Source organism: Equus przewalskii, chromosome X (assembly GCF_037783145.1).
Source record: "Equus przewalskii isolate Varuska chromosome X, EquPr2, whole genome shotgun sequence".
Classification (NCBI taxonomy): domain Eukaryota; kingdom Metazoa; phylum Chordata; class Mammalia; order Perissodactyla; family Equidae; genus Equus; species Equus przewalskii.
This window is the reverse complement of record NC_091863.1, coordinates 37,128,383-37,200,471: the sequence shown is the minus strand read 5'-3', so window position 1 is coordinate 37,200,471 and position 72,089 is coordinate 37,128,383. Positions and strand designations below refer to the sequence as shown.

The 72,089-nt window shown below is 44.2% G+C and overlaps 1 protein-coding gene across 1 annotated transcript; it reads left to right on the top strand.

Annotated features, from left to right (window-relative positions):
* The first annotated feature begins 17,719 nt into the window (after window positions 1–17,719).
* DIPK2B (divergent protein kinase domain 2B) lies at window positions 17,720–62,601 on the top strand. Its single transcript, XM_070606397.1, has 5 exons — window positions 17,720–18,346; window positions 25,787–26,051; window positions 55,215–55,388; window positions 57,776–58,064; window positions 59,492–62,601. The coding sequence occupies exons 1-5, from the start codon at window positions 18,114–18,116 to the stop codon at window positions 59,830–59,832; spliced, it is 1,302 nt and encodes a 433-aa protein (XP_070462498.1). The 5' UTR covers window positions 17,720–18,113; the 3' UTR covers window positions 59,833–62,601.
* The last annotated feature ends 9,488 nt before the right edge of the window (window positions 62,602–72,089 follow it).

The window sequence follows — 72,089 nt, the reverse complement described above, 5'->3', positions numbered from 1 at the left end:
CCGTGCATGCTTTCAATGGTGGAAGCAAAAGCAAGCTTTGGGAGGTGACTAGTGATCATGTGCAGAAAGCTGGCCCAAATCTGTATGCCAGGGAAAGACCACAAACTTGAGCTTTAGTGCCACCTTTGGAAAAAGAAAAGCGAAGCTGTCAGCACTCGGCTTGGCACACTGCAAGATGGAGAGAAGACATACAAGCTTAAGAATTCTGCCACAAGAAGGGGCAAGGAACATGAAGAAGGTGTAACCATACTTGCCTCAGAAATTCCTAGCAGGGCTGACAGAAGGTATTTCTCCCCTAAAGGCAGATACTAGAGGAGGTGACCGCTACTTCAAAATAATAATAGTATGGAAGTTCCTCCAAAAATTAAAAATAGAACTGCCATAGGATCCAGATATTCCACTTATGAGTATTTATCTAAAGAAAACAAAAACACTGGCTAGAAAAGATGTATGCACCTCCATGTTCATTGCAGCATTATTTACAACAGACCAGACATGGAAGTAACCTAAGTGTCCATTGAAGAAAGAAATACAGCCATTTGTGACAACATGGATGGACCTTGAGGGCATTATGCCAAGTGAAATAAGTCAGACAAATACTGTATTATCTCACTTATATGTAGAATCTAAAAAGCAAAACAAAACAAAAACCAAAATTATAGATGCAGAGAACAGATTGGTAGTTGCCAGAGGTGGGGGTGGGAAGTGGGCAAAATGGGTGAAGCTGGTCAAAAGGTACAAACTTCCAGTTGTAAAATAAATAAGTCATGAGGATCTATTGTACAGCATGGTGATTACAGTTAATAATACTGTATCATATATTTGAAAGCTATTAAGAGAGTGTATCTTAAAAGTTCTCATCACAAGAAAAAAATTGTAACTATATGTGTGATGGATGTTAACTAGACTTATTGCAGTCATCGTTTCACAATATGTACAAATATCAAATCACTATATTGTACACCTGAAACTAATATATGTCAATTATGTCTCAATAAAAAAATTTACCATTTAAAGATGCTCAACATGGCTAATCATCAGGGAAATGCAAATCAAAACTACACTTAGATATCACTTTATGCCCATTAGAATGGCAATAATCACCAAGACAAATGTTGGAGAGGATGTGGAGAAAAGGGGACCCTCATACACTGCTGGTGGGAATGCAAACTTGTGCAGCCACTATGGAAAACAGTATGGAGATTTCTCAAAAAATTAAAAATAGAAATACCAGATGACCCAGCCATCCCACTACTGGGTATTTATCCAAAGGACTTGGAATGAACAATAGAAAGAGACTTATGAACCCTATGTTCATTGCAACATTATTTGCAATAGCCAAGATGTGGAAGCAACCTGAGTGCCCATCGACTGTTGATTAGATAAAGTAGATGTGGTATATATATACAATGGAATACTACTCAGCCATAAAAAAAAATCGTCCCATTCACAACAACATGGATGGACCTTGAGGGTATTATGTTAAGTGAAATAAGTCAGACAGAGAAAGACAAACACTGTATGATTTCATTCATTTGTGGAAGATAAACAAACTTACGGACAAAGAGAACAGTTTAGTGGTTACCAGGGGGAAGGGGAGTCGGGGGTGGGCACAAGGGGTGAAGGGGCACATTTATATGGTGTCTGAAAAATAATAATGTACAACTGAAATTTCATAATGTTATAAACTATTATGACCACAATAAAAAAAGAGTTAAAAAATTACCATTTAAAATAAATAAAAATAAATAGTGTTGGGAAAACATGCAGAAGAATGAAATTGGACCCCTATCTTACACCACTCAGAAACTAACTCAAAATGGATTAAAGATTTAAACATAAGACCTGAAACAGTAAAAATCCTGGAAGAAAGCATAGGAAAAACCTTCCTTGACATTGGTATTGGCAATGATTTTTTGGCCATGATACCAAAAGCACAAGTGACAAAAACAAAAATTAACTACTGGAACTACATCAAACCGAAAAACTCCTGCCCAGCAAACGAAAAAATCAAACAAATGAAAAGGCAACCTACAAAGTAGGAGAAAATATTTGCAAATCATATCTGATACAGCACTCATATAACTCAATAACAAAAAAACCAAGCAATCCATTTTAAAAATCAGCAAATGAATTGAATAGACATTTTTTCCAAAGAAAACATACAAATGGCCAACGGTTACATGAAAAGATGCCCAAGATCACTAATCATCATGGAAATGCAAATCAAAACCACAGTGAAATATCACCTCACACCTATTAGAATGGCTATCATCAAAAAGATGAGACAATAAGTATTGGTAAATATGTGGAAAAAAGAAAATCCTTGTTGGTAGGAATGTAAATTGGTGGAGCCACTATGGAAAACTGTGGAGGTTCCTCAAAAAATTAAAAATAGAACTACCATATAATCCAGAAATTCCACTTCTGGGTATATATCCAAAGGAAATGAAATCAGGATCTTGAAGAGAGAACTACACTCCCATTGTTATGGCAGCATTATTCACAATAGCCAAGATATGGAAACAACCTAAAGTGTCTACCAAGGGATGAATGGATAAAGAATATGTGGTATATATATATATATATATATATATATATATATATATATGTATATATGTGTATATATATATACACATATATACATACATATTCAACCACAAGGAAGAAGGAAATCCTGCAATTTGAGACAACATCAATGGACCTTAAGGGTATTATGCTAAGTGAAATTAGTCAGAAAGATAAGTACAAATACTGTATGATACCATTTACACGTGGAATCTAAAAAAGCCAAACTCATGGAAACAGAGAGTAGAATAATGGTTACCAGGGGCTGAGAAGTGAGGTGAATGGAGACATGTTGGAGAAAAAGTACAAACTTCCAGTTATAAGATGAATAAATTCTTGGGATTTAATATACGGTATGGTGATTATAGTTAACAATATTGTATCAAATCAATGTGCTGTACCCCTTAAACTTACACAATGTTGTATATCGATTATATCTCTCAATAAAGCAGGAAAAAAAGCCTAAGATGCAATCAAACAGGGAAAGATATCAAGATCCCAAGTTAAAGCTTTTTTTTAAATTAATATAATAGTATAAGCTAAGGGCACCTGATAAAGCAGTTCTTATGAAAAATAAGTGAGTATTTTAGTTAGCTGAAAGTTTGTATGAGACGAGAGGATTACATGTAGCTGCCAAAAAAAGGCAATATAATCTTTGATATATCAATAGATTTATAATGCCCAGAATAAGGAGTGTAACCCAGACCACATCTACCCCTTAAGATGGGGGTCAATTAATTATATCATTGGTTCTCAGCATGCATCAGAATCACCCAGAAGACTTGTTAAAGCCCAGATTTCAGGGCCCCACCACAGTTTCTGATCAGGTCTTGGTGAGGCCTGAGACTCTGCATTTCTAACAAGTTCTCATGTGAAGGTTGTCCTAGGGTCACACTTTGAGAATCACTAAGAACATTGTCAGACAGTACACCACAAAATGGCAAATCTTCTAGAAGCATTATGATATGAGCAAATGTTGAAAGAACTGGATATATTTAGCCTGATAAGAGTCACATGGTAACTTGCTACCCATATTTGAAGGTTTATATGGCAGAACAAATGGGCTTGTCAGTTGTAGTTCTAGAGGCAAAAAAGCAAACCCTAATTGGAAATTACAGAGGCAAATTTTAGCTCAACATAAGGACACACTTTCTGTTAGAATCATTTAAAAATAGAATAGGTTAAGTTTAAAAAATCAGGTTGTAGACTTACATGTATAGATATATGTATTTTTATGAATACGTGTATCCTTTTTTAAACCTGGAATAATAATATGTATCAAAAGTTTAGCCGTGGTTGTCTTTCAGTGGGGTCAAGACAGATTATTTTTCTTTTGGTTATTTGTATTATCTAATTTTACCATAATTATATGAATTATTTATGTAATAAAATGCTGAGAGCTAAAAAATGAAATGGGTTGCTATATAGGATAGGTGTGTCATTTCTTGTTACCTGAAGTGATCAAGCAGAAGCTAATGAAAAATCTTAGTAAATTACTTAGAGAAATGGCTCTCAACTTTAGCATGCTTAGAATTCCCTGGAGAATTCCCTTGTTAAAATACAAAGTTGTCGGGACAGGCCCGGTGGCGCAGTGGTTAAGTTCGCACGTTCTGCTTCGGCGGCACGGAGTTCACCGGTTCGGATCTCAGGTGTGGACATGGCACTGCTTGGCAAGCCATGCTGTGGTAGGCATCCCAGATATAAAGTAGAGGAAGATGGGCATGGATGTTAGCTCAAGGTCAGCCTTCCTCAGCAAAAAGAGGAGGATTGGCAGCAGTTAGCTCATGGCTAATCTTCCTAAAAAAAAAAAAAATACAAAGTGTAGGCTCCACTCTCAGTTTCTGATTCAGTGAGTCTGGGTTTTGGCCCAAGAATTTGCATTGATAACAAGTTTTTGGTGATGATGATGATGCTGGTCTAGAGGCCACCATTTGAGTAGTTCTGGTGTGGTAGGCATCCTTCAAAAATGTCTCCCAATGATTCCTGTCTCCTCGTATTCATGACCTTATATAATCCTCCCTTCTTATGTGTGGGTTGGACCTAATGACTTACTTCTAACAAATAAAATGCAACAAAAGTGATGGAATGTCACTACTCATATTAGGCTATAAAAGACTGAGATCAGGCTATAAAAGACTTCTGCTTCCAGAAAGATGGAGTAGAAGTACTTTTCCCTGTTCCTTCTGCTAAGTACAACTAAAAACTGTCAACATTGTATGTAAACAAAACATAGGAAGACACTGAAAAGACAAAAGAAGAAAACAGGTTAGGGGGTTTGAGACCCAAGAAATGACCTGGTTGTGAGTTCTCTGAGTTTTCTTATTGCCTCATATATTCAAGACTTGGTGCTAGAGAAGCCAGAAACCTGCAAAGGCCAATGGACAGAAATTTTTTTAAGGCTCCAACAAAAACCATATCTTTCTAGCCAAAGGACTAGGAAAGGGCAGCCTAGATTGACAGAAAAAACTGTGGCTTTGGGGCCGGCTCCATGGCCGAGTGGTTAAGTTCGCGCACTCTGCTGCGGCGGCCCAGGGTTCGGATCCTGGGCACAGACATGGCACCGCTCGTCAGGCCACGTTGAGGCAGCGTCCCACATCCCACAACTAGAAGGACCTGCAACTAAGGTATACAACTATGTACTGGGGGGGGGGGGGCAATAAAGCAGGAAAATAAAAGGAAGATTGGCAACAGTTGTTAGCCCAGGTGTCAATCTTTAAAAAAAAAAAACTGTGGCTTTACCCTCACCAGTAAGGCTAAGAGGAGAGGCTAGATTTCCACCTTTACCAGTCTATAACAAGGCATCCAACTCCCCTCCTCCACTGGGGTGGTGTCAGAGAAGGCCAAGTGGGAGCCAAAACTTGCATGCTCACCAGGCAATAATGAGGCATACCCATCCTCCCCCTACTAGCAATGGATACCATGTAGGGAACCTAGACTTCAATCTCCACTCAGTGGTAATGAAGAGCCCACTTTGTCTCCCTGCTAGGGCGGTATCAGAGGAGGACTATGGAGAGTCAGGATTTTTACCACTGCCCAGTGGTAACAAGGCAACCATCCTCCTGCAGTATCAGTAGAGACCACAAAAGGGATCAGTAGCAGGGCGCTCTTGACCTCCCAGCCAGGGTGAAATCAGTAGAGCCCTAGTGGGGAGCAAGAGCTCCCATAGCTCCTCAGAAGTAAAAAGGAGACCCTTTTGGGGGTCTGAGTGGGAGCCTGAACTTTCACCCTGCTCCAGAAGTAATGAGGTGGCTCTCTCCCCCAATCCCTTGCCAGAGCTGTTTGAGAAAGTCAGCTAAAACATAGGATTTAAAAAAGATCTTGACTCTTATAACATAATACCAAAAATGTCCAGATTTCAATTGAGAATCACTGGTCATACCAAAATCTAGGAAAATCTCAACTTCAGAGAAAAAAGACAATCAATCAACAGATGTCAACACCAATATGACAAAGATGTTGAAATTATTGACAAAGATTTTAAAGTAGCCATCATAAAAATATATCAATGAGGAATTACTAAAACACTTGACACAAATTTAAAAAATAGAGAGACGGAGCAAAGAAATAGAAAGTCCCAGAAAAGAAATGACATACAAAGAACAAAATGGAAATTTTAGAACTAAAAAAATATGCTAACTGAAATTAAGACTCAATGGAAAGGATCAACAGCAGAATGGAGAGAACAAAGGAAATAATTTTAAAGATACATCAATAGAAATTACCCACTCACAATTACCAACTCACAATAGAGAAAATACACTGAAAAAAATGGACATGGCCTCAGTGACCTATGGAACTACAACAAAAGATCTAACATACATATCATTAGAGTCCTGGAAGGAGAAGAGAAAGAGGGAGCTGTTGAAAAAGTATTTGAAGAAATAATGGCTTAAAAGTTTCCATATTTGGCAAAAGACATAAACCTACAGATTCAAGAAGTTGAGTGAACCCCAAACAGAATAAATGCAAAGAAATCCACACCAGTACACATCATAGTCAAAGTTCTGAAAACTAAAGACAAAGAAAAAATATTGAAAGCAGCCAAAGACAAACCTACAGGCAAAGAACAATTTGAACTAAAGTGGATTTATCAATAGAAACAGTATGAGCCAAAAGGAAATGGAACATTTTTTAAGTGCTAAAAGAAAAGAATTGTCAGCCCAGAATTCTATATCCACAGAAAATAACCTTCAAGAATGAAGGGGAGGGGCCGAACCAGTGGTGCAGTGGTTAAATTCACATGCTCCTCTTCAGCAGCACAGAGTTCACCAGTTCAGATCCTGGGTGTGGACATGGAACCACTTGGCAAGGCATGCTGTGGTAAGTGTCCCACATATAAAGTAGAGGAAGATGGGAACAGATGTTAGATCAGGGCCAGTCTTCTTCAGCAAAAAGAGGAGGATTGGTGGAAGATGTTAGCTCAGGGCTAATCTTCCTCAAAAAAAGAAAAAAGAATGAAGGGTAAATAAAGCATTTTCAGATGAGGGAAAACTAAGAGAATTTGTTACCAGCAGACTTACCCTAAAAGAATGACTGAAGGAAATTCTCTAGGCAGAAAGGAAATGGTAAAAGAAGAAATCTTGTATCATCAAGAAGGAGGAAAGATCAACAAAATGAGTGAATATAGTAGACTTTCCTTCTCCTCTTGAGTGGTCTAATATGCTTGATTTTTTAAACAAAAATTACCATACCATCTAGTGTGGACCTAAATGTATATAGAGGAAATATTTAAGACATTTATAAATGGGGAAGAGAAAGGGAGGTAAGATTTCTACACTTCACTCAAACTGGTAAGTTATTGACACCAGCAGACTGGGATAAGTTGTGTATATATTACGTAACACCCAGAACAACCACTAATAAAGCTACACAAAGAGATACACTTAAAAACACTATAGATAAATCAAAATGGAATTCTAAAAATGTTCAAGCAGCTCACAAGAAAGCTGGACAAAGAAAACAGAGAACAAACAGAAAAAATAAAACTAGGTGACGTCATCAACATAGTGGTGTGAGAGGATCTCTTTGTCTCTCCCCTTCAATCTACGATGAGTAAACCATCTATAACCCAACAAAGGCTTCATTCACCAACACATCAGGATGCTGGAGAGATCCACAAATTGCTACATACAAAGGTGGGTGAATTGGAGCACACAGAAGAGGCAAAATGAGTGAACAGTAGAGGCAGTGCCCAGGACCCTGGACCCCCAGCCATGGAAGCTGAGCCAACTGTCTTCAGTCCCAGAGAACCTGGTAGGCAGCAGCAGAGGTGTGTCTGCAACTCTGGCCAGCCAACTACAGCAGCACATGTGGCCAGGGGGAACAGAGCAGCAGCAGAGGTTGTGCCCCGTGATCCTAGGCCCCCAGCCACAGCTCAGAGCCAGGTAGCAGCAGCAAAGGTGCACACACAACACTGACATTCCAACCTCAGAAGCACCTACAACCACAAGGCAACAAGCAATAGCAGAGGCAGGTGCCCCATATACCAGGCTTCCTCCCCATCCTCTTCCCCCAACCATAGTAGCAGAGCTTTCAACCTAGGTGATCCCAGACTCTGCAGAGGCATCAATCATCCCTGTACACTGAGTGGTGAAGCCAGTGACCACAGTAACATTGGCAACAGCAAGGCATCAATGAGCCCCAGAGGCACAGGCGGTGATGACAACAGTACCAGCAACACCTTGAGTAGAGGTCATGGAGGATGGAATGTGTCAATCCTCAAATGCAGCCAGAGGCAGCTCAGGTAAGAGAAACCAAAAATAGTGTTATAGCACCACCTACTGAAAAACAAAAGAAAGGCCTCTAATCTCCAATTGGTTGAAAAGTTTAAATCGAAACAAAGCTATACCTAAATAAGAAAAGTGTTCACTGTGACAAATGCACCAGCAAAGGAATAACTCAACAAGTAACACAAAAATCCATGATAATGCAGCATCACAAAAAGAAAATAACAATTCCCCCAAAACCAAACATAAAGTCATGGAAAATTGTGATCCAGCTGATAAGGAATTCAAAATAGCTGCCATGAAGAAACTCACTGAGCTACAAGAAAACTCAGAAAGGCAGTTAAATGAGCTCAGGGGGAAAAAAATCAATGAACAGAAGAAATACTTTACCAAAGAGATTGAAACTCTAAAAAAAGAACCAAACAGAAATTCTGGAGCTGAAGAACTCAATAAATGAGATGAAGGAAGCATCGGAAAGCATTGGAAATAGAGTAGATCATATGGAAGAGAGAATTAGCAAGCTCAAAGATGGAAATCTAGAAATGATGCAGGTAGAACAGGAAAGAGAATAAAGATCTTTTTTAATGTAGAAATTTTACAGGCATTATCCTACTCCATTAGAAAGGGTAACATAAGGATAATGGGAATCCCAGAAGGAGATAAGAGAAAGGGAGCAGAGAGCTTATTTAAAGAAATAATAGCTGAGAACTTCCCAAACCTGGGAAAGAAACTGAATATACAAATCCACAAAGCTAATGGAACATTCAATTATCTCAATGCAAAACGGCTTTCTTCAAGACACATGAAAATAAAACTGTCAAAAGTCAATGACAAAAAAAGAATATTAAATGCAGCCAAGGGGAAAAAAAAAACATAACCTACAAGGGAACCCCTAATAGGCTACCAATAGATTTCTCAGCAGAAACTCTACAAGTCAGGAGAGAGTGGAATGATATATTCAAAATATTGAAAGATAAAAACTGTAAGTCAAGAATACTCTATCCAGCAAAGTTATCGCTCAGATATGAAGGAGAAATAAAAGCTACCCCAAACAAACAAAAGCTGAGGCAGTTCTTCGTCACTAGACCTGCCTTACAAGAAACGTTGAAAGGAGCTCTCCTACCTGAAATTAAAAGCAAAGGTATACAAAGTTTTGATCAAGATGATATATAGAGAGACAGAATCAGAAAATTGCAAATCTATATCAGAATAGATTAGTAAACACTTAATTATAGCATAAAGGTTAAGGGAAAGGAAGCATTAAAAATAACTATAACTGCTTCAACTTGGTAACAAACTCACAACACAAGAAAGGATACTTTGTGGTGACAAAAACATATAAGGGGAAGAGAAAAAGGGCAGAACCCATATAGGCAAATGAAGACAAGATGCTATCAGCAGAAAAAGGACTATCTTATCTATGAGACCTTTTATACAAACTTCATGATAACCACAAAAACAAAAATTTAGAGCAGAGACTTGAAATATAAGAAAAAGAGGAAACTGAGAAACACATCACAGAAAACCACCAACGGAAATGGCAGACAGAAATACAAGGAAAAAGAAACAGTGGAAATATAGAGCAACCAGAAAACAAAAAGTAAAATGGTAGTATTAAGTCCTCATATATCAATAATCACCTTAAATGTAAATGGATTGAATTCACCAATCGAAAGACACAAAGTGGCTGGGTGGATTAAAAAACAAAACATAAATTATGCTGCTCCCGGGAAACTCATCTCAGCTCTAAAGATAAACATAGGCTCAAAGTGAAGGGATGGAATATGATACTCAAAACAAATGGCAATGAAAAGAAAGTGGGTGTAGCCATACTTAGGTCAGACAAAATAGACTCTGAGCCAAAAATGATAACAAAAGATATAGATGGACATTATATAATGATCAGGGGGACAATCCATCAGGAAAACATAACATTTATTAATGTATATATACCTAACATAAGAGCACCAAAGTATATACAGCAATTATTAAGAGACCTAAAGAGAGAAATTGACAGCAATACAATAACAGTAGGGGACTTTAATACCCCACTTACATCAATGGATAGATCATCCAGACAGAAAGTCAACAAGGAAAATCAGCCTTAAATAAAACATTAGACCAGATGGACTTAAAAAATATATATAGAACATTCCATCCAAAAGGAGCAGAGTACACATTCTTCTCAAGCGCACATGGAGCATTCTCAAAGATACACCATATGTTGGAAAACAAAACAAGTCTCAATAAATTTAAGAAGACTGAAATCATATCAAGCATCTTTTCTGACCAAAATGCTATGAAACTGGAAATCAACTATAAGAAAAAAGTTGTAAAACTCACAAATATGTGGAGACTAACCAACATGCTACTGAACAACTAATGGATCAACAAAGAAGTCAAAGGAGAATCGAAAAATATCTGGAGATATGGACAGTTAATCTTTGACAAAGGAGCTAAGAGCACACAATGGAGAAAAGAAAGTCTCTTCAACAAACGGTGCCGGGAAAACTGGACAGCCACATGTAAAAGAATGAAAATTGACCATTCTTTTTCACCATTCATAAAAATAAACTCAAAATGGATCAAAGACCTAAAGGTAAGACCTGAAACCATAAGGCTTCTATAAGAAAATATAGGCAGTACACTGTTTGACATCAGTGACAAAAGGATCTTTTCGGACACCATGTCTTCTCAGACAAGGGAAACAATAGAAAGAATAAACAAATGGGACTTCATCAGACTAAAGAGCTTCTTCAAGGCAAGGGAAAACAGGATTGACAAAGAAAACAACCCACCAATTGGGAAAAAATATTTGCAAGTCGTATATCCGACAAAGGGTTAATCTCTATACTATATAAAGAACTCACACATCTCAACAACAAAAAAAATCAAACAACCCAATCAAAAAATGGGCAGGGGACATGAACAGACATTTCTCCAAAGAAGATATGCAGATGGCCAATAGACACATGAAAAGATGCTCATCATCACTAATCATTAGGGAAATGCAAATCAAAACTACACTAAGATATCACCTTATACCCATTAGAGTGGCAAAAATAACCAAAACAAAAAGTGACAAATGTTGCAGAGGTTGTGAAGAAAAAGGAACCCTCATACACTGCTGGTGGGAATGCAAACTGGTGCAGCCACTATGGAAAAGAGTATGGAGAGTTCTCAAAAAATTAAAAATAGAAATACCATATGTCCCAGCCATCCCACTACTGGGTATCTATCCAAAGAACTTGAAATCAGCAATTCCAAAAGTCCCAGGCACCCATGTGTTCATTGCAGCATTATTTGCAATAACCAAGACGTGGAAGCAACCTACGTACCCATCAACTGATGATTGGATCAAGAAGACATGGTGTATATATATACAATGGAATACTACTCAGCCATAAAAAAAAAACAAATCATTCCATTCACAACAACATGGATGGGCCTTAAGGGTATTATGTTAAATGAAATAAGCCAGATAGAGAAAGACAATCTCTGTATGACTCCACTCATATGTGGAAGTTAAACATGTAGACAAAGAGAACAGACTAGTGGTTACCAGGGGAAAGAGGGGGTGGGGGTGGGCACAAAGGGTGAAGGGGTACACCTACAACATGACTGACAAACATTTATAATGTACAACTGAAATTTCACAAGGTTGTAAACTATCATAATCTTAATACAAAGTAAAAAAAAAAATCTGTTAAAGTGTAAAATAAAATATATATATATATCTGGAGACAAATGAAAATGAAAACAACATGCAAAAATCTATGGGATGCAGCAAAAGCAGTACTAAGAGGAAAGTTTATAATAATGCAGGCCTACCTCAAGAAACAAGAAAAAAATCTCAAATAAAAAATTTAACATCACACCTAAAGGAACTAGAAAGAGAAGAACACATGAACTCAAAGTCAATAGAAGGAAGGAAATAATAAAAATCAGAGTGGAAATAAATGAAATAGAGACTAAAAAGACAATAGAAAAGATCACCGAAATTATGAGCTGGTTCTTTGAAAAGATAAGCAAAATTGACAAATCTTTAGCTAGACTCACTAAGAAAAAAAGAGAGATGGCTCAAATAAACAAAATCAGAAACAAAAGAGGAGAAATTAACATGGATACCATAGAAATATGAAGGATTATAAGAGAATACTATGAAAAGCTATGCATCAACAAATTGGATAACCTAGAAGAAATGGATAAATTCTTAGAATCATACAATTTCCCAAAACTGAAGCAAGAAATAGAGAATTTGGGGACTGGCCCAGTGGCACAGCGTTAAGTTCACATGTTCCACTTCAGCAGCCCAGGGTTTGCCAGTTCGGATCCTGAGTGCAGATCTATGCACTGCTTGTCAAGCCATGCTGTGGCAGGCATCCCACATATAAAGTAGAGGAAGATGGGCATGGACATTAGCTCAAGGCCAGTCTTCCTCAGCAAAAAGAGGGGGATTGGTGGCAGATGTTAGCTCAGGGCTAATCTTCCTCAAAAAAAAACAGAAAGAAAGAAATAGAGAATCTGAATAGACTGATCACTAGTAAGGAGACTGAAATCGTAATCAAAAACCTCCCCAAAATCAAAAGTCTAGGACCAGATGGCTTCTCTGTTGAATTCTACCAAACACTCAAAGAAGACTTAATACCTATTCTTCTCACTCTTCCAAAAAATTGAAGAGGGGATGATTCCTAATTGATTTTACATGGCTAACACTACGCTGATACCAAAACCAGACATGAACAACACACAAAAAAAGAAAATTACTGGCCAGTATCACTGAAGAACATAAATATGAAAATTCTCAACAAAATATTAGCAAATTGAATACAATACATTAAAAGTATCATACACCATGAGTAAGTGGGATTTATTTCAGGGATGCAAGGATGGTTCAACATCTGCAAATCAATCGACATAATATATCACATTAACAAAATGAAGAATAAAAATCACATGATCATCTCAATAGATACAGAGAAAGCATTTGACAAGATTCAGCACCCATTTATGATAAAAACTCTAAATAAAATGGGTATAGAAGGAAAGTACCTCAACATAATAAGGGCCATATATGACAAACCAAACCCACAGCCAACACCGTACTCAATGGTGAAAAACTGAAAGCTATTCCTCTAAGAACAGGAAGAAAACAAGGATGCTCACTCTTGCCACTCTTATTCAACACAGTATTCGAAGTTCTAGCCAGAACAATTAGGCAAGTAAAAGAAATAAAAGGGTTTCCAAATTGGGAAGGAAGAAGTAAAGCCGTCACTATTTGCAGATGACATGATTTTATATAGAGAAAACCCTAAGGAACCCACCAACAAACTATTAGAAATAATAAACAAATACAGTAAAGTTGCAGGGTATAAAATCGATGTACAAAAATCAGTCACGTTTCTATACACTAGCAATGAACTAATAGAAAGAGAAATCAAGAATACAATCCCATTTACAATCTCAATGGAAAGAATGAAATACCTAGGAATAACTTTAGCCAAGGAGGTGAAAGACCTGTACACGGAGAACTATAAGACATTGTTGAAAGAAATTGAAGAGGATACAAACACATCTATGGACAGCTAATTTTCAACAAGGGAGCCAAGAACATACAATGGAGAAAGGAGAGTCTCTTCAATAAATGGTGTTGGGAAAACTGGACAGCCATGTGCAAATGAATGAAAGTAGACCATTATCTTACACAATACACAAAAATTAACTCAAAATTGATTAAACACTTGACTGTAATACTTGAAACCATAAAATTTCCACAATAAAACATAGGCATTGGTCTCAGCAGCATATGTTCAAGTACCATGTCTGACTAGGCAAGGGAAACAATAGAAAAATTAAACTAATGGGACTACATCAAACTAAAAAGCTTTTGTACAGCAGAGGAAACCATCAACAAAACAATAAGACAGTCTAACAATTTGGAAAAGTTATTTGCAAACAATATATCTGATAAGGGATTAATATCCAAAATATGTAAAGAATTCACACATCTCAACAACAAAAAAACTAACAACCCAATTAAGAAATGGAAAAAAGATCTGAATAGGCATTTTTTCCAAAGAAGATATACAGATCTAGCCAACAGGCACATGAAAAATTGCTCAACATCACTAGTTATTAGGGAAATGCGAATCAAAACCACAATGAGATATCACCTCACACCTGTCAGAATGGCTATAATTACCAAGACAAGAAATAACAAGTGTTGGAGAGGATGTGGAGAAAAAGGAACTCTCATACATTGCTGGTAGGACTGCAAACTGGTGCAGCCACTATGGAAAACAGTATGGAGATTCCTCAAAAAATTAAGAATAGAACTACTATACGATCCGGCTATTCCACTGCTGGGTATTTGTCCAAAGACCGTGAAAACACAAATGCATAAAGACATATGCACCCCCTATGTTCATTGCAGTATTATTCACAATAGCCAAGACTTAGAAGCAACCTAGATGCCCATCAAGAGACTAATGGATAAAGAAGATGTGGCATATATACACAAGGGAATACTACTCAGACATAAAAAAGATGAAATCTCCCCTTTTGCGGCAACATGGATGGACCTTGAGGGTATTATGCTAAGTGAAATAAGTCAGAGGTTGAAAGTCAAACACCATATGACTTCACTCATAGATAGAAGATAAAAACAACAACAAACAAACACATAGAGACAGAGATTGGATTGGTGGTTACTAGAGGGGAAAGGGGCAGCAAGGAGAGTGAAAGCGGTGATTACACACATGTGTATGGTGATGGGTGGTAATTAGTCTTTAGGTGGTCAACATGATGTAATCTACACAAAAATTGAAATACAATGATATATACTTGAAATTTATATAAGATTATAAACCAATGTTACCTCAATAAAAATAAATAAGTATATAAAAGAAAGAAATTGAAGAGCACACAAAGAAATAGAAGATACTCCATGCTCATGGATTGGAAGAATTAACATAGTTAAAATGCCCATATTACCTAGAGCAATCTACAGATTCTATGCAATCCCTATCAAAATCCCAAAGACATTTTTCATGGAAACAGAACAAAAAATTGTAAAATTTACGTGGAACAACGAAAGACCCCAAATAGCCACAGCAATCCTGAGAAAAAAGGACAAAGCTGGAGGTATCATTCACACTCCCTGATTTCAAAATATATGACAAAGCTATAGTAAACAAAACAGCATGGTACTGGCACCAAAACAGACACAGAGACCAGTGAATCAGAATTGAGAGCCCAGAAATAAACCCACACATCTATGGACAGCTAACTTTTGACAAAAAGTTAACAACATACAATGGAGCAAGGAAAGTCTCTTCAATAAATGGTGTTGGGAAAACTGGATAGCCACATGCAAAAGAATGAAAGTAGACCACTACCTTATACCATACACAAAAATTAACTGAAAATGGATTAAAGACTTGAATGTAAGACCTGAAACCATAAAACTCCTAGAAGAAAATATAGGCAGTATGCTCTTTGACATTGGTCTTAACAGCATCTTTTCGAAGAAATAAAACTGCCTATTTGCAGATGACATGATAATCTACATAGAAAATATCAAGGAATCTACAAAAAATCTCTTCGAACTAATAAGTCAGTTCAACAAAGCCACAGGATACAAGATCAACATACAAAAGTCAATTGTATTTGTATATAATAGCAATGAACACATAGACACCAAAATTAAAAACACAACACCATTTATAATCCCTCAAAAAAAGTGAAATACTTAGACATAAATTTCAAAAAAAACATGTACAGACCTTGAATGCAGAAAACTACAAAATGCTGATGGAAGAAATCAAAGATCCAAATAAATGGAGAGATGTATTGTATTCATGTATTTGAAGACTCAACATGATAAAGCAGTCAATTCTCTCCAAATTGATATACGTATTTAACTCATTTCCAGTAAGATTTTGTGTAGATATAGAACAGATTATTTTAAAATTTATACAGAAAGACAAATGAACTAGAATAACTAAAATAATTTTGAAAAAGAAGAAAGCGGAAGGAAACAGTCTACCTAATTTCAAGACTTATTCTATAGCTACAATAAAGACTGTGTGGTATTGACAGAGGAACAGACACATAGGTCAGTGAAACAGAACAGAGAACCCAGACATAGTCACGTACAAGTATAGACAACTGATTTTTTACAAAAGTGCAAAAGCAGTTCAATGGAAAAATGATAGTCTTTTTAACAAATGGTGCTGGAACAATTGGACATCCATCAGCAGAAATAAGAACTTTGATCCAACCACATCTTACACGCAAATTGACTCAAAACAGATCATAGATTTAAATATAAAATGTAAAACTATAAAACTTGTAAGAAACCGTAGGAGAAAACCTTTGGGACCTAGGGCTAGGTAAAGAGTTTTTATACTGGACACTAAAAGCACGATACATAAAAGGAAAACTTGACAAATTGGATGCCATCAAAATTAAAAACTTTTATTCTGTGAAAGATCCTGTTAAGAAGATGAAAGACAAATTATCATCTGGGAGAAAATATAAATTTTGCAAGCCACATAACCAACAAAGGACTACTACCTAGAATATGTATATATATATGTGTCTATGTATATATATATATATATATATATATATATAAAGAATTCTCACAACTGAACAATAAAAACCAAACACGCCCAGACGTTTCACTGAGGAGGATATACGCTTAGCTAATAAGCACATGCTCAAGCATCAGAAACCTGCCATTACCCTGTTCTTCCCACCAATCTCTAGCAAAATTCCCCAATTCTCCTGAGGCCATCCCCAGGCCCCTCTTACCTCCCTTTTTCCTTCTCCCAGCCCAAGCCTGCCTTCCCTGATTTGATCCTCATAGGCTCTCTCTATTCCTAAATTAGGACTCCTGTCTACTCCATGCTGTGGATCTTATCTTGGTGTCAGGAGCAGGGCAATCCTGGGGCAGTTAAATCCCACCAAGTCAGGCCGGCCACTGAGAAACGAGGCAGGGTGGTAAAGGGAAGATGGATTTTCAGGCATGGGGTAGAGGGATGGACACAGCTGAGTGCAGTCAGCGGGCTCTTTCTGGTGCTCCCCTCAGCACATCAGAGGCCACTGGGCTCTCTCTCCTCTCTTCTCAGATCAGCAAGAGGAGCTGAAGCACGGACTAGCTTAAGTTTTTCTACTTCCTAGGCAGCAAAAAGGCTTTGCCTTTCAAATCAGTGTGAAACGTGCCACTTAATGGCCAGCAAACCGACCTCTACTTATTTCACAGCCAAATATGGTCAAAGCGAGGGAGGTACGGCTGGCTAAGGGGCAGGCCAAAATATCCACTGCAGAGGGGAGAAAAATTGGTGTGTGTGTGTGTGATCCATAGGGACAGATACACCCAGAATTAAAACAGTGGAGGGTGGAGGTCTGCAGGATCCTTTGAAACTCCCAGGTGGAACCCAGGTCGGACATACATCCTGCAGGGACCTTTCCTGTCCAACCAGGATATCCTGTGTTTGTCGAAAGGACTGCACAGAGAAGCCCTGACCATTGTCCTTCCCGAAATCTGCCAGTCAGCCCCTCCCCAGCCTGTGGCAGCCGCCCCAGGGAAAGGAAGAGTAACTCTGGAAACCGTGTTATCAGCATCCTCCATGGACTTCCTCACCTCTTCTCCAGCCTCGTTAGCCCCAAGCTCCTTAGCATCCTCAAACAGAAACCTCGAAGGCTGGGATGGGGTCAGCGCCCTGAAGCCAGCCCCCTCTCTTTTGCCAAGATCTGCCTCTGTGCAGCCCTGAGAGGGCAGCCAAAGGCTGCAGCTGGAGTCCTGAGCCCGAGATGGAGCCCTGGCTGGGACCTGAGGCTGCCGCCCTCCGCCCAGGCTGGCCTGCCCTGTTGCTGTGGGTCTCAGCCCTGCGCTGTTCTGTCTCCTCGCCGGCTTCTCCTTCTCCTTCTCTGGTGCCCCGAGTCAGAACCAGCTACAATTTTGGAAGGACTTTCCTCGGTCTTGATAAATGCAATGCCTGCATCGGAACATCTATTTGCAAGAAGTTCTTTAAAGAAGAAATAAGGTCAGAATCTCAATCAGATAACTCGGAGGGGCAAAATTCTGTTCCCTTCATGTGAAGATGTCCAGGCGTTTGTTGAAAATGAGTCAGGATATAATTTATGGGTGGGAGCTGAAGCAAAGTCATTTAACCATATGGTAATGGGTTGAAGTTGAGGTGGGGAGGAGGGTAAAATGTGAAGCCAAATTCCAGCCCTAAATGCTAAATCCAGTTTCCTTTTGAAGTGGGGGCTTAAAGTTTTCTTTTCCATGAGTAGAGTAGCCTGCGATTATTGAGTTTACCAAATTCATTTCTCAGAGGAGGAGGGAAATAAAATTTATAGAAAGTCTACTTTGTGACAGACATTTTAAAAGCTAGTTTTATTTACTCCTCACAACCATCTTGGGAGTTAGTGTTTTGCACCCATTCTTGAGATGGTGAACTGAGACGCAGCAAGATTAAGTGACTTGCCCAAGGTCATTACCTAGTAAGTGGTAGATCTGGGATTCAAACCAGGGCAGTTTGCTTCAAAGTTTCTGAACCAGTTTTCTGTTGTGAGATGTTGCCTTGATCAGAGGAAAACCCAAGTTAATAAATTATGATGTGATGCATGTGGCTGTCACTAAAGAATGGTATCACACACAGTCAATGAGCGTTTACCACAGCCAAGACTCAGCAGGTACTGTAGTGACATCGCTATAACTCTGGTCATTACCCTCCAGGGGTTCAGGAGGAGAGAGCCACGTTACAAACAACAATAACAATAATAAGGCCTGGTCTGATGCAGGCCAGAAGTGAAGTGTAAAGAACCTCCGGGAGCCTCAGGGAGAGGACATTAATTCCAAATGGGGACTAGAGAAGGGCTTCTCCAGGGGAAGACATTCTGAGCAAGGCCTTAAATGATAAACTGAAATTTAGTGGGAGGGGAAGGGCTTAAGGTGGAAGGATGAGCTTAAGGAAAGGCCCAGAAGTGTGGGAAGAGGTGAGAAGCACTTAGTGGTTGGAGCATGGGGCATATGTGGAGGTGTGGCAGAAGGAGGAGATTGGAAGGGTCAGATGGGGGATGAGGGGAAGGTGGCCCTGGATGCCATGCCAAGGAATTGGAACCTTAACCTCTGGGCCAGTGGTTCCCAGTCTTTTCAACACCAAAGACCCTGTGTAATAGGCCTCTTCTCCTCTGCCCTCCCCCAAGGACCTACCTCAGGCTTGTAAGATTTAGTGACCAAACAAAACGCATTAATTTACAATAATTTTATTTTTAATCTGTATTAACCAAAGACGTATTGGATTATGCAACTAAGTTACTAAACAGAAGTAACAAATAGAAAGTATCAATCAAAAATGTTGAACTTCTTTTGAGCATGGTAGATATTGTATGAAGTTGATGTGAACTTTCTCTATTAGGCCTATTTTTAAGGCATTTTGAATGTTGAAAAGTTGAAAGGCTCCCAACTGGGGAAGCTCTATTGCAGGGTGAGGGTGTTAAGGGACAAGATAAGGCCTGTGCTTTGACAAGATCTTATGGAAACCAGTATGCAGGATGGACTGGTGACACTGGCAGGGGCTACCAGACCAGTTCTCCTAGTCCAGGAGAAATGTCATCAGGAAAAAAGCAGGACAGGATGGATGCAAGCTGGTTCAGCTAGAGAGTCGTTTTGTTGACCAACTTGATGTGAGAGGAAGTAAAGATGGAGGTGTTGAAAGTGAACTCAAGATTCCCCACCTAAGAAATAGGGTGGAGAGGACCAAAAACACAGGTGAAGTGGGGCTGATGCCTTGGAGAAATGAGGCAGTGAGAATATGGACATAAGATAGGAGGGAGGGAAATTCAGGGATTCAACTGAAGAAGAGCTCCAGCTTCACATCCTTCTCCAGATAAGTGAACAAGGGTTTATGAATCTCACAGCTGACTCTTCACCAAGGGGCAATAGACGAAGTTTTTCTCACCAGGCAGGCATTGGCTGAAGTCAGGAAGCATTTCCCCAAATAGGTTTGTGTTCCAGTAGAGTTCAGGATATTACTTCACCCTCAGAATTCATTTTCCATGTGTGCCTGAAAGGGAAGTGTGCAATCGCAAGCAGGAAAGCACCAGGCGGGGCAGGTTGAGGTTTAGAGTTCTTCGTGTTGGAATGCACATTCCTCAACGCAAAGAAGCCGAGAGAGGCAGTGAGTGGTCTGGGGACATGGACTTGCTTATAGTTCTTTTCTCTATGTTGTAAATAACTTGTTCCTTTTGTGTGTGTGTGTGAGGAAAATTCGCCCTAACATCCATTGCCAACCCTCCTCTTTTTTTTTTCCTTGAGGAAGACTAGCCCCGAGCTAACATCTGTGCCAATCTTCCCCTACTTTGCTTCCACAGCACGGCTGGTGAGTGGAGTAGGTCCACACCTGGGATCTGAACCCATGAACCTCAGGCCGCCAAAGTGAAGCACGCAGAACTTTAACCACTCGGCCACGGGGCCTGCCCTGCTTTTTCCTTATTTTAAAAGTAATATCTGTTTATTTTAGAATTTTCAGGAAATATTGATTAAAAAAAGCACAAAATAAAAATCATGTATAATTCTTCCACCAAGAGATCACCCCTTAGTTAACATTTTGGTGTATATCCTTGACACCTTTTTTCTAAGTATGGATTAAAAGTTTTTCCAACAAAAATGTGATCATATTACGTATACTCTTTTGTAAACTTTTATTTAACAATATATTCAGGAACACCTTTCCACATTATTAACCATTCTTCACAATTTGATTTTTAATGGCTTCATGGTATTCAATTGCATCAATCAACCATAATTTATTAAAGGAATCATCTATGTTGAGACAACTAGGGTTTTTTTTTTCACTTTTGAGTATTATAAACAGTGCTATGTTGAACATCCCTGTGGCTAGAGTTTTGTGCACAACAGGGATTAATTCTTATGACAAACTCCTAAAAGCGGAATTTCTGGGTCAAAAAACATAGCAAATTTTTAGGATCTTGAGATATATATCCAAATGGAAACTTCTACCTATAGAGCTCGCTTCTTGCATATGCACAAATATTTAAGATTACTACCATTTTTACTTTGTATTTTTTCTGAGTTGAGCCCTTTTTTCAGACTTATTGGCCATTTTTATTTCTTCTTTGTTAAATTGTCTATAAGTTCACATCCTTTCCCTCTCCTTTCAATGGTGTGTTTGTTCATCTTGTCCTTGTTCGTCTCTAGACACTTCTCTACTTTTAAAAATGATGATGATGATACCTTAAGAGAAAGCCCATCCAAAACTCTCAGACATTTGGCTGAAATGCTATAGCCAGGCAAGTGTTAGCGCTCCAGGCCTGGTCTTCACTAAGGACTGGACAATGCTTGTTGCTCAGCAGCAAATGAAAGGTGAGCTTCCCAGGCTGGCTGGGTAGGCTGAAGACACGTGATTGGTAGATGGAAGTCACCTTTCCTTCATTTCCTTATCTTTTCTTTGGTGATAATGCTAATGATGAATCTGATGCTTCCCATACTCAACCATTGACCTTTGAATGTTTTCAGTACCAATTTTCCCATGCTTTCCATGTTGACTTTCAAATTCTGAACAAAAAAGTCAAAGGAAGCTAGAAAAATGAGTAAATCTGGTTGACATATTCTTCCTACTGAAAATATACCTATATGTGAAATCCTAAATGATCATACCAACTGGTATGGTCTCCCAGGATCTGATTGATCAGTATTTGTGTATGTGCAGATAACTGGTTGGGGTGGAGGGTCGGGGAGGGGTACTTAGTTGCAGTATTTCTGATCAGAATTGCTCCTAGAGATTCCCAGGCTCTTACTAGGATGGATACTTTACCTCACCTTCCTTACTGTACCCACATGGCCTCAAATCCCACCCCCCCACTCCAAAAGTCTTAAAGAATGCTTAAATACTTCTAAGTGAGGGATAGAGGGCTCATAGTAAAATAATTAAGTCATTAGGCTTCCTCTCGCCTTCCCTTCTCCCTTGCCCTTGTCTACCTCCTTCCCCTCAAAAGGTGATAGTAATTATTGCTCTAACTCATTTCCTCATATCAACTCAGAGGTCTTGGGAGCTGCAGGGCCCCAGAGCTTATGGCAAAAGCATCCATCTACACATTCAATCATCCGTACATGCACCCACCTATCCACCTACCCATTCATCCAGGCATCCCTCCACGCATTCTTCCACCCAACTATCACTCTGGGAATCCCATCTACCTAGCCCTCCATGTATCCCTCTACTCACTTATCCATCTATACATCCAAGCACCCATGCATCCATCCATCCAACTAAAATGTATTGGGCACTAACCTAGTCCCAAGGACTCTACTAGGCACTGAGTTATAAAGTTGAGGGGAGCCCAATTCTGGCCCTGCAAGAGTTTACTTTCTATGGGGGAGACAGAGACATAAACTAATGATTAAAACAGAGTATGAGGACCATCAAAATGTCCTACACAGGGTGTCATGGGAGCATCTGAGAAGGAACCTATCTTAACTTGCAGATAAGGAAGTGAGGATAAGGTACCAGAAGAGATGGCACCTATCTGGATTTTAAAGAGTTGGGTAGGGATTATCCAGGCAGAAAAGAGGAAGAAAGTGTCTCAAAGAGATTAGCACATTACAAGGTGAGTGGAGGCCCAAGGCCCAAAACCACGTGGCTTATCCAAAGCTGGTCAGTGGTTTGGCAAGATCAAAGCAAGCTTGTAAGGGGAGCAGCAGGAGATAGGCCTAGAAAGAGCATTGTGAACTGCTCTAAGGAGTATGAACTGTGTCCTGAGAGCTTTAGGAAGACACTAGATGTTTTCAGAGTTCTGTGCAGAGCTGAGGGGTGAAGATGGAAGAGAGGCTAGAAATATTTAGGAAGGCATGTGTGCAGACTGAGTGATTGGAGGCAAGCATGAGAAGTTTACAGGAGAAGAGGGCATTTGATTCTCATTCCAATGCTGTCGCTCTCCCCCACACCTCCACCCTGCTCTCCATGTTGAGGGGCTGGGGGGGCTTGGACCGCACAACCTTTATGCTTCCTTCCAACTCTGGGAAACTATGATCCTGCTCGTCCATCTTTTGGCCCAGTGAGGAACTAAGCCAGTCTCACTTCAAACACGCCCATGATCTCAGTTCAGAAGGAGGGTTAGAACGCTGCCTCTGTTTTGTGGTTTTCCAAATTCCAGGATATCAACATTTTAGTGAATAAAAAGCAGGGCCCATTTTCTCACTAATTCTTCTAGTCAAAAAGTAGGTAATCAAAGCTGTAAGAATATACATTTTTCCCATTCAATGCCATAAATTGATTACCATTTTTAATAGGGGGACAGAGTGGCCTGTAAACCTGTTTATTTGTCCTCAGTTGGTCCTTATGGGATGCCTTGAGCCACTGCTGAACATGTACCAGGCATTCATTACAGGTCACCTACCAAGTCAGTGCTGTCCTCCCAGTAGTGCCTCCTCAGGAGGTGGAGACAGACAAAAAGGACAATGAGCTTGTCCTACAGGACAGGAAGCCCCTCCCCATGCCACTCCCACCAACTGGGAGACAAGGACGCCTGAGATCTGTGCCCTTCTGCCACTAATTGTTTGTGATTCTTTAGACAAGTCACCTTCAATTTTCTATCCTCAAAATATGATGGGGAAGGAGGCAGGGACAAAATAATCTTTAAGGACTCTGCTAGCTAAAACCCCTAATAATGTCACCAATCTGTTTCCAAGAGCTAATTCGTAAAATGAATGATAGAGGACTAAGCAAAATGCCACTTCCTCCAATTCCTGGCTGTGTGACTTTGGGAAAATTTCTTAACTTCTCTGTGTCTCAGTCTTCTCGTCTGTATGGTAATAATAGCACTGACCACATAGGTTTGTTGAAAGATTTAACTGAATTAATACACGTAAAGTGTTTAGCAAAGTCATTCACATGCTTAAGTGTTTCACAAATGTGTGTTGCTGTTATTGTGATCTAAGAGAGCCACCTAGTTGTAAATCCTTAGTCACATGCCCCTGGTTGGGGGGAGGGTGGTTGAGCCCCATGAGCAAGAACAGCTACAGGAAATAGACAGACAGGCCTGCCTCAGGGTGCTGGCCCTTCCTTATCCTACCAGAAGGGAGGGCCATTTCCCATGGTTGTCCTGAAAATTCCAGTAAAATTGACCCTTTGCAAGTTTACAGTGTGTTGTCTTTTTAAATAGATGTGGGGCAATGTTCTTGAACAGAATTCTTTGTGCCTACTGCCATTGCGTTTGAACGGTCCTCCGTTGCAAAAGGGGCTTATTGACAGTTTCCGCTAGAGCACCTTTTTTTAAAAGCTTGCAGTCTCTTAGGGTAAAGGTGTTTCTTCTAAGTGAGAAGGCAAAACAGTCTAGGTTTTGGGGCTAATCAAAATGCTAATTCTTCCAAAACTCATTATCATGAGGTTGCCCAATAAAGGCCAATAATAAGAATCTAAAGATCCTTATTTAAATTAGATATATATGGTATGCTATAGGCCTAATTTTCATTTGCGGTATGACCCTCAACTATTAATAATAGTGAAGGTAAATGTTACCTTAGTGATTTTTCATATATAAATCAGAAGAAGATTTAACATTCTTCCCTAATGGAAATGTCCGCACACAGCTGAAGGAATGACTGGAGAAAAGGGTCAAGGGTGGGGCCCGGGAAACCGGCAGATGGTAACAGGCCAAAGCCTCTCCCCTGGACCGAGCAGGCCATTGTGTGGGATTACACACCTCCCAGATCCCAGGCAGCTTTGAGTTTGGTGACCATTTAGCAGCCACTGTTCCCTGAGACTTGGTTAGTACTGATAACTTAAATCTTTGGACTGAAAGCAAAATTGATGGGGCTGCTTGGGGCTGGATATGGAGAGGCAGTGGTCTCCCCAGTGCAGGCTCAGTAGCCTCTTCAAGAACTGTGATTCCAAGACCCAGCTGATGGTCAGAGGGTGAGCAGTTTCTGGAACCAGTGTAGTTGGAAGGGGAAAGATCATGAGTTTTGCTGACAGACAGCCCTGGGTTTGCACTCCTGCTTGGCAACGTATTGTCTGACCTTGGGCAAAGTACTTAAGCTCTTTAAGCCTCAGTTTCTACATCTGTAAAGCGGGGGTAGGGTTTTAGGAGAACCAAAGGTCCCAGCATGTGTAAAGCTGCTGTCTTTACATGGAGTAGAAGTGCAGAAAGCCATTTCTAGTCCTTCTGTGCCAGGTGGGTAAAGAGGATAAAGTTTGTATCTGGCATGCACTTCCCTCATCTTTCCTGACAACACATATACACTTCCCTAAGTCTGAGAAAACGAAAACAGTCATTTCACAAAAATGTGTTTGGAGTGCCCCAGTCTAAGGAGGAGATAGATCAGACCAGGTGTTGCCCCCTGTCTCCCTGTTCCCGGGCTCTACTGGCTCTGGCTCTGGCAGTGCGGCTAGTCCCTGCTTAGGCCCTGCTCCATCTCTCCAGCTCCCAGGCCGACCCTAAAAGGGCTATTCTTCCAGGTTTGACAACCGGCTGGCCTCCCACCTCGGACTGCCTTCCGGCTACTTGCCTTCTTACTCTGCAAATTACTCCGATGATTCCAAAACCTGGCGCCCTGTGGAGGTCTCAAGGCTGGTCAGCAAACAGCAAAACGAAATTTCGGACAGGAGAATCTGTGCCTTTGCAGCAGCCCCAAAGACCTGCAGCATTGAGCGCGTCCTGCGGAAAACGAGGAGATTTCAGAAATGGCTGCAGGCCAAGCGCCTCACCCCAGACCTGGTGCGGGTGAGTGTGCTAGCCATGGGGGGGGGCGGGGGGGGGGCGCGGTGGAAGGGGAGGGTAATCCATTTCCATCTCACATCTCAGTCTGGGGAAAAGGAGTTGTGGTCTGTCTAATGTGAGACAAAACAATGTCATGAAACAGAGTGGCTTGTGACAAGACAGGAACTAAACAAGGTTTAGTTATAGGGACCCATCCCATTGTCATCCTCCATTCTCTCCCATGTGACCCTCAGTGACTATTCGGGAAACAGTTCCTAGCTGCCACTTCTGGTCTGAAGATCTGACAGGATGACCCTCACCAGCCCTCCCTCCTGACAGGGATTAGCTCACCTACAACCTTCTCAGGGGGCCTTTGCCAACCCCCAGACTGCACCCTCTCTTGGAAGCTCCCCTATTCATCCTGTTTCACGATCCAAAGAGCCCACTTTGAAAATCGGCTTCCTCGTCGATCCCCCACCGTAAAGAAGAGCCAAACCTCAGTCACTAGAGAAGCAATCTCTGAGAATACAGCTCTTCCTCCCCATCTGAGAGCTCGCCCCACTCCCACGAATGGGCTGCCCTTGGAACTACAGCGTATTGCCGGCGCCGGGGCTGCATTGGTCCCCTCCTTCACCATCGTCTCCGGTATCATCGTTCTTCATCCAAACCAGCACAGCCACGTACCCCCGCACACATCCCACTGCGCCCCTTGGGGCAGAAGATGCCATCTCAGAGGACTGAGGAGCTACTCACCTTCAGAAAAGATGGGAAAGAAGGGGCTCACTCCAACCTCCCGGCCATGATGAGTCTGGAGGACTTGAATTGGCCCCTCAGGGGGATGCCAAGGCTGCTTCTCATGCTCCCTGGGCCACTAGCCCCTTCACATGGGCACCTAAGTCTGCCTGGGTCACTTCTGAGTACCTCCCTCAGCCTCTTCGAGATGAGAGGCACAGAGCAAAGAAGAACCACTGGTCCCTGGATATCTCATCCATGTGACAAGACCATCTGACTTTCCTCTTAGGTTGTATGGACACTGCTTTGAAATCAGGAGGAGTAGAGTTGCTGGTAACATGGCCATCATCTGACACTGAGCTTTCCAGTGTGATCCTTTTGCACTCTGCACTCTATAAATCTCACTGGCGTGGAGTGGAGAGAGGAAGGCAAGCTGTTCCCAAGCCAGTGAGGTAGTGGCAGGACCCAACATAAGGATCTTGGAGTTTGTGCCAGAAGTAGAGGTTCAGGTGGGAAGAGCCACATGGGGGCTGCTCAACACTGGGCAGAACCAGAAGACAGATACCAAAGCCCACACCATGGTCCACACCCCAGGTGTAATCCCTCTGCACCTCTCTTTCTGTGTCTGCAGAAAGACCCTCCATACACTGGCCTGGGTCCCTGCCATCTGCCATTCATAGGCTGGCCACATCTAGTACTGAGGCATGGGAAGGAATAATATGAGACCTTTTCTGCTTTGCCTCAAATATGTGCTCAGGAACAAATAGAAATCCTTAGGAAGAACAAAACAAGATACACAAGGAATTGCTTCAGAACCCCTTGAACATCCCATCGCCTCTGCCTGCCCCCATCATCGTCAGCTCCACACTGAAGGGCACAGTTCCCCCAAGGCACTGGCTCAAGACTACCTCCGCCTGGGACCTGGACAACATACCAAAGGACAGAACTTCCTGGTGCACAGGATACATTGAGATGCCACAGAAAGTGGCTAGATTGGCCTTAGGCTTTGAACTAAAGAAAACTTCCTCTTTCCTTCATCTTCTAGACACGTCCATAATAACCACACAGTGGAGATTATCTCAGGGGTCCTAGCAAGTCCAAAGCAACCTGCCAGGTGAACTACCTTGTCACCTACCTTGATGAGTATAGACATTGCGATATAGGCAAAAGATCCCTGGGGCCTGGAAACTGTGGTTGAGTCCTGGCTCTGCCACCAAAAGCTGTGGCAGAACGAGAAGGAGCAGAGCTCCAGGAAGAGCAGAGAGCTTGCAGTTCCTGTGTATCCATTCAACAAGTTTCAACGCTGTGCTACATCCTGGGGACACACAAATGAATCAAACACAAGCTCCACCCCCAGGAGCATGTGGCCCAGTGGTGAGGACAGACAAGAACACAAAGCAATGCAGTGGATGTTATGAAGACACTCTGTACAAGGACAGACTATTGACTTGGGTCCTTCACTCGCCAACCGGTTGACCTTGCATTTAAGCCCAGGACTTCCCCACTCTGCTCCGACGTTCCTCCTCCAAAAATGGGTTGGGGGGAGGGCTTCTGGATGATCTCAAAGACCCTCCCAGCTCTGACGTTCTTTGACTTGATATGACTCTGCTTCACTTATTTAACAAATCCTGATTGAGCGCCTACTATCACCAGGCCCTGTGCTGGGTGCCTTGATTTCCTGTTTCTCAAAAGGCAGCAAATGGCGCCTGCTCTACCTGATTCACTCATCCTAATGAGCTTATAGATATGAAGACTCTTTCAAAAAAGCCCATTGTCATAGAAATGCCTGGCAGCATTATTGTAATACGAGGGTCTCTTTCTTCAGTTTGTTGTGCTAAAACTTGCTCCACCGGCCTTGTCATCTTGCATTAACACACAGATAAACAAGCTTTCTTTCTGCCAAAAATGCCTCCATTAACAACATCCAGTTAAGACACAGCCAAAGCCATCACCATTTTCACTTTCCCTTGACCCTCTCCCAGCCCATCTTTTTATCCTCACCAGAGATTTTTCCTTTCCTTATAAAAAACAGAAAGCCATCAGCAGCCATTTTATAAATTCTGGACAAACCCATTCTTCTTCCGTCCACCAAGCTCAAGGTCATTGCCATCCCATTTTGGCACCATCTCCTCCCTCTCCTGTTCTCCTTTCCAGAGACCCTTCGCCCTTAGGATTCACCAGCATGCCCAAGATGCTCTGTACCCTTTCCCTTCCATGCCCCAGCCAGGCAGCACTCAAACTCCTGCTCTTTTCTTCTTAGCAAAACTCACCTATCAGACAGTTTCAAATAGATTCATCATCACCAAAGTGGGGGGAGGGGGACACCTATCTACCTAAGAGAGTTGAAAACAGGTGTTTAAACACAAACTTGTATGTGAATGTTCATCGTAGCACTATTCATAATAGCCAAAAGGTGAAAACAACCCAAATGTTCATCAACTGATGAATGGATAAACAAAATATGTTACATCCATACAATGGAATACTATCCAGCCCTAAAAAGAAATGAAATACCAATACATGCTACAACATGAATGAACCTTGAAAACATGAAGTGAAAGAAACTAGACACAAAAGGATGTATATTGTATGACTCTTTATAGGAAACAGCCAGAATAGGCAAATCCCTAGGAGCAAAAATCAGATCAGTGGTTGCCAGGGGCTGAAGGGAAGGAAGAATTAGGAGTGACTGCTTAATGGATACAGAGTTTCTTTTTGGGGTGATGAAAAAATTCTGGAATTAGATAGTGGTGATGATTGCACAACCTTGTGAAAGAACTAAAAGCCACTGAATTGTACAACTTAAAATGGTTAAAATGATGAATTATACGTTATGTGAATTTTATCTCAATTATATAAAAAGAAGAAGAAGCCATAAAAAACTTCCCCAATCTTGTGACTCCATCCCCTTAGAGCCCTGAGAGTTGATGGGCAGCAAATCTAATAATTTAATTCACTAATTCACACAACAATGTTAACAGCTAAGAGCATTTCACTGTTAGGCCTCCCAGAAACCATTTGCTTGTAAGGCCAATATTGTAATGCTTCCACTACCCCATCCCATGACTACCTGAGACCTTCCAGATAGACCCCTGCATTCCTCACCCCACTAAACCCAGATGTGGCCCCAGAATCCTTCTCAACAGTGTTCCAAGCAAGCAGCCTCTGCCATGATCTCAGCTGGAACACGAGGTAGAATCTATTTCTGAGTGACCGTTTGTCCCAGATTTCCCCAAACAGCTCTGCCCTATTTTCCTGATAACCTGCCAGATATGAGTCCTAATTTCTAGTTTGAAAATAATGATATTTCTCAATTTGTATGGGACTTTCAGAAGCCAACTGGAGAGAGGTTATAGGATGGATGGTACAGAGACACCACATCCTTCAACTCATACCAAATGGCCCAGTGCCAACTCAGCCAATCATTTGGGCCACATGACACAATGGGTTTTCTCTGATTTTCTCAAGAGCCACTTCCTAACAGGGATCTAAGCCAGGGCCCTCAAGTGTGTGTATTTGTATCTGTGTGCGCTGGTGTGTGTTTGGAGGAGGCAAAAGGGGCCACAAGGAACTCACAGGTTTGCTCAGAGAACTGGCAAGGCAGAGGAGAGAGGAGAAACAATCAAAGAAAATTGAAGGCAAGAGGGATCTGACTGGTGTAGGGACCTTAGAACCTTGGCTGTTAGTCCTGCTTATGGATAAATACAGTCTTCTTGGATGAAAAACCCCAGTAATCACCATCAGAGGCTGAGCCAGGAAGTCCGTGGCTCGCCCCCTGCAGAGCCGAGTGCAGCTTTGTATTAAGGATACTCCCTTGAGCCTCAGGCAATACACTCAGGCAAGGGGCTGCAGAGGAGGCGGGACAGGACCAGGAATCAGCAAGAGGGTGAAACAATGCTGTGTGCACATCTATGTGTCTGTGGCTCTGTGTGTGCGTGTGTGTGTAGCACTTACGCTAATAAAACCGTGACTTTTCTCCTCTAAAAGTTGCATTGTTCTGATGGGAATATCCCATAGCCTAAATTACTAGCTCACAAATAGAACCACAGCCAAGAACACCACCCAGAGTTTATCACGATGTATTTGTTCGCAAAACCACAAAGAGGGCTTCCTCTGCTATTATGCCAAGCACAAAAAGGCAACTGCCCTCAGCAGCACGTGGCTAATCAGAGGAAAACACATATCCTCCATTGTGCCCCTCTCCCAGCCTCTCAACTACCAGCCACTTCTGACATTGTTCTAAACACAGACCCTGTCTCTTCCTCATGTGAGAATGGGCTCCATGACCGTGGTGCTTTTTCTCCCACTAGATGGCAGTATAGAGTGCTCAGGGAGCTTTGTTTAAACAAGGATGGCTGGCAACTTTACTTTCTCCGTCTGAATTATTTTTTTAAATTGATGGAATAAGGAAAATAAGCAAATTAACCAAAATGTAAGTTAGCTATTTAACCAGAATATGGATTTAGAGGTAACTACCAAACAAAGTTTACTTTTGCTTAAATTTAATTCAAAAATATTTAAGGGGTATTTACAGGACATATGCTCCGCCCTAGAAGGATATATGAGTGTCAAGACAAGGTCCTTGCACTCTGGGAGATGACACCCCACTGGGGGAAACAAGCCATATTCGATTCATTCTGCTACAAGAAAGGTTATGATAAAGTGTTTGAATGAAGATGGAAATTTTATATTGGAGTCACAGCTAGTTTTCAGACTGTAAATATTTTAATCTCTCACAGGCTACCAGGTCAAGGACCTTTCCAAAAAGTTGCATTCATTTTTTTAAAAAAAATAACACGGCTATACTGATGCTGAAAAAGAAAAACAGCTGATTGCTGGCTGTACCATTTTCACACTCATCGAACATCAGAGTTAAAGATGAAATGACTATTAGTGGAAAAGTAAATTTAAGCAACTAAAAGTGTCTCACCAGTCCCACAGAGGACAGTATTCCCAAGACACCAGCACACACCCTCTGGCTGAGTGGTCTTTGGAAAGCACAGTCCCTTCAGAGGTCCCTGGTGACCATGAGCTCATGAGACCTTGCGCCTCGTAACCCTTGAGAAGGAGTCATGGTGCTTCGTTTGTTGCCCATGGGAGTTTCAGGAGCCAAGTGGAAAGAGATTATGGCATGGATGCAAGCTCCGCATAGCCCACTTTCTCCTTCCAATCATGGAATTGATGAGAGTTGAAATAACTAAGACTTTGAATCATGGGATTTGTTTAGGGTTAAAACCACTGAGACTTTGTCACCTCAGCATTTGTGGCAAAGGGATTATGTGGAATGGGACAGAGACCAACCTATTAATTTCCAGGCCTCCATTGTATCACAGGCTAATAGAAAAGGGACTAATAGATCACCCAGCCTAAAATGGCTCCTAAATTATTCTCTACGGATCTCATGAGTAAAAAGGAAACATCGAAATTTTCCCCTGCCTTGACACAGACCAGTTGGGAAAGAAAAAGGAGGCAAGAGAAAACTTGGAGAAGGTAGACAAGATGAGTCACTGGTGGTTCCTTGCCAATGAGTCTCAAATGCAGAATAGAGGTAGTCCCCAGCCAAAGCATCACTGAAGCCTGGATAGCATCAAGGCAGACCATCCAAAGCACCCCTCACCTTTATGGGGCTCTCAGCTTTCCCTGAACTTAGATGTTAGCCAACCAAGCTCTCTCTTAAAGAAATCAAGACATACTTTGTTCTCGCTACTATTTCTTCCTTTGCTATCTCACTGTCCCTATTCTGATGTATTCGGGAACAAATGCTTTTACTGTAGTGTGACTTGACTCAGAGGCCTGGGGATTGGCTGTGCCTCTACATATGTCCACATAATATGAAGTAAGCAGAGGTTAAACTATGTAGTATATAATATGTATCTATAAAGATACTCATTTGAAAAAATCAGTGATAGAACTAATTGATATATTGGTTAATTCTAAAAACTGTTTAATAAGGCCATAAAAGCTCTCAATAAACTTTAAAAAGTAGAAATACCAAAGACTATTTTCTCTGATTAAAAAGCAGTAACATCAGACATTAACAAGAATAGAAAGGAGAAAACAAAAACGAAAACCTACCAAACCTGGAATTTAAAGACATTATCTTTTGAAACACAGAGCAAATAACTGAAATTGTAATCATATCAAGAAAATAACAATGATGAAAACTCTACATATCCCCAATCTATGATTTAACCTTTGCCAAATCACAGCTCAGAGGAAAATTGGAAATCAAGCCAGTGTTGTGTTAGGCAGCTGTCAATACAAGTTTGGTCATTAATGTGGAGGAATAATACAAAAAGACATAAAAATGGAGAATTACATGTCGATTTGGTCCTAACATTAAAAAGCAGACCACAGGGCAATATATCAATTTGTTAAAGATCAAAATAGATTTCTACCCACTGAACCATACATATGTCATAAATTCTTGGGGCTGAAAGAAGCTTGAAAGCTCACCAATTCAAACTCTCAAGATGTTTGCATCCTTTGTCCTACCATGCAGTGACAGGAAACTCACTACCTTCAGAAATAGCCTATGTATTCCTTCTTTGAACCAAACAGATCATTAGAAAATTCATCTCAAGTCTGTCTTCTTGTAGCCTTCACTCATTTAAATTATTAAATTATTTCTACTTCTTGGAGTTACATATGACATTTCCCCCTCCCATACATTCACCTCCTAAACCTTGACTTCTCAATCTAAACATCCCCAATTCTCTTTCCCATCTTGGTCATCCCCCTCATATTAATACATACTAAAAGTTGTGTCAACTAAAACCCCTTCTGCAGCTAGATTTTAGTTTTCAAGAACAGGACCTTTTATTTATCCTGTTAAATATGATCGTCTTAGATTAAATCCATTACGCTAGCCTGTCAACTTGATTCTGTGACTTATCATGGTTACTATCACCCCAACTACATATCATCTTCAATTTTGATAGATGCAACTTTTTGTCTAGGTCCTAGTCATTAATAAAAATGTTAAACAGAACAGGGCCAAAGAGAAAGGCTTCTTACTCTATGGGGATTAATCCATCAATTGTTAGATAAACTCAGTTAACCAATTACTAATTATCTTAATTTTCTATTCAGCCAAAATCTTACTTCACCATCTCCTTTATAGAGTTATCATGAGAGTTACTGTTGAATGCCTCACTGCAGTCTGTATATGCTAGGTCTATTGCATTTCTCTGATTAAAAATCAAATAATCAGGTCATAGAAAAAAAGTTGTTAGTCTAGAACGATTTGATTAAATGAATCCTCAGTAACACTTAGGATGATCACTTCCTCTTCTAGAGGTGCACAAATCATCCTACTAATAATCTGTTTTAGAATATTTCCTGTGATCCAGGATTAGTCCGCTAATCACTAGTTCGTGAAATCTACCCTCTTCCTCCTTTGAAGATCAGAAATGGATGTTCACGCCTTGTCTGGTCTCTACTTTCACTGCCCATGGTTCAGCAATGTTGTTTATAAGGTCTCTGTGAATCTTCCAGGTGGAAAACTCATTCAGAACAGTGAAGGATTCCTTTACACATTCTGGCTTCCCATTCCTGTTCACCACTTTTTGCTCCACCCTTTTCAGACCAAAGGCCCAACACCTAGCAAGAAAGACAAGCAAACATCAAGAATAAATATTGGGCCTTCATTTTATTATCCACCAAATTATCCCCGTGGCCCTACTCAAAAAGTCTTTAGTTTCTTTTTACTCTAAACTTTGTAAAATACAGATATTTTTAAAGTTTCTAAGTCAAAGTATAAATTACATACTTAAGTGCACAAATCTTAAGTACATCGCTAGATAAATTTTTACACATGTGCTCATTCATGAAACCACCATCCACGTCAAGATACTGAATGTTTCTGGCCTCTCAGAAGTCTCTTTCATGTCCCTTCCCTAAAAAGATCCCCTCCAGGGGATTAGCTTGAGACTATCCTGGTTTTAACACTGAAAGTCTCACATCCCGGGAAACCTCTCAGTCCCAGGCAAACTGGAACAGTTGATCACCCAACACCCTCCCAATGGTAACCACTATTCCGACCCAGGTCACCATGAATTCGTTTTGCCTGGTTTTGAACTTTATTTAAATGTCATCACACAGTCTGTACTCAACATGTTGTCATGCTATTTATCCAGGTTGTTACATGAATCAGTAGTTTGTCTTTTCATTGCAGTATAATATTCCACTGTATGATGATGTCACAATTTATTCATTCTACTGTTGATGAATGTTTGGTTTGTATTTAGTGTGGGCTATTGTGAATTAAAGCTGCTGCAAGCATTCTTCCATATGTCAGTTGTTGGACACAAGCGTACAGAAGCAAAGCTCCGGGGTCATAGTATGTAGCTAGGGGTGGATTTAGTAGATACTGCCAAACAGTTTTCCAAAGTGGTTGTACTGATTTCCTCCTATAAGCAATGGAAGAGAGAGTTCCACTGTTCCACATCTTCATCAACACTTGATATTGTTAGTTTTTTGTTTTAGTCATCTTAGTAGGTGTATAGCAGAATCTCACTGTGTGGTTTGAATTTGTATTTTTCTCATAATAATAATATAGAGACCCTTTTCATGTATTTATTGGCTGCTTTGATTTCATCTTTTGTAAAGTGCTAGCTTAAGTTCTTTGTCCATTTTTTATTGGGTCATCTGTCTTTCTTATTGATTTGTAGAATTTATATTCTGAATAAGAGTTTCTTCTTTTTTTTGGTGAAGAAGATTGGCCCTAAGCTAACATTTGTTGCCAATCTTCCTCTTTTTGCTTGAGGAAGATTGTCCCTGAGCTAAAATCTATGCCAATCTGCCTCTATTTTGTATGTGGGATGCCACCACAGCATGGCTTGATGAGTGGTGTATAGGTCCAAGCCCAGGACACAAACCTGCAAACCCCGGGCTGCTGAAGCAGAGTGCGTGAACTTAACTGCTATGCCACTGGGCCAGGTCCCAGATATAAATTCCTTATTGGATATGCATATTACAAATATCTTCTCCCAGTCCATGGCTTGCCTTTTCACTCTCTTAATGGTATCTTTTGATGGACTGAAATTCTTAATTTCAATGAAGTCCAATTTATTGATTGTCTTATTTTAAGGTTGATATTTTTCACATCCTGATTATCCTGTGGTCATAAAGGTATTCCTCAGTTTACTTCTAGAAGCTTTCCTGTATTATCTCTCATATACAACTCATTAATCTTAGGTTCTGCTTTGCCCAGTTTAGTATTAAATCCAGTCAATAAGTTCTTAATTTCAGATACTGAATTTTGTATTTCTAAATGTCCATTTGATTTTTTTATAGATTTTTTATAGATCCTCTCTGTTGAAATTCTCTCCTTTTCATTAATTTTGTCTGTCTTTTCCTCTGTTTTCTTAAAATCTTAATCATGTTACTTTGAATTCCCTATTTGCTAACTCTAATATCTGGATTATCTGTGATTCTACTTCTGTTTCTGTTGGTTGTTTTCTTTTTTCATGATTATTAATTAGTTTTTCTTCCTTCTTCACATTTTTTATTGTACACTGGATTTTAAGGATAATACACTGTAGAGGTTCTGAATTATGTTATCTTTCTCTAAAGATTGTTGAGTTTTCTTCCAGCACCCAGTTAAACTGATCACAGATCACCTAAATCTAGGCTTTCTCAATCTGAGAGCTGACATTTTAGGCTGGATCATTGTTTGTTGGGGGATGGAGTGGAGTCCGTCCTGTGCACTGTAAGATGTTTAGCAGCATCGCTGGCCCCTACCCACTAGATGCCAGGAGCACCACAACTCCTAGTCATGTCAACCGAAACTGCTTCCAGATGTTGGCAAACGTCGCCCTGGGCAGAAAAATGGCCCCAGCTGAGAATCTCGGCCTTCATTCTGTTGAGGCTGGTTTTAGACTTGTGGGTGCAGGTCTCTTTCAGTTTTGCCTTTACTCCTAGGACATGGTCCTTCTGGTAGGACACGATGATAGATCCTTGCGGTGGAACTTGACACTTACTACTGGAATGTGGACTTCCTGAGGTCCACCTGAAAGTCCAGGGTGCTCACTAAGATGTCTACCCCAAACTCCAACTTCCGTCTTGCTGGCACTATGCGGCCTCTGAAATCTCTGCTCAGCGATACAGCCTTCTAATGTGGTTTTCTGCGAAGCCTCTGGAGTCCCAGTCTGCTCCTCTGCAGCTTAGGAGTTGGCCAAAGACCTGAGGGGAATTTTTACACGTATTCTGGGGGCTCTTTCTCTGTGGCCCCCCAGATGCAAGCTACTCTGGCAGCCTCAAACCCTGATCGCTGTTTCCTCTACCTAGCAAGACCCTGCACTGCAGTTGGAAAATGCCCTCAGGGAAAAAGATAGTGTGAATATGGGGCTCAGCTCACGTGCATCCTTTCTCTCAAGGATCATTGCTCTGTGTTGGTCATGGTCTAATGCCCAAGAACAGTTGTTTTATATATTTTGTGCAGGTTTTAGAGCTATTTACAGCAGAAGGGTAAGTCTGATCCCAGTTATTCTGTCAGGACCAGAACTAGAAACCTCAGAATGATCTACTCTCCAGGAGAGAAAAAACTGGTGCTATTGCATTCAAATATCCAAATCCTAAATATAACTATTAAAGCCATCTTTCTTGCTTTTGAAAATCTCACCTTATCCTAAAAAGCTTTGGCATTTTGGTTACTATTTCAAGGCTGAGGAAAGTGTGGGGAGTACCCATGGCTTTCAGCCCAGCACACATGAAAGGATCCAAGCCTGGCATGGCAGCCAGGGGAGAATCTGACTTAATAACATAGAGCAGACCAGAAAAACACTTTCTATAGAGCACGTGACATTGATTTTCTTTCTTTCTTTCTGTTTTTGCCTCTCTGACCAGACAGCGAGCTGCTTGAGGGCAGGGACTGAACCTTATTCATCAATGTCTTCCCTCACACATGTCTGATGTGGAGTAGACACCTTGTAAATGTTTGGGAAATGAAAAAGTGATAGAATCAGTGAATGGATAGGACATCATTCACCACTCACTATTCACGGCTTCAGGGTGACTCTTGATCCATACCGGTGCCAACTCTCAGGTCAGCTCTAAAGGCCATTGGATTTCAGTCTGTGAAAGTCCTATCTTTCCCCAAGAGAGTGTCTTTACTGGCCCGACTCAGGAGTTAACAAACCTGAAAGTCCCATGGTTTCTACTCCTTGGAACATGATTCTTGATACTAGTGATGTTCACCTGATTTGAGTGAGGAGGGATGGTGACAGTTATCCACTGACATTCTCCAGGGCTTGATCTCTCCATAGCTATCTTGGAAAAGAGACAACTGAAGCATTTTGACCCAGCGCAGGGGAGGAAGAAGTAGATGGGGAGCCTCTTCCTCAGGAGGACAAGGGATGGTTCCTCCAGGGGTTGCCTGGTAAGCTGGCCCAAGCACTTCTGAGCACTGTGCTTCAAAGGGAATGTGAGACACCAGAAGGAAAGGTGAGGGGCAAAGGCCAACTGCCTTTCCATCACTATTTCTCCTAGGGTCAGCACTGCCTCCCTACCAAGAGGCTTCTGGGAAGGTCAGTGGTCCAGAGTGATGCTGTGTCTAAGGCCCCCAAAATGGCACTGGCTGCAGTGGAGACTTTCTGCACACGATCATTTATTCAGATTCAGCAGTACCTGTGGCACTTTCCAATTCTGAGGACAAGACAGTGGACAGTATGTATGTCTTTAGGGGCGAGGGGTCTCTAGAATATAAACAACTTTTTTATTAACCAGCAAATATAACTACCTCCTAGCATCTTGAGATTGGCACTTTCTTTCCATCCTAAAACTATAGTCCTTTCCTCAGGGTTCCGGGTCTAAGGAACTCTAGATGGGAGGCTACTGATTTTTATATGGCCAGATGGCTGCAGTAATGTGTGAAAAGTCATGGGGCTCATCTCATTCGTAACAGTCATTGTTCTTGGGTCCATCTGATCTCTCTGTCTCCCCTGAAGTCCTGCCCTGGCCCAGTGATGAATAATCCATGGCCTCCCCTTTCAGTTGTCTGTTTCACCTTAATACCTCAAGCCCTCGCAGCTCAGAAGGCCATCTGATTGCCTGAGCGTGTTTTCCTGCAAGTGGTCCCCGTGACAGACATCCTTCCCTCTGCGTAGTCCTCCTGGCTATGCACAGTGAACTTTTCTAACCAAGTCCTTCTTCTACACGACACCCCCAGCACCTCCGCATCCATTGTGACATGGAAAGGCACCACTTCTGGCCTGCTTCAGAGAGACTTGGGGCCTGTCTCCTTGCCTCTCACTTTTCCTTTCTCAGACACATCCTCAGCCTAGCCACCTGCTACCTTCCCAAAAAAACAAAGCTTTCCTTTCCTATTCAGTTTTTAAATTGTATTTTTAATCATCAAAATAACATATACCCACTATAAACATTTATAAAGTATATATTTTTTAAAACCCACAAGAAAGTAGGGGAAAAGATCACATGACCCACCACCCAGAGGCATTTTTCCTTCTAGTCTTTTTTCTCGTCATGTTTAAAAATAAGTTGAATAATTATAAGTTGAATTAGTTGAAAAATTATAAGAATAGTTTTTAAATATATTAAAAATTAAATATACTTAATGTTGCATATTTCTCTATGACTTAATATTATATCACATACTATCCCCTATATCATTAATGAAGAGAAAAGTCACTGTGAGAGTGGCAAAGAAAGCCAAAGGTGATGTGGTGGCTTTGTAATGTGTCAACTTGGCCAGGCTGAACTATGTTTTCCAGAATGCCCTCCCCTGTATGTTTCTGGTCAGAGTGGGACACAGAGAGATTCTCTCAGGAGTTTGGGAGGGCAGAAGGGAAACAGTGGCCATTTCAGTAGCTCACACACAGTGTCACCTAGCTTCTGGCTCCCTTTGCTGGGGTGAGGCAGTGGCCAGGCCTGCAGCTGCTCTGCCTTCCCCTGGCTCCTCCTTCAGCTTCTGAGTCCCAGGCTAGGTTTAGCTGCATACCGAAGGGCCTCAGCTTCTACAGGTCACCACACCATCAAGCTCAAGGGCAATAAAAACGGACATAGGTTTCAGTCCATCTTCGTGAGTTCCAGTTTGTGTTTGTAGGTTCAATCTTGTCCTTGACCTTCCCTCACTTCGCATCTGTCTTCCCTTCCCAACTGCCTGCCTGTGGACTTCAAGCTCTAGCATCAGATGAGAGGACAGCAGCCTTACAGAGACTGCCTAACCTGCTCCTACAATTGTGCAAGGTCAAATCCCTGTAAAAATAAAAACTAAAAAATCTAGTGATTCTGCCTCTTGGATTGAACCCTGACTGATACAGATGGTACAACTTCAACAGAGTGGCTGGGGAGAAGAAGCCTGACAGTCCCTCCCACCAGGCAAGTGTGGAGCTGGTCGGAAGGTTTTCTTTACAATCAGAATTCTGTCTGAGCTTCCTGGACCACAGCACCTTTGCACAGCAAAAGCCGCTGAGCTCCTATGGAAGTTTCTGCAAGCTTGCATGCACAAACGAGTTGTCAGAAGCACTTGGTTTCTTATCTTTTGGTTTTAAAAGGAAGAAAGGAAAAAAACAGCCTATAAAATGAAATGGCCTAGTGGAGAATGTGACCAGCCTTGGCATACCTGAATCAAAATGACAGACCGTGAAATAATGTGTTTTCCTCGGCATCAGCTGCCCCGCCTGTCCAACTATCAGCTGAATTGCCTGCCACAATGATTATTTCATCTGCCACAGTGAAAACCTTTGAGCAGCCCACAAATGTTGTAGTGGCAAAGCCTCAAGAGCCCTGGAATGGAGGAAGATGGAGGATGAGGTGGGAAGAAAGAAAGATTCCAAGAGAAGGGGAAAGCCGGTCACAACCACTTCCACCAGCAGGGCCATCTAAAAGGTCGGCTACCCCATGGAAGAGGGGGCAGTGATTTACACCAAGTGAGCCTCTAGCTGCTGATGGTTGGATAGCAAGGGACACAGGTAGGCAAGGGGAAGTAGCCTTGGCCGGGGCTTCTCCTGCATAGATAGCATGAGGACACTGGGGGGAATTCAGCTGAGATGGTCACCTATGTAACCACAATGATGCATGTCTCCAAAAGGCAACAATTGCTTGTATCTTTTTTTTTTTTTTCTAAAGATTGACACCTGGGCTAACAACTGTTGCCAATCTTTTTTTTTTTTTCTGCTTTATTGCCCAAACCCGCCCCCCGCCCCAGGACGGTTGTATATCTTAGTTGCAGGTCCTTCCAGTTATGGGATGTGGGACGCCCCCTCAATGTGGCCTGACGAGCAGTGCCATGTCCACGCCCAGGACCCGAACCCTGGGCCGCCGCAGCAGAGCGCATGAACTTAACCACTCGACCACGGAGCTGGCCCCCTGCTTGTATCTTAATCAGGGATCAGTAGTTTCGAGGATCAGAAACCTCCTCAGGCCAATTAAAGTAGAAAAGGGGTTTACTGTGCTGGAAGTACATGCATCCAGGCCTCATGGAACCTAGGAAGTTGTGAGGAACCTATTCAGCCCATCTCTGCCTCCGGACGCTCCTCATCTCTGCTCCTCTTTGGATGTCTGCTCCTTTACCTTCTGGGCAGACTGGATCTCTCTGTGTGGTCATGCTCCCTGCTCCTTCCCAACATCACATGACATTACAATTCCTGGACCAACCGCCAGCCACCCGACTCAGCCTCTCAGGAATTGTGGGTGGGGGCAGACACCCCAAGTATGTGAGCAGTGGCACATCAATCAGTCTGCGACCAAGTATTTGCTTGTCAAGAACCTCCTAGGCACCCACCCCCATCTGGGAGCTGAGGAGGTTACAAAAGTGTTATTATGCCATGTGCCTGTCCACAAGGCACTGAGCAGCTAGGGGGAATTCTGACTCACAGCGCGAGGCCCGTGTAACACAGACTCCAGGAGAGGGAAGAAAATGAGGGCTTAGAAAGGTCAAGAAAGCTGCTTGGAGGAGATGCAACCTGAACTGGGAGAGGAAGGAGGGGCTAGGGAAAACGTCACTAGAGGATCTTCCAGAGAATAAAAGAAAAGAAGGCCGGACAAAGATGTAGAAGTGAGAATAAGGCGCGACTGTGGGAAGTAGCAAGTGTCATGACCCATGGTGACAGTATGTGTCCAGAGCAGTGGGTAAATGTTGCGATGGCAGGACGGGGGAGGGAAGAGGGTGAGTTTCATTCTATAGGGCAGTGGTTCGCAAACATGAGCGGGCATCAGAATCCCCTGGAGAGCTTGTTAACACGCGCGTCGCTGGGCCCCAGACTCAGTGGTTCTGATTCAGCAGGTCTGGGGCTGGGGCTGAGAATTTGCATTTCTAAAGAAAAGTGACTTGAGGGCAGTGGATATTTCCACAAATGGGACTAAAAGTGGTAGACAAGTTAGATGGGAAGGGAGTGGGATCAGAGAGGCTATGTGGCAAAAGAAGGACAGGGCCACACACACAGAGCAGCTGGTGAAGAAACTAGGCAAGGGAGGGCACATCCAAGAGCTGTAGCGTCTGCCATGAGTCAGACCATGCCCAGGGTTCCTGGAGAAATGAGGACACCTGGGATCCAGGTCCTGCGCTTGAGGCCCGAACTACCTGGCAATACCAGAGAAAGCAAGCTAACGAGGAAGCTGCAAGTTCAAGTCCGGGCTCCACCACGAAGTAGGAAACGCTGAGCATGTTCCCAGACTTCCTGCACACAGAATCCTCATTGCAGGCTGTCACAGTGCCTACCCCCACGGAAGTGTGAGGATGAACCGAAGCGACACATGCAAGGCACAGGGCACCGTGCCGGAACCAAAGCGAGCACTTGATAATGTCAGCTATGGTTTTTATTATCAGTGCCAAGGGTCATAATACACAGCAGTGCACAGTATGCCACCAGAAAGGACACTCTTTCTGCTGGTTCCCAAAGGGCCTCACAGACTGGCATTTGCCCTGGTAAATTCACCACAGTCCAGAGGGGCCTTCAATAATTCCTCCACTGATTTGTTTAATAAGTATGTATTGAGTATGAACTTTCTACCCAGTAGTAGGGACACATGGTGAACAAGATAAAGTCCCCACTCTCTTGGAGCTGCCATTTGGTGGCCTTGGAGCATACCCACAGAAGGGCCAACTCATCCTGGCTATGTAAGTCACAGAGCCAGCAAATGAAATGGCTACTAATAGAGTATTACAGTCACCCAGAGTGGAAATCACCTCTCTCTGAATGAAGACGAACACAGTGAAAGAAGCGAAGGGGAAGACAATTCGTAGTCAGAAGGCTGGTGGGTAGGCGCTGATCCGGGAGGTGTTTAGGCCATGTGATCGTCAGTGGCCCGGCCACCGGCTCACAGGCTTCAGTGCTGGAGGTCGTGGGCTGGACACCCACTTCCCCAGACCCCAAGGCCAACTTCTGACCCTCAAGTTTTCCTTTCTAAGTGCCCAATCTTACCACTCTCTTATGTCCACTTGGCCCCTCCATATGGCGGACAAGATGATAACGCTCGCTCCCCAACCCTTCTCCCTGAAATTACTTCCAGAGCTCCCTGACTAGGGTTTCCTGGGGTTCCCAAGTGTTTTTCCCACATTTAAACTCAGCCCTGGGTCAATCATAGTCACAGTGTGGAGGTCATTTTTGACCCTCCAAGGGCAACTCTGTTTTCTACTCAGAGGTCCAATTTATTGTGAAATTTGGGAAGGGGGAATATTACATTTACCCAATGACCCCTCGAACTGACAATAGTACCTTGTGATTACAAAGTGCTCCACAGCCTGTAAAGCACAGTGACATGTTTATCATGCATTCGAGAAGCCGTATCAGGTGTTGATGATGTCCAGAGACTCAGCTGGAGCTGACCAATGGGGTGATGTCCTTGGTATAAGCTGAGAATCTACCATCATCCCCATGTGAGACATGAGGAAACAGGCTCAGAAAGGGAAAGGGACCTGCCTAGAGGTGCACTCCTGGGCCGGCTAAACCCAGAAGGAGCACAAGCTGGGGGAGAGGTCATGAAGGTCACAAGTAGACACAATAAAATGCATGTTATATGTCACAATGATGACAGCACAAATTGATATGGGGAGTCAAAGACAGGAGGGATGAGCCGTTAAGTTCAGGAAGTCAGAAATAACTCCAGATAGTCTAACCTGGAAGACTGGGAGAGTGGTCAGATCCCTGACAGAAATGGAAAAGTTGGGAAAGCACCGTCTTTGGGGAAAATAACAGCCAATACTTATAGAGCCCTTCCCATGTGCCAGACAGTTTTCCCACAGACGTGACCCTCTCAACATCCTGATGAGGATTCCATAATCATTAGGCTGATCACACATTCATGTTTGTCTGAGACAGTCCCAGTGTATGCCTGTTGTCCTGATTTAATTACTAATATCATCCCTTTCACTCTCAAAAATATCTAGTTTTAGAAGACAAATCATATAGTCCTTTAATTATTGTCCTTCAGTTATACATGAGGAAACTGAGGCACAGATCAATTAAAGAGCTTGCTCCAGGTCATGCAGCTGTGACGTGACAGACCTGGGATTTGAACCCAGGCAGCTTACTTGTAACTACTTCGCCATCCTAACTCCTGAAAGTGGTGTTAAATCCAGTTTTTCACCTTTGCAGTTTGAGGTGAAGGCTGTCCACCCATCCAGGCCGAGGCCCCCTTCCCCAGGCCGGTGGAATCCAAGCGAGAATGGAGGGAAGCAGGCAGTGGCCTGGAGAGGTTGGATGCAGAGAAGATCCACCGGGAGACACTGGTAGAGGCAGGAGAATGGATGAAGCCATGTAACTCCACACACTCAGGGTAGCTCTTCATTACTCCTCTCCAGGGAACCCTCCCCATCAATTTAAACAGAACTTCTCGAACATTCCATCAGGGTTCAACCCAGAAACGCTGCGGAGTACCAAGCATCTAAGCAACAGAAACCCTGCCCAAGGAAAGGATGTCACCCAGAGTTAGAGGCCCTGTTTTACGTGGAAACGGGAGCTCTGCAAGCAGCTGGCCTTCCAGTACAAAGGAGACGTTTTATATCTCTCGTCCCGCCCCACTAAGTCTGTTTAGTTTTTAATTTTATGTTGTTTTAGCATCTATTCAACCCTCCTGGGTATGTTATCCACTCTGAGATGATCCAAGGCAAGCTCCAAATTCTGGACCCACTCCTGGCTTACTTCCTGTCTCTGCCTCTCCCCTTTGAGCCTGACTTTCCATCAGTGACTGAGTTGCAGGGACCCTGAGCTGATCGGCCTGGGCAAACGGCAGCAGAGAGAAACCTCTTAATGGGAGAAGGGGCCTATCATTAATCTACCATATCTTGTGGACTTCAAAGCAACATTGAAATGATTTGAGGACCATCTACTATACTGAAATCCCCCCTTCCTCTAGTCTCAGTACCGGCGGCTGAGAGGATGAACTGTGTCATAAAGTAACATGACTGAGAGTTAGGAGGACATTTTTGGATGCCTAAACCTTTAAAATCATCCAAATGCTTTCACAAAAATAATCACTGTGTTGGCAGGCACTTGTAGAATGAAAAGTTAACAAACCAAGAAGCCTCGCGTTGCATCTGAGTTTCAGAGAAAAAATCAATCAGAAAGAACTTTAATAAAAGGGAAGAAAAATCCATGTACCGGAACAGGAAAAGAACTATGAGATGTTTCTCTTAATAACATAAACCAAATGGGGGTTTTCATGGTTTTGAATACAATTCAGCTTGAAGAAATGTTCAGTACCTTTTGGCTTAATTATCCACAACAATTAATACAGTTATTGAATCATTATTGTTTTAATTATAACACATTGATTAATTATGATACATAAGCTAACCCCCATTTCACAAGCATATTTAACAACTAAATCATGTAAAAGGTGTTCAGATATATAACCAGAAAGTCAACTCACAGGTTAACACTAGAACTTTCTCTTCTTCTCCCTAGATGCTAGGAGAGCTTGAGAACAGTAAATTCACCCAGAGTAAAAACTCTAGCTGGCCAGGGCAAGCTTTTTGCTGGGAAAGCTGACTTCTGATCATAAAGGAAAAGCCACACTTCTGGTCTTAGATTTTCTTTTTAAGAGCACACATTTATATCCAGCGGAGCAGGTGTTCAAATCTGTTCAGTGGCGGTAAATCTTTGTCTTTTGAGTAGTATTTGCTTTTGGGAAACAGCCAAGAGTCATTCAGAACCAAAAGGGGTGATTAATATGGGAAATAAGCTTGAGGATAACATGGCTATCCAGGGGCCCAGGACGTCGAGTACTGTAAAGATACTCGCACACATTATCTTCCTGAGTCCCTCTGCCATTCCATCATCCCCTCTCACAGACGTGGAAGCTAAGTCCCAGCCAGGCCAAGATTCAATCCGAGGCCCTGCCCTGCCCTCGGGCCCTAGTGAAGCCACGTTTCTCTGGGTTAACGGGTGCTTGGCTCTCCCAGGGGTGAGGAGCAAAGGCTCAGCGAACTCACTCTCTGGAAAACGAGTTTGTAATAAGGCCACCCCTGGCCCAGAACTGGGCCTGGAAGCTTCTGGGGCCTGAGGCAGCTCTGGCACCCAGTAACCATGCATCTAGTGCTTCAGCCTGTCTCTCATGGGCCCCCAATGACCCTGCCTCATGGCATCTCTGCTTCTTTCCGTAGCTCTGCCCCTGCTCCTCTTTCTCAGATGGACTCTAACTCCCAAAAGAGAGTCAGAATAATCGGCTTAACTCTATCAACACCACATTAGGCAGAGCCTCTCACACCAGGCACCCCCATTCCGTCAAAGACGGCCTTGTTCGGCTTGCCTGAGCAGGCCAGCCATGGGGAGACGGAGCTTCAGCTAGAAGGGGACGTAGGGCACAGAGAGCAGCATGGCTGGTCAGAAGGTGCGTCTATAACGTGGCAGTGATGATGCTGATGCTGATGCAGATGACTATGATGGTGACAAAATGTGTACCATTTACTGAGTGCAAAACACGTGCCTCTCGCCATGCCACACATGTTCTGTGAGACTTGTAAACTGGCTTTGTGCTCAAGTCCCAAGGAGGCAGAAGGACAGACAGTAGTACAGAAGGTGAACAAGTTCTCCAGTCCTTCCACCACGTGAAAATGAACTACTCAGCAGCGTGACTTCTGGCACCTTTTCCTGGCCAAAATGACCAAAGGTACAATCCTAATATCTTCACCATCCTGACCCCACATAGGAAGTATAAAAATGGAGGCACCTAGGAGTCCAGCTCTCCTTTTGGTCTTGTCACCCTGAGTGGCAACATAGGGCTAACGGCCAGTTTGAGTCAGCATGTGGCCCTTGGACAGTGGATGCCTTTCCAGCTACGGCTTGGCACTCCTGATGCCTCTCCTCCTCCTCCAGCTCGAGCTCTCCCGGCTCTCTAGCAGAGAGGTTCAAACCTTCTGAGAAGGCAGAGCGGGCTCTGTGATGGGATTAACGGGGTCAGCAACCATCTCTCCTCCAAGCATTTGATTCCTTCCTAAGAGATTCACTTGGTTGGGTGTTGAAGGTTGTCTGGGCTTCCAGGGCACCCTTAGTACAGTGCGCATAGCCCCTTTTAAAGGGTAATGTTTTGAGTTTTTATCAACCAAGACCTTCTGGGGAAAGGTACTGGCTGTCTGAGGAGTGACGGGGAAGTGCTTCTCCACCAGACGTCCACACTCTGCCATCAAGAATGCACAATCAGGGGCCGGCCCCGTGGCCGAGTGGTTAAGTTCGTGCACTCTGCTTCGACAGCCCAGGGTTCCACGGGTTTCGATCCTGAGCACAGACCTAGCACCGCTCATCAAGCCACGCTGAGACGGCATCCCACATGCCACAACTAGAAGGACCTACAACTAGAATATACAACCATGTACTGGAGGGCTTTGGGGAGAAGAAGAAAAAAAAAAGAAGAAGATTGACAACAGATGTTAGCTCAGATGCCAATTTTTAACAACAAAAAAAAGAATGCACAATCAATCATTTGTATTTGCGCCCAAAAGAAAGGAAGACGTCTGCTGGGGGACTTCACTCAAGCCTCCTAAGACGGGAAAGCTGAATCACATCTCCTCCTCCCACCTGTTTCCCAGACTTGCCTGATAACAAGAATGACCTAGGACACCTGTCAAAAATGCAGAGTCTCAGGCCCTCACTGGACCTACCTTTTCAGGATTTCTAAGGATTTACATTGTTAATAGCACTCTGAAGCCTTCGATTGTCAGTCAACTTTGGGGCACACTACCCTATTCTGAAATCACCAGTTTCTCCTTTTTTTTTCCCCTCTCTGCCCATTAAATCATTTTTAATGTCTTACTGAGATTTGGGTATGAAACCAAGCTTGGGCACCAAGAAGTAGCATGACCTTTAACAAGCCGCTTTCCCTTCCTGGTCCTTACCTCAGTATTCTCATCTGGAAAATGTGAGCATTTTACTAGCTCACAATAATGCAGTGTACTGTTTGCATTTGCCAGCATGGGCTGTGGCAATTAGTGTCACTGCATTTCCTGCAAATTTTTAACCCTTTTTTTAATCAATGACTTTACATTTCCAGGAGAGTCACTAGGACAAGACAGAACTAAAGGCTCAAAGTCCCCGTGTGTGCTGAGATAATATCTGTGGAAAGGCTTGCCATAGAGCCTGACGCTTAGAGCTTCCAGAAAGTGTCAGCCTCCTCGGCCCGACTGTGCTGTGCCAAGCATGTTTTCAAATAACTAACACTACAGAGGCTTCCACACCAGCCCTCCACGCGCAGCCCCCATGCCACCCTCCGGAACTCACCGACACACAGGACCACCGGGAATGGGCTACACGTGCGCAGTATACTCTGATGCCAGGCAGGCAGCTCCAAAGCCCGGCCTCCTTCCACCACCCTGCATGGCTCCCTAGATGGGGCCTTCACGCAGCCCACCCCAACTGAGATGTGGTCCCCCTGCTGCGGTCTTCCACTTTGGATGGGCCCCTCAAGCTGGGCAGAGCTCACCCAGGGGATGGAACTTGAGATGGAACTAGGGCGATTCTGGCAAAATTACTGAAAATCCACACAATTGTTAAGCTGTGGTCTGCTCTGAAGGAAACTCCCTTCTTGCTCTACCAGTGGACGAGCTCGCTTCTCTCTGGCTTCTAGAGAGGAACAACAAGCGTAGCTCTTTTACTTCTGAAGGACCTCCATCAGAGTCATGAAGTCATTTGTCTAGACAATTTAACTTTCATGCTTCCGTTCTGCTAAGACTCCTTTAAATAAGGACACTACTGATGGCTGGTGACATGTTTTGAGCACATTCGAGAAAGTGAAAGGCGACTGAATGTCAAACAACTCACGGAGGAAGTTACATCTTGTGCACTCAGATTTCACAAGAAGCTTCAAAAGCGAAAGCAAATCTAGATTCCAGTCTGGGTGGCTGTCATTTCCACGAGGAACAAGTGCTTTTTCCCTGAGCGCCAGTGTGTAATCTGTGTGTGCACCTACGTGTATGTGTATAATATTATATGTATATAATATATGTGATATTATATAAAATATACAGTATCAGTAATTTATTAATTCATATAATGTTACAATCTAAATTATTAACTATATAAAATATTTCATATAAAAATAATTATATATAATATGTAATTATATATAACATATACTATAATATTACATATATATATATATATATATAAAACAGATTTGTTTCAAGGAATTGGCTTATGTGACTGTGGGGGCTGGTAAGTCCAAAAGCCATAGGGCAGGCCAGCAGGCTGGAGACCCTTGGGGAGGAGCTGAAACTACAGTCCACAGGTGGAATTTCGTCCTCCTCAGGGAAACCTTAGTTTTGTTCTTAAGGCCTTTCAACTGATTGGATGAGGCCCACCCAGATTATCAAAGATAATCTCGTTTACTTAAAGTCGACTGGCTGTAGAAGTTAACCACATCTACAAACTATCTTCACAGCAGCACCTAGATTAGTGTTTGCTTGAATAACAGCACCATAGCCAAACCAAGTTAACGCATACAACTGACCATCAAGTGACACACCTACTAAATTTTATTGACTGTTTTACAGACTGTTAGGGATTGTGGTCAATCGCTCTCGGTACCATGCTGTGCAGAAGGCCCCTGTGAAGTGACAATGCAGTACAGCAAACGCCCAGTCACTAGCACCACACCATGAAGACCTTGATGGGCTGGCTGGTTCCCTAAGGGACCGCGTCAGGCAGGAAACTCGAGGATGAGGAAACCAGACACGGGAGCGGGAGGAGCAACAGAGGGCCTGGGTTTCGTTTTCCTTCTGCCTTTCATTGGAAGGCGGCAAGTTAGCCCTGTTGCCCACGTGTGCGGAAGGAAGTGGTGATTTAGAAACTCCCAAAGAGGATGCATTTGGTTTTGAAATGAATCATTATTTTATTGGAAATGTTCGTTTTCCCAGTTCTGTTCGCCATTGGCCAATACAATTGTGGGCTTGCCCTGGGCCAGCACACACCAAACAGAAATAGATGGAGCCCTACTCTGCGAGTAGAACCTTGCAAAGGAGCTGCCTTCACCATAAAGGGAAGTTGGGGTACAAGATGGTCTTTAAAGTCTTTTCTGCCTATCGTTCTAGAGGCGGCTCAGCAAATTCAGCAGCTATTTATTGATGTAACAAACCACTTCAAAAGGTAGTGGCTTAAAACAACAACGATCATTGATTTTGCTCCTGCAGTCTGGGCAGGGCTTGGTGGGGAAGGCTCACCAAGCTCCATGCGGCATCAGCTGGGATGGTTCTGTCCGGCACTGGAGAAGCCATTTCCGAGATGGCTCAGTCACGTGGCTGGCAAGTTGGGGCTGGCTGTCAGCTAGGCACTCAGCTGGGTGAAAGCAGGGGATCTTGCTTTCTCTCCATGTGGCCTGGACTTCCTTGCAGCATGGTGGTTGGGTACAAGAGAGCCAGGTAGAAGCTGTATCACCTTTTATGGCCGGGGCTCAGAAGTCACGCAGCATCACTCCTGTAAGCATTCCAGTCACTAGAAGCAAGTCACCAAAGCCAGTGTGTATTCCAAGGCAGGGGAATTAGACTCCATCCCTGGATGGGAGGGGTGTCAAAGAGTTTGTGAACAGGTTTTAAAAGCAGCTCAGCAAATGATACCTCTGGCGTCCACCCTCATGTGGGGTACTATCGCTGACTCCTCCTTTTTCCTTGCCCCCTCCCCCATTCAGCCAATCACCAAGACTTCTAGATTCTACTATGAACAATTATCTTCAAATTTTTTCATTCTCTCATTTCATACTTGGACCATTACATCGTCCTGACTGACCTTCCTGCCTCCACTTTCTTCTCCTGTGACACTGAGGACTAGGTTCAGTTGCACGTGACAAAAAATCCAAATAACAGTGGCTTGAACAAGATAGAAATATATTTCTCTTTTACTTAAAAGAAACCGATACATAGCTGTCCAGGGCTGATATAGTGGCTCCGTGATTCTCAGGTACCCAGCCAAATTTCGTTTTGCTGCTCCACAGCCCTTAGCGTGCGCTGGCCCAAAATGGCTGCCCAAGCACCAGCCATTGCTTCCATATTGCAGCCAGGAAGAAAAAAAGAGTGAAGAAGGATACACCCTCTCTCTTTAGAGATCCTTCTCAGAAATATCTCCTTATATCTCATTGACCAGTACCTAGTCACATTGCCACACTTGGCTGCAAAGGAAGCTGAGAATGGAAAATTTATTCCGGCAGCCAAATGCCTCACTAAAAATCCAAGGGTCAGTAACAAGCAGTCTTAGCCACACTCCTCTGAATCTCTCCTCCACAGGGCACCTAGAATCATTTCCCTAAAATGTATATCTGAGCATATCACTTCCTTGCTTAAAGCCTTCAGTGGTTCCCCATCCCTTCCGGATAAAATCAACATTCCTTAAAATGACTCTGGGCTTCTTCTTATCAGGGCTTTTTCTCTGCCCACACTCACTAGTGATACTCGAGCTCCAAGGAGTACTAACCTACTCCTAGTTTCCAGCACACTCTCTCTCATCTCCAGGTTTTTGCATGTACTGTTCCCTCTGCATAAAGTCCCCTGCCACCCTCTTTGCAGGTTCACTCTACCCGTGCTTCAGGCCTCACCTTAGATTTCACTGTCTTCCAAGTAGCCTTTGAGGGGCCCATGAAAATGTTTCCATTTCTTTTAAAATCAGAAGAGGGGCCGGCCCAGTGGCACAGTGGTTAAGTTCACAGGCTCTGCCTGTGTGGCCCAGGGTTCACAGGTTTGGATCCTGGGCGTGGACCTAGCACTGCCTGTCAAGCCATGCTGTGGCGGCATCCCACATAAAATAGAGGAAGACTGCCACAGATGTTAGCTCAGCGACAATCTTCCTCCCCCCCAAAAAAATAAATATGTATATTTTATATACATATATAAAATCAAAAGAAAAAATGAACTTTTAGGTCCAAAAAAGTTTGAATATATAATATGAATAATATATTTGTCTTTATACCAATGCAGTTGCAAAATATAATTTTTAATATTTTTATGGAGGAAGAAGCCCATGAAGACAAAACTCCAGAGGCCTACAAAAGTTCCAGCGTGCCCTGCTAGCTCCCTGACCTTGCTGCAGTTGGAGCTCTCCCCGCACCACATTGTAGCTGCTGGGCACTGGATGGCCTCGCCCGCCCAACAGGCCCAGGGAGGGCGGGGCCTGTTGTGTTCCCCTTCATAGCTACAATTCCTCAAATGCAGTCTGGTCCTGGGAGATTCTCTGCAAACATTGGTGGGTGAAGGAATGAATGAGCACCCTGATCTCAGTTAACTGCAGGGTTGTATCCCAGTAAAGACAAGGCTGCAGGCCCTGCCTGGCTCCACCTACCTCTCACCTGGTATATAGTCTTGGTACAAATACCAGGGATGTGTGGCCTGAGGCAACTCACTTAATCTCTCTAAATCTCAGTATTGCCATCTGTAAAATGGGAATAATAGTAGTCTCTAACCTCATTAGGTTTCTATGAGGAGTAAATGAAAGAACACACTAGCTGTGAGGGGCTTAGAAGGGCTCCTGTTGTATAATAAGCACTCAATCATTATTACCTATTATCGTTGTCATTGTTATGGCCAATTAGTGTCCTACCTCTCCCAGAGGTATTTAAGAGGAGGCTCTTGGAGAAGTGAAGAAGAAATTAGTTACCTCTTCCGACCACCAATGATTATTTCTAATGGTGGAATTTCAGGCTGTGTAGGAAAGACTGTCAAAAGCAAAGAGATCTTCTCATAGCTTCAAATCGTCTTCTTTGATCCCCACCCCAGTAGCTTATGGGGCTGGGGGCAGGGCAGGACCTATTACAGGGGAAAAGGCATGGATATTAGAGTCTAACGAATTGGGTTCCTCTCAGACTGCTATAACAGCATACCACAACTGAGTGGCTTAGACAACAGACGTTTATTTCTCACAGATCTGGAGGATGGGAAGTCCAAGATCAAGGTGACGGCAGATTCGGTTCCTGGTGAGGGCTCTCTTCCTGGTGTGCAGGCAGCCGTCTTCTTGCTGTATCCTCACATGGCGGAGAGCAGAGACAGAAAGCCAGCTTGCTACTCTCTCTTCTCATAAGGGCACTAGTTCCATGATGAGGGCTCCACTCTCATGACCTAGTTATCTCCCAAAGGACCCATCTCCAAATACCATCACACTGGGGTTTAGGGTTTCAACATGTGAATTTTTGGGGGACACAAACATTCAGTCCATAACATGTTCAAATCCCAAATCCAACCCTTACTACACTCTGCAAACTTGCAATTCCTCAGTTGCAAAATGAGGCTCATAATAGCACCTACCTCGTGGGGTGCCTGGGAGGATTAAATGAGCTGCTGCACGTGAAATACCCAGCCCACCGCCTGGCACTTGGTGGGTTAGTCCCCTCTCCTCCCATCTGTAAACATTCCCGAAGGATGGATGGAGCACACATGAGTTGGACACTCACAGACTCAGAGGCACAAAAATGGAATGTTCCTTACTTTTCTCTCCCTGAGCTGAACTCTGGTGCTCCCACTCCTCTGAGGGGTGGAAAGTGTCATCTAAACACTGTCAGGCAACCTCAGTCATATCCCATCATGTCCGGTCACTTCAGAATCCCAACCTGCACCCTCCCTCCTTGAGGAGTCCAGGGGCTCACCTGGTGCCCAGGCTGCATGCCTGGGCTGTGACAGTTCCACAAGCAGCCACACTGGCCTCTGCCAGTCTGTTCTGGTCCTCATCTGGGGGCAGGAGCATACTCTGCCCATGGCCATGGTCCAGCTGTGGCCCTGTGGTAGTGTGACCAACCATCTCAGTTTCCCAGTGTCAGCAGGAAACCCTCAGTCCCAAGCAAACCAGAATGGTTGGGCAGCCTACCCTGTTGGCCTGTCCATAGCCTCACCAACCTCCAAGCCCTAACCTCAAGGCCCCCAGGGATCCTTCCACCCTCCTGGGTTCCCAGTGGGGAGACAGAGAGGTCTAGGCTGTTGTCCTCGCCCCACGCTGCGGTGCCCAGGTCTCTGGAGACTGCCCTTCGGCGCCTACTCCAGCAGATCACTCAGCCAGAGCCTCTGCCAGGCTGGCAGCCTGTAAACGTGGTCTACAGACACTCCATGACACACTTTCTGCCCTGGGTCTTTCAGGCTTTGGTTTGTGATCTTCAAAGCCAGCCTCTTGGAACTTGAAAATCCTGTTCTCTCCGACAAAGCCTGACTCAGGCTATCATTACCATCAGGGGCTATCGCCGCTCTTCTCTGTGCTGGGAATTTGAACTTTTTTAATTTGGTAAGAGCAGTTAGCATTTATGGAGTGCTCACTGCTCAGCAGACAGTGTTCTAGTATTTTACATCTATTAACTTATTTGAGCCTCATGACCTCCTAGGGTGCTATTACTGGCACCTTCACTTTAGGTTGGACCCTGAGGTCCAGAGAGACTAAGCAACTTGTCCAAGTTCACACAGCTGGCTGGTAAATGTGGAGCCAGAGTTGAATTCTGGCAGACTGAGCCCTGGGGCCCTGTTCTTAACTATGTTTCTTTTCTTTTTTCAGTTGGTTCATTGTCTTTGTTCAGTGTGAAGAGAAAGGTGTCGGGGAGGGCTAGAAGGTCATGGAAAATAAACCTGGGTCCGTATTTCCCAATTTTATCGAGAATACAAAGCAGCACACATAAAGATGCTCATGCATAGCATCATAGTTGTGTTGACATCGTAGTGAAATGGTGGAAGGAATCGAAAGGGCCGATCACAGAGGGCCAATCTGATTAATTCCCTCTGGAATCAGCTCTGTGTGGAAGGGCAGAGCGGAGGTGCGGCGGTGGCTGGAGACGCAGGCGCTCCAAGGCTCCACGGCCTGCTGGGGCCTACCGCTGCCCAGTGCCCAGCTACCCTGCCCCGGGGACTGCTCAGACACTTCTCCTCGGCTCCCGGGGCCTCCTACCCCGCCTCACTCCCGTTCCCCAGGTAGCCTGCTCAGCCCCCTCCCGCCACGCCCCCTAGGGGTGCTCTGCCCCCCAGGCCCACGGGTCTCCCCAGTCAGCAGGACCTGTCCGTTCTTGGTCCTGCCGGCCCCCCACGAGTGCTCAACATCCCTCCCCCTCTCGCAGGGCCTGCCCAGTCCCCTCCTGCGCTGTCCGTCGCAGCGACTCCTGGACCGTGTGGTCCGGCGCTACGCTGAGGTGCCCGATGCTGGCAGCATCTTCATGGACCACTTCACCGACCGCGACAAGCTGCGTCTACTCTACACGCTGGCTGTCAACGCGCATCCCATTCTCCTACAGGTACGCAGCGACCCCCGGAAAGCCCCTCCAGGAATGGGGCTCAAGTCGAATTCCGAAGGGGCCAGCCCTGGGTTAAGCTCTCTCCCCCTTTACTGCACGCCTTGGGGCCATCAGCCCATGTTAGTACTCCTGTGGCATTCACTAAATATTCATTGGCTTCTACAGTGGGAAAGCGCTGTGGTTGCTGTAGAGGGAAGAGGTGTGAGAACTCAAGGCTGGGGTGGGGGGGTGCGCGACAAGAGTCAATGGTCACCTTCTCTGCCTGAGGCAGCCCTGAAGGGCTTTGTAAAGGAGGGCAACTTTGACCTGTACCTCAAAGATCATTAAGATTTGAGCAAGCGCAAGAGATGGGGAAATAGCCAAAGAATGACCTACCTGGAGATGTGCCCTGCAGCCATGCTTGGAAAGCAGAAAAAAATGGAAGTAACCTAAATGCCCATCAATAGGAGAATGGTCAAATAAATGAGGGTGCACTAGAACCTGGGGATACACTGGCCGACAAGACAGGCTTAGTGGCCACTGCCTTCATGCAGCTTCCACTCCAGTGGTAGACACAGCAGCTGAACAAGTCAACAAGCACCCATGGAACACGTGGAGCCCAGTTGCACCCATTTGCCTCAAATCCCGAGTCAGGACACTGACATAGTGGGCATAGAGAAAACTAGGATGTGGGAGGAGGGAGCAGAAAAAGGAGGGGTAGAGAGAGGAGGAGGGAGGAAGAGGAGGAAGGGGAGAGGAAGGGAGAAGAAGAAGAGGAAGAAGAAGAGAGGGAGGAGGAGAGGGAGGAGGCAAGAAGCTACAATGAAGACCATTAATATTTATTTTAATTAATTATGTAATGTAATTATATGTAATTATATAATATATAACTATAATTCTATTACAATATAATATATAATAATGTTATATATAGGTTATATTTTAATTACATGTTATTAAATATATATTATATATAATTATTTTTATTGGCCAAAGAGATGACAGCTAAATACATACTAACAGCTCGCATTTATTGAGCACCTGTTGTGTGCCAGGCATTGTGTTGGATGTTTGACATTATTATCTCATTTAATGCTCAGGACAACTCGACAACCCCACAGGAATATTATTATTGTCCCCTTTCCCAGATGGGTCTCAGAGATGTGAAGTGACTTCACCACAGTCACTTAGCCAGTGTCAGCAAGGGAGCCCATTGTCCTAGCCTTGGCAGCGGCAGACCCTGGCTACTCCCAGCCCTGGCTCCTGAGAGGCCTAGGCTGGGACCCTCCATCCACCCTGGGCTCTGCCCGGGAAGGGCATGGCATTGATCTGCCACCAACCGAGGAGGACTCAGCAGCTGGACATTTAGACATTGCCAGTAGGCCTGGGCCCTCCCTCCACGGCACAGAGAGGTCCCCGATAGGCCCAGGAAACAAGAAAGGATTCATCACAATGTGGCAAGAGGGTAAAAATGGACAGAAGGCCACGGAAAATCACCAGAGACAGGGATGGCTCCAATTTTTAAGAAGGAAACAAGAAAAAAAGTGCTAAGTATTTATAGTTTCTGTCATTTCCCCCATAGTTTAAAGAAATACCATTCTAAATATAGCTGCTTCAATAAATAGTCAAGAAAAGATCAGCCAGGATTCCCTCCTCTCTTTTTCTCCTCACACATCCACAAGTTTGGAGCTCTTACAAGGAGAGAGAGGAGACCGGCCAGGGCTGTGTGCTTCCCTAGACCAGTGTTAGGCTGTTGGAAGGTTCCAGTCAGTTTGGGGAGCATCTGTGAGTATGTACTTATCCCGGCCAGGCACATTTGCCCAGGGCCCAGATGAAGGACACTTTGGACCAGTGCAGTGGCTCCTCACACTTGAGTTACCAGGGGCCATCTCCATGGTTTCTGCCCTATCCCAGAACCGGGAGCCTGCACCGTTATTTTTAAAAATATTTTCCTTTAAATTGTCCTTATGTTGACCCTCTTTTTTTTTTCCCATGGCCTCTTCCTAAACTGTGATATCTGTGAAATCTCAAATCCTAGTCTCATTTTTTCAACTCTCCAACTCTTAAAATAAACGTACTCCCCTGAATCCTGAGTACCGTCTAAAGTCGCAGCAAGTGCAGCAGCATCCTCATACCTCCCGGTAAACTCCGTTGAAATGCAATCCACAGCATGGAAAGAAGAGCTTCCTTTTCTGAATCTCTCCACTAAAAAAAAGCAAGGGGGGTGCATTGCCATGTTCCAAGAGGTATAAAAAAGGCCGAGGGACACTTCGCCGACATGTTTCGAGAAGGAGGATGCTTGTATAAGGCTGATCTTTCTGTGCGCTCTTGGTGAGACGCAGAGAACGAGCTGTCTCTGGGAGTTTTTTCTCTCTAATCTTCCAATGCCTCTTCCTTCCGGCTGGCAGATCTTCCCTGGCGCAGAGGGATGGCCGCTGCCCAGGTACCTGGGCTCCTGTGGCAGATTCCTCATCAGCACCAGCACCAGCCCACTGCAGGAATTCTACAGTGCACCCCCAGACCAGGCAGCCGACCTGGCCTATCAGCTCCTTGGTGTCTTGGAGTCTCTGAGGAGCAACGATTTGAACTACTTCTTCTACTTCACCCACGTTGATGCGGGCATGTTTGGCATCTTTAACAACGGGCATCTGTTCATCCGGGATGCCAGCACACTGGGCGTCATCGACAGGCAAGAAGGTACCCAGCATGAGCCTGGCTGAGCAGCTGTCAGAGGGGAAGTCAGAGTGACAAGAGCTAGGGAGAGGTGACTGGGGGTCACATGATTGGGCCTTTCCAGTGTGTGTGTCATAGCGAGAGCAGCCCAAGTTTAGGGGATGTTAGCTGTCGTAAAATGCGCCTCTGTCCCTTTAGAGTCTCTGCTCCGACTCCATCTCCAAAGGGGAGCTGGACTTGACTTTGTCTGTGGGGGGCATTTTGCATGGTGGCCTGATCTGACTGTACCCTCTGAGGAGCCCATCCTGCCCTCCTCACACACGCAACCCCCAGATGCATCCGCCCTCAGGGCCTTTCTCATCAGATGCTTATAGCCTTTATCTGAAACTGAAATATCTGGCTCATTCACTGGTACACTTCACAATCCATTTGGGGAGCTTTGCTTTTTATAAAGTTTTCAAACTAAAAAGCATGGCATCCAATGAGGTGTAGGAGTGAATCATGCTTCTCACTATGTACGAAGGCTTGTCCAGGGTTCTAGAACCCTTTGAACATCCCAATCTCCAGCAGTGACCAAATTTTCTGAGCTGAATAATAAGACGGAGGATTTTCTTTTCTGACTTCTGATTTTGTTTATGTGAGAAGGCCTACAAAAATAGACCAATTAAGCCACACTTATTCATTTCCTGATTTGCCTTTATTAAGAAGAATCAGGGGGCTGGCCCGGTGGTGTAGTGGTTAAGTTTGTGCACTCCACTTCAGTGGCCCAGGGTTCGCTGGTTCAGATCCTGGGCATGGACCTACACACCGCTCAAGCCATGCTGTGGCAGCATCCCACATAGAAGAACTAGGACTTACAACTAGGATATACAACTATGTGCTAGGGCTTTGGGGAGAAACAAAAAGAGGAAGATTGGCAACAGATGTTAGCTCAGAACCAATCTTCTTCACCAAAAAAAAAGCATACCTTTAAAAAAAAGAAGAAGAATTAAATTAGAAGAAATGAGGCTAATTCCAGAATGTTCGGGATATGTAAACCACTGAATGTCAGTCCCTCTACAACTCGTTGAATGCATAAGAATAGGATTACCTCTTCTTTCTCCTGACTTTGTATTTAAAAAGAACAAATGAAACTGGTTCTAGTAACTTCCTGAGTTTCCTAATTCAGTGATAATAATGGGAGAATCACATCATGGAGGTGACCTTACAATTAGAAGCCCAGCTTCTGGTGGGGATGAGTGGGTTTCCATGCCCAGGCCTCATCCTATCGTAGAAGAGAGAGTGCCTCCCATGTTGTTCTCAGCGGGGGCCATTGTGTCCCCAAGCTCTAATCTCCTGGTGACAGGAGAGGCTAGGAGACTAACCCACTTCACCCAGCAATTCCAATCAGTGGTGCGTCCCCCAAGGAGAACAGGTTGTAGGATATGTAACATCTCCCGTTTCTCTTCTAGGCAGCCAAGCAGCCGCCAGGGCAGGAGAGAATAAAGACATCTTTAGCTGCCTGCTTTCTGACTGCCAGGCCGAGCTGCCCTCCTGTGACACCGTCCCTGAGAAGCAGAGCCTGGTGCTGGTGTGTCGGCAGGTGCTGCCTCGACTTCTCCAGGGGAAGTTCCCCTCCCCAGTGCAGGAGGAGATAGACGCCACCCTCACTTGGTGTGGGGAGGATACCCGCCCAGATGCCGAAGTCCTTGGGGCCGCCAGCCGGCTGAAGGACATTTTGAGACCCCTGAGAACCTGTGACCCCAGATTTGCCTACCGCTACCCAGACTGCAAGTATAATGATAAGTTCTGAGGGGCTGCAGCCTCGCTGGCCTCCAGGGACAACATCCTTGGCCCTCTCTTCTCTGGTTGGGCTGCTGCAAGGTTGAAAGAAGCAGCTCCATTGTAGACATTAGGAGAACTGCACCTTCATTTCCCAGGGACTGAGGAATACTCCAGCGACCAGAGGGCAGTCATGTGATACCGCGTGAGTACCCCCGCTGGCCGGGGCGCCATGGAAGACCCAGGGGTGGGCATCAGAAGATCCTGGCATGGACACTCCACCTCTTTGAGCCTCAGTTTCCTCTGTTCTCCACCAGACTCTTGAGTGAGTGAAAGAAGACAAAGATAAGAAGGGCCAGGGACAAGACACATGCTCCCTCTCCCCAGCCCAGGTGGTTACAAAGAGTGTTCCAGAAGCATGCACAGGCAAGGCAAATGAGACAGAGCTGTGGAGGTGAGGACGCTGGCGTGGAGGGAAGGCGAGGCCTCTGGCCAGTAGCACGTTAGAGTTAGACAGGAGGAACCCCTTCCTGTTCCCTGTGCCCCTGCACTAGCCCTCCCGCCACACTCCCCACACTGCCACAAGGTGAGGAGAGTGCTGGCCAAGGGGACGTGTACACAGGACCATGCCCTGCGTGCCTGGGGCCCCACATGCGTGCATGTGAGGCGCTTCGTGGTGTGGGAAGGAGCCAGGAGTAAGGAAATGGGGGCGGGCTGGCGGCCAATGCATTCATGCAGGTCCTCTGAGAAGCAGGTGTCAAGACAGGATTAAATGACCAAGGATTGTATTAAGGAAGCTGCCTGTGTGGAAGGAAAGAAGGAGGGAGCTGGGAGAACCAGCAGGCCGTGCTGCAAGTCTGAGCCCCAGTGAGGCAGGGAAGCGCCTGTGGGAGCATCTTAGCCTGCCCTCTGGAAGGTTCGGCAAGGCTGTCAGGGTGTCCTTGAGGCAAAGCCAGCGGTCAGAGGAGCCCCGAGCCTCCCAAGAATGGACGGCCCTTATATCCCCGCTGCAGGGAATAGACTGTGGGAAGCGTGGCCTCAGCCAAACCGCAAAGACGGATTTCAAAGCTCAGCGCGGGGCACCTAGCCAGTTCTGCTCCCCGGAGTGGGAGGTCTGTGGGTAGAACATTGTCATTGTAGCCGCAGGCGGGAACCCAGGCCAGCTGTCTCCATGCCGCGGCCTCCAGCACAGGCCTCTAAGCAGTCCAAGAATTTTCATTCAAACTTGGCCTTACAGGTCACTAAAAAAATATTTGTTTCAAGGTCAGCCAACAGAACATATTTTATTCAACAATTTGTTAGTTTGCTTTAGACCTTTTAAATATTTAGCCATGGTATGTGGGCCTCCATGTTTATTCTTGCCCCGGGCCCTCAAGCATGAGTGGGGGGCTCTTTGGACTTTGCCCAGCCTCCCTGCCAGTCCTCTATCCCCAGGGACCTCTCAGTCGGCCTCCTCTGTTCTACCTCTGAATCACCACCTATAGGTCAGAATGCCCGGCTTAACAGGCTTCATGCTGCAGATGGGGAAACTGAGGCCCAGGGAAGAAGAATGACTTGCTGGGACAGTTCCAGAACTCCTGCTACCAGTCCATGCTCCTCTTGCCTTCCCCGTCTGTCTCTGACGTTTGCCCTGTCCTACCCAATTCTCGTCCCTTCATTCACATTTAAAGATAGGTCAAGAAAAGTCCTATTTTGTGGGGCAGTAGGTTGCCTTTGGGGGTTGCTTTTGGACTGCTCTAGGCACTACCCCTGGGGCAAACAGGACAGTGAAGATGACAGGCTAAGCTTCTGGAAGGGCAGCTTTGGGCTGCCTGAGAGTCTGTGAGACAGTTGCCTTCCTGGCCTGGCTGAGAGGGTGAGGATTGGTCACCCCCGCAACACCTTGCTTTCAGCCCAGTGAAACTGATCTTAGACTTCTGGCCTTCAAAACTGCAGAGGATAAATTTCCATTATTGTAAGCCACCCACTTCGGAGCAATTTGCTACAGCCGCCACAGGAAACTAACACACACCGGGAACTCCATCGTAATGTCTGCTTCCAGAGGACCAGACCTGCAGTACTCCCCAACTCCAGTCTACTGTGATGGATTCAGAAGCCAGCCCCAATGGAAGGGAGCGTGTTATGCCGCTGTACCCAGTGCTGAGGCTTAGATGGCTCTGTTCCTTCACTTCCTAAGTCCCAAGCATCATTTAAGACCCTGTCTGAGTCCTGCCTTGACCAGAAGCTTTTCCTGACAGCCCAGTCCCCGGCAAGCCCTTTCAGAATCCCATCTCTGTAATCCCAAGGGTATTCCAGAGACATCTGTGTCTTAGCTTCCCATCCAGCTGGGATCACCCTGAGGATGGCGGTGGCATGGGGCCCTTTGTGTTCCCCATAGCAACCAGTACAGGGCTGGGCACAAAGCAGCTGCTCAGAAAATGTTCTTGCTGAGGATAATGACTGTGTACTTTAGCCCTTTTTCCTTGGTGTTTTCCACACACAATGTGCCATAGACTGAATGTTTGTGTCCCCCCAAAATTCATATATTGAAATCCTAACCCTTAATGTGAAGGTATTAGGAAGCGGGGCCTTTGGGAGGTGCTTAGGTCGTGAGGGTGGAGCCCTCATGGATGGAATTAGTGCCCTCATAAAAAAGACTTCACAGAGCTCCCTGGCCCCTTCCACCATGTGAGGACACGGTGAGAAGGCATCGACTCTGAACCAGGAAGTGGGTCCTCACCAGACACCGAATCTGCTGGCGCCTTGATCTTGGATTTCCCAGCCTCCAGAACTGTGAGAAATAAATGTTTGTTGCTTAGAAGCCACTGAGTCTGTGGTATTTTGTTATAGCAGCTGGAACGGACTAAGATGCCGTGCTGACCATTTACAGGACACAGCCACTTCCTTGAAAACAGCTCTTTCCCCTCAACAGCCAGGCAACAGGTGAGTCAACACTCAAGAGACTTCAACCAGAACAAAGTCATTGAGGTACATTCTCAGTCCCCTGAAATCTGATTGGAGGCGTTAGAGTATTTTTCTGAGTTTTACCAGCCACTGTCTTTTTGCCTGGCTACATAATTTGTGGGGCCCAGGGCAAAATGAAAATGTGGGGCTTCCTGTTATTACGAATTGCAAGACAGAGACAACAGAGCATTAAACTAAGTGCAGGCCCCCTGCAACTGTGTGGGTTGCGTGCCCACACAGCCAGCCCTGGGTGCCTGAGAATACTAATTCTCCTTAACTTCAGCAGAGAGTGTTCTTGGGGTTTGCTGGGGTCTCACTTGACCTCCACAACCAAGTGGAGTAGGCATGGGACCAGAGGTGACATATAAAATATTTAACCACCACCATGGCATGGGGACTGACCTATGAGAAGAGACTCCATCGGCTGCACTTAGCAGGTGGGCATAACCACAGCCCTGTGGGCAAGTCCTACCTTGCAAATGAGGAAACCAGGTTAAATGATTTGCTCAAAGTAACAATTTTTAGGTCTCCTGCTTTCCCAGTCAGTCCTCCCCTGCAGCATCCGACTTCTGCTTATAAGTGATTCCAGGAGCCTGAACATTCCCTCTAGTGTTAGACACTTTCTTGGATTTGTGTTCTTTTTGGAAAGATCTAGAGCTCTGGATTCCGATCTGGTTGCAAATCATGACTCTTCTGGTTACTGTGTAACCTTGGTCAAGTTGCTTGACCTCTCTGAGCCTCACTTTTCTTATCCATAAAATGAGGAGGAACAGATTCACCCTCAAAAGGTTATTGTTCTGTTTGGATAAGACAATGTCACTCAAGAGCCTGGCACGTATGGACATTCTGTATTTGAAGGCAAATGGAGGGAAAGAGCAGAGGGTCTCCTGGCAGAAGGGCTCCTCACACGGCCAAGGTGAGGGCTGCAGCCTCCTGGGAGGGACCCTGATCCCTGCCCCAAGCCTCTACTCCAGCCCAGAGGAACCCCCAGGATGCTGAAGGCTGCTAGGCAGTCTGACTGGGGCCATTTTCCCTCTCGCTATCCAGACTCTGGGTTAATCATGAATGGCAGCTGGGCAGCCACTACACTCGCCTTCCCAGCCCAGCTCTCCTCCAGGCTCGGAAGGGAATCCTCCTCAAACAGGTAATTGAAGTCCGTCCACACTCAGTGTTGAAGAGAAGCGAGGAAGCTCTCTCGGCCTATTGAAAGCTCCAGACTCACTGCCTGTTGGTGGTGATGTGGCTTTTCTGCCCACTGCAGGACTGTTGCCCACGTATATTGGCACAGCTGAGCTCATGTGCGCATGAGCATACTCTGCTCTGTCCACAGCTCTCTATGGCACTGTTTAAGAATGGTTGTGGGCTGTGTGGGAGGGTCAACACTCAGGCAGGAGGCTCTGAATTTGCAGATATAATGACCCTCCAAAAAGGCAACTTAGAGGAATGGACCAGCAAAGGGGAGCTAGACAAGCTGTTCAAGTGGCCCACTCATTGGGGTTCTTTGTAGAAGCAGACAAGGAGAGGGAGCACCCTTGTCCTGCTAGGGTGACCAGGGCATGGTCTCAGGCCTGGGCTGTGACTGGAGAGGCAGTGTGGCTGTGCAGAGGGAGCAGTGGCTCTGGAAGCAGACACGTCTGCCTTCAGATCTGGCGCCAGCCCCTCTCACAAAAGTCAGTCACCAAAGTTATTTATTACAGCATTGTTTGTAACTGCAAATCCTGGAAATAACCTAAATGCCCACACATGGGAGAGTGGCTGAGTAAACTGCAGTCCATCCACATGATGGAGTGCTATGCAGCTCTGCAAATGAAGGAGGAAGAGCCCTAAGAACTGACACGGAGTGATTTGCAGGATATACTAAATGAGAAAAAAGAGCAAAGCACACAAGGGTATTTATACCAAGTTACCTTTCATGTATGAAAGAAGGGGATAAAAGAAAACATTCAGGGAGGGATTCCAAGATGGCGCCGTGAGTAGTCCTCTTTGTCTCTCGCCCTTCGAGTCTACAATTATTTGGACACTTATCGCTTGACAAAGGATATCCAGACAGCATCTCAGGACGTCTGAGACACCCACGCGACTATACATCGGAAGGCGGACGGACTTTCCTCCGGGAGGATGTGGAAATAGGTGAAAACTCTCCGACCCCGACGGGCAGCCTAGTACCCGCAAGCGGCTTTCTTCCAACGGACGCCCCCAGAGGATCCACACACATCTAGGGCAGGAGCGAGAACACAACAGAGGAGCGACGGTGGAAACAGGTGACCAGAACCCTACTTAAACCCCCTGCAATTACTCCTAAACGCAGAGGGAAACTTTGGAGTTGCACACCTGAGCCCGCGGGGAGAGTCTCTCCCCGCCATTGGCGGGGAGACCCAGCCTGGTGCTCGGGGCGCCTGGAGGGTCCCAGAGAGACGCCCGCCCCGGGGGACTAGGGATTGCCGGAGATCTCGGAGAGGACCGGGGCGGGGGAACTTTCAAAGGCGCATCCGGCGACCCGGAGGGGAAGCGCCGGAGCTCCGCCAGGCAGCAGACAAAACTCTCTGTCTGCCAGTAGCAGAGAGGCCACGCTGAGCACTCAGGGCTCCCGGCAGAGGCCCGGAGAGAAGCCCAGAGGGCGGGGCGACCCCCAGCTGCCATTGCCCGCCCCGGGGGACTAGGGATTGCCGGAGATCTCGGAGAGGACCGGGGCGGGGGAACTTTCAAAGGCGCATCCGGCGACCCGGTGGGGAAGCGCCGGAGCTCCGCCAGGCAGCAGACAAAACTCTCTGTCTGCCAGTAGCAGAGGGGCCACGCTGAGCACTCAGGGCTCCCGGCAGAGGCCCGGAGAGAAGCCCAGAGGGCGGGGCGACCCCCAGCTGCCATTGCCCGCCCCGGGGGACTAGGGATTGCCGGAGATCTCGGAGAGGACCGGGGCGGGGGAACTTTCAAAGGCGCATCCGGCAACCCGGTGGGGAAGCGCCGGAGCTCCGCCAGGCAGCAGACAAAACTCTCTGTCTGCCGGTAGCAGAGGGGCCACGCTGAGCACTCAGGGCTCCCGGCAGAGGCCCGGAGAGAAGCCCAGAGGGCGGGGCGACCCCCAGCTGCCGTTGCCCGCCCCGCGGGACTAGGGATTGCCGGAGATCTCGGAGAGGACCGGGGCGGGGGAACTTTCAAAGGCGGGTCCGGCGACCCGGAGGGGAAGCGCCGGAGCTCCGCCAGGCAGCAGACAAAACTCTCTGTCTGCCGGTAGCAGAGGGGCCACGCTGAGCATTCAGAGCTCCCGGCAGAGGCCCGGAGAGAAGCCCAGAGGACGGGGCGACCCCCAGCTGCCGTTGCCCACCCGGTGAGGCTAGGGATTGCCGGAGATCTCGGAGAGGACTGGGGCTGGAGAGAGTTCCAGAGACCCAGCTTAGTAGCCTAGGGGGAAACCCTACAGGCTCACAGAAGCCTTAGGGAAAGCCTCTGCACAGCACCAGTAGAAGGCACCCAGCCGCCAGCCACAAGGCTGGAAGACCCCAGGGCAAAAGCAGCATAGCTAGGTGTACTAACCACAGACTGTAGAAGATGCCAATAGCTCTCCTGCGACCCATAGAGGACAAGTGAGATTTGGTGGGTGCCGACAGCAACGGAGCGACAAATATAAGTGATCCCACCCCTGGCCGCTGGAAAAGCCCATAACACCGTTGCAGACCCCAAGGAGAGAGCGCATCTAGGTGGGCAACAACAGTAGGCCCCTGCAGCCTGAAGCCCCCCGTGACGGCCCCCACGGCAGAGGAGGGAATCCAAAGGGCCACTGTGGCTACGAAGAGGGGCCCAGGCCCAGTTAGCAACTACGGACAGGGTTCCTGGTTGGTGAAGTATAAACAGCTGCTCCCCCCACCGCAGCAGCTGAAACAAGTGAAAGGAGCAACTAAACTCTATCTCCATGCGGAGGCACAAATCAACATCATCAAGCAATATGAAAAAATACATTAAATCTCCAGAACAGAAAGAAAGTAACAAATACACAGAAAACAATCCCAAAGAAAATGAGATATATAACCTAAATGATGATGACTTCAAAACAGCCATCATTAAAATACTCACTGAGTTAAGAGAGAATTCTGACCGACAACTCAACGAGTTCAGGAGCTATGTCACAAAAGAGTTTGATACGATAAAGAAGAACCAAACAGAAATATTGGAAATGAAGAACACAATAGAGGAGATTAAGAAAAATCTAGATGCTCTGAACAGTAGGGCCGATAATATGGAGGAAAGAATTAGCAATTTGGAAGATGGCAATATAGAATTGTTGCAGGCAGAGGAGGAGAGAGAAGCAAGACTTAAAAGAAATGAAGAAACTCTCCGAGAATTATCAGACACAATTAGGAGATACAACGTAAGGATTATAGGTATACCAGAGGGAGAAGAGAAGGAGAAAGGGGCAGAAAACCTATTCAAAGAAATAATGGCTGAGAACTTCCCAAATCTGGTGAGGGAGATGGATCTTCAGGTGACAGAAGCCAATAGATCTCCAAACTTTATCAATGCAAGAAGACCAACTCCACGGCATATAGTAGTGAAGCTAGCAAAAGTCAACGACAAGGAGAAAATATTAAGGACAGCCAGGCAAAAGAAACTAACCTACAAAGGAACCCCCATCAGGCTATCAGCAGATTTCTCAGCAGAAACTTTACAGGCTAGAAGAGAGTGGAATGATATATTCAAAAATCTGAAGGACAAAAACCTACAGCCGAGAATTCTCTACCCAGCGAAAATATCCTTCAAATACGATGGAGAAATAAAAACTTTCCCAGATAAACAAAAATTAAGGGAGTTCATTGCCACAAAACCTCCTCTTCAGGAAATCCTCAGGAAAACCCTCATTCCTGAAAAATCCAAAAAAGGAAAGGGGCTACAAAACCAAGAGCAGAGGAGATAAGTAGAAGGACAACAACAGAGAGTAGCAGCTCTACATCAGAACAGATTAAACCATGGGACGAGAAACAAAGGAAACTGAAGAAAACCGGAAAACAAGACACAAAATGGTAGTGGTAGGTCCCCACGTCTCAATAATCACTCTAAATGTAAATGGACTGAACTCCCCAATCAAAAGACACAGAGTGGCAGGATGGATCAAAGAACAAGATCCAACAATATGCTGCCTCCAGGAAACACACCTCAGCCCCAAAGACAAACACAGACTCAGAGTGAAGGGATGGAGAACAATACTCCAAGCTAATAATGAACAAAAGAAAGCAGGTGTCGCTATACTAATATCAGACAAGGTAGATTTCAAAGCAAAACAGATAAAGAAAGACAAAGAGGGACAGTATATAATGATAAAAGGGACTCTCCACCAAGAAGACATAACACTTATAAATATATACGCACCCAACACAGGAGCACCAAAATTTGTAAAGCAACTCTTAATAGAACTAAAAGAAGACATCAACAACAATACAATAATAGTAGGGGACCTCAACACACCATTAACACCAATGGACAGAACATCCAGACAGAAAATCAACAAGGAAATAATAGAATTAAATGAAAAATTAGACCAGATGGACTTAATAGATATATATAGAACACTTCATCCAAAAACAGCAGGTTACACATTCTTCTCAAGTGCACATGGAACATTCTCAAGGATTGACCATATTTTGGGAACCAAAGCAAACATCAATAAATACAAGAGAGTTGAAATAATATCAAGCATCTTTTCTGATCATAACGCTATTAAACTAGAAATCAACTACAAGAAAAAAGCAGAGAAAGGTGCAAAAATGTGGAGACTAAACAACACGCTTCTCAACAAACAATGGATCATTGAAGAAATTAAAGAAGAAATCAAATATTATCTGGAGACAAATGAAAATGAGAACACGACATACCAAATCATTTGGGATGCAGCAAAAGCAGTCCTAAGAGGGAAATTCATCGCAATACAGGCTCACCTCACTAAACAAGAAAAAGCTCACGTAAGCAACCTCAAACGACACCTAACAGAACTAGAAAAAGAAGAACAAACAAGGCCCAGAGTCAGTAGAAGGAGGGAAATAATAAAAATAAGAGCAGAAATAAACGATATTGAAACAAAAAAGACAATAGAAAGGATCAATGAAACAAAGAGTTGGTTCTTCGAAAGAATTAACAAAATTGACAAACCCCTAGCCAGACTCACCAAGAAAAGAAGAGAGAAATCGCAAATTAATAAAATCAGGAATGACAGAGGAGAAATCACAACAGATACCAATGAAATACAAGAGATCATAAGAGAATACTATGAAAAACTATATGCCAACAAATTGAACAACCTGGAAGAAATGGACAAATTCCTAGACTCCTACAATCTCCCCAAACTGAATCAGGAAGAAATGGAGAATCTGAATAGACCAATCACAAGTAAGGAAATAGAAACGGTAATCAAAAACCTCCCCAAAAATAAGAGTCCAGGACCAGACGGCTTCTCTGGAGAATTCTACCAAACATTCAAAGAAGACTTAATACCTATTCTCCTCAAACTGTTCCAGAAAATTGAGAAAGATGGAGAACTCCCTAACACATTCTATGAAGCCAACATCACTCTGATCCCCAAACCTGACAAGGACAACACAAAGAAGGAGAACTACAGGCCGATATCACTGATGAACATAGATGCAAAAATCCTCAACAAAATTTTGGCTAACCGATTACAGCAATACATCAAAAAGATTATACACCATGATCAAGTGGGATTTATACCAGGGACACAGGGATGGTTCAACATCCGCAAGTCAATTAACGTGATACACTACATCAACAAAATGAAAACCAAAAACCACATGATCATCTCAATAGATGCAGAGAAAGCATTCGACAAGATCCAACACCCATTTATGATAAAAACCCTCAGTAAAATGGGTATAGAAGGAAAGTACCTCAACATAATAAAGGCCATATATGATAGACCCACAGCCAACATCATACTCAATGGACAAAAGCTGAAAGCCATCCCTCTGAGGACAGGAACAAGACAAGGGTGCCCACTTTCACCACTCCTATTCAACATAGTTCTGGAGGTGCTGGCCAGAGCAATTCGGCAGGAAAAAGAAATAAAAGGAATCCAAATAGGTAACGAAGAAGTAAAACTCTCGTTGTTTGCAGACGACATGATCTTATACATAGAAAACCCCAAAGAATCCACAGAAAAACTATTAGAAATAATCAACAACTACAGCAAAGTAGCAGGGTATAAAATTAACGTGCATAAATCAGTAGCATTTCTATACACTAACAATAAACTAACAGAAAAAGAACTCAAGAACTCTATCCCATTCACAATCGCAACGAAAAGAATAAAATACCTTGGGATAAACTTAACCAAGGAAGTGAAGGATCTATACAATGAAAACTACAAGACTTTCTTGAAAGAAATAGGCGATGACATAAAGAGATGGAAAAACATTCCTTGCACATGGATTGGAAGAATAAACATAGTTAAAATGTCCATACTACCTAAAGCAATATACAGGTTCAATGCTATCCCAATCAGAATCCCAAGAACATTCTTCACAGAAATTGAACAAACAATCCTAAAATTCATATGGGGCAACAAAAGACCGCGAATTGCTAAAGCAATCCTGAGCAAGAAAAACAAAGCCGGCGGAATCACAATCCCTGATTTCAAAACATACTACAAAGCTACAGTGATCAAAACAGCATGGTACTGGTACAAAAACAGGTCCACAGATCAATGGAACAGAATTGAAAGCCCAGAGATAAAACCACACATCTATGGACAGCTAATCTTCGACAAAGGAGCAGAGGGCCTACAATGGAGAAAAGAAAGTCTCTTCAACAAATGGTGCTGGGAAAACTGGACAGCCACATGCAAAAGATTGAAAATTGACCATTCTTTTTCACCACACACCAAAATAAACTCAAAATGGATCAAAGACCTAAAGATTAGGCCTGAGACAATAAGTCTTTTGGAAGAGAATATAGGCAGTACACTCTTTGACATCAGTTTCAAAAGAATCTTTTCGGACACTGTAACTCCTCAGTTGAGGGAAACAATAGAAAGAATAAACAAATGGGACTTCATCAGACTAAAGAGCTTCTTCAAGGCAAGGGAAAACAGGATCGAAACAAAAAAACAGCTCACTAATTGGGAAAAAATATTTACAAGCCACTTATCCGACAAAGGGTTAATCTCCATAATATACAAAGAACTCACACTGCTTAACAACAAAAAAACAAACAACCCGATCAAAAAATGGGCAGAGGACATGAACAGACATTTCTCAAAAGAAGATATGAATATGGCCAATAGACACATGAAAAGATGTTCATCATCACTAATCATCAGGGAAATGCAAATCAAAACTACACTAAGATATCACCTTACCCCCGTTAGATTGGCAAAAACATCCAAAACCAAGAACGACAAATGTTGGAGAGGTTGTGGAGAAAGAGGAACCCTCATACACTGTTGGTGGGAATGCAAACTGGTACAGCCACTATGGAAAACAGTATGGAGATTTCTCAAAAAGTTAAAAATAGAAATACCCTATGACCCAGCCATCCCATTACTGGGTATCTATCCTAAGAACCTGATATCAGATATCTCAAGAGTCCGTTGCACCCCTATGTTCATCGCAGCATTATTTACAATAGCCAAGACGTGGAACCAGCCTACATGCCCAGAAACTGATGATTGGATAAAGAAGATGTGGTATATATACACAATGGAATACTACTCAGCCATAAAAAAAGACGAAATTGGCCCATTCACAACAATGTGGATGGACCTCGAGGGCATTATGTTAAGCGAAATAAGTCAGTCAGAGAAAGACGAACTCTATATGACTCCACTCATAGGTGGAAATTAGCATATTGATAAGGAGATCTGATCGGTGGTTACCAGGGAAAAGAGGGGGTGGGGGGAGGGTACGGAGGGGGAAGTGGTGTACCCACAACATGATTAACAAAAATGTACAACTGAAATCTCACAAGGTTGTAATCTATCATAACATTAATAAAAAAAAAAAAAAAAAAGAAAACATTCATGTATCTGCTCACGTGTGCTGCAAAAAATATATGTATCTTTACATAAATGGGGGATGGCAGTGGGGTTGCAGGGATAAGGAAGGAGGGAAACTTGCGTGAGTATGCCTTCATGTGTAAATCTGACTCTCAGAACCATGGGAATGTCTCCCATAACCCGCAAATAAATAAATAAGATCCACCAGGATGTGGGTTGAACTAAGTGAAATGCAAACAATAGCAAATGGACCCAACTGCGTTACAAATGAATGAGTACACTGAAGAGCTAATGTAAGTGGCTTGGAAAGAGAGCATTTGACTACCCAGTATGAGGCTAAAGACAAAAAGAAC

Coding starts and splice junctions, on each gene's coding strand:
- DIPK2B (XM_070606397.1), top strand. CDS start 18,114: ATGGAGCCCTGGCTGGGACCTGAGGCTGCCGCCCTCCGCCCAGGCTGG. Junction 26,052..55,214: donor TCACCCCAGACCTGGTGCGG/GTGAGTGTGCTA, acceptor CCCCTCTCGCAG/GGCCTGCCCAGTCCCCTCCT. Junction 58,065..59,491: donor CGTCATCGACAGGCAAGAAG/GTACCCAGCATG, acceptor TTTCTCTTCTAG/GCAGCCAAGCAGCCGCCAGG.